A 53,691-nucleotide genomic window follows, 5' to 3' on the forward strand; every position below is an offset into this window, starting at 1 on the left:
GCTGCCTGCGATCGCAAGCTGTGTGCGAGGGACCTGAAGATGCTCTGCTAGCACAGCGAGGCTGAGCGAGCCACCTCTGAGCGGCGGCAGTGACGGAGGCAGCGAGCCATAAGGCGGTTACTCTGGCAGGTGGCTGGCTCCGCAGGTGTCAGGGCAGGGAGAGCTGGGTGCCAAGCCAGAAATCAATAATTCAAGGAGGCGGTCATGTGCCCTTCTCGCTAGCTGTTGCAGGATTCCTCTCTCCCCAGAGTCCGGTTATTTCCAGAGATCAAGTTCCAGCCTCTCGGCTGGTGAATTATTAAACTCCATTCCCTTTGTACCACGTCTGTGTCTTCCTGCTGTCCTACCTTGCCAGCGACAGGCTCTTTCCATCCAGCTGGCTGTACAGAAGCAGAGCTTGCTGGGCCAGTACAGCACTTTGTGCTCTCCTTTGCTCCTTGTTTCTCCATAGGAGAGGGAAAGGGCTCTGGAGATGGACCTGTCCTACAGATCCACCATCTCCATCTATAAGGTGAGTGCCGACACCAGAGGCTGCTCCTGTCTGCCTAGGGAAGACGTGCGGGTGGGAGAAGAGCTGTTTTCTGCCAAAGGCTCTCTTGAAGGGTGGACAGCCGAGGGCTGGATCTGTCTCCAGGCTGAACTGCAGCAGCTCCTGTGGGCGCTGGCTGTGTTTGAGAGCAGACAGCTGGCAGGAGGGGAGGGTGGTGTGGGTCTTAAGGCAGATCCAGGAAAGAACTGGGCAACCGGTGTGGTTTGGACACAGAGCATGTTTGTGAAGGGTGACATGCCTTGGTTGCCATTAGGAAGCTGGAACTCAGTCAGCTGTTTTCCCCTTTGCTGGAAAGAGCAGTCTGATCTCATGAATGCTTCCCTGTGCACATCAGTGCTGCACCAAGGTGGTGAGGGCTGAGAGAAGGGGGAATTGCTTATTCCAGCCTCTGGTCTTCTCTGCTGTGGGCAATAAACACCTTTGATACATACAGCAGGTAAAAGCGGAGAGGCTGGTCTGAAGCAGTCCATCCCTTCTCTTAGCAAGCTGCTGACTCTGGCAGTGCACCAAATCCTGGCCAGGAAAAAGTCGTGTTCATGCCTGGATAGTAAGTGGTGGCCCTCACCCCAACAGGCTCAGGGGTGAGGGGAAAGGCTGCTCAGATCCCCTTGCAGTTACTCCCCTATCTGCAGTGGCTGTGGGTCCTTGGGAGAAAGCTGTCTTCAGGTGACCACCTGGCTCTCCAGTGAGCTGCCTTGCCGTCTGGCATTGCTCCTCTCCCGGCTGGCTGGAGAGGACTCAGGGCAGCCGAAGGTCCCAGCTACCTCCGATGCAGGGAGCTGACTTCGTGCACGGCTGTACATCACCACGGCCATCCAGCATTGTGGCTGGGGGAGCTCTCTGGGTCCCTGCTGCACCCAGCCGAACCACAGTGGGAGGGCATCGACCTGCTGAGGTCTCTGGGGCATGGGGAAAACTGGTGTTAATGTGCTTCTGCCTGGCCACAGAGTATGCTGGAGCAGTTCAACCCCGCGCTGGAGAACCTGGTGTACCTGGGGAACAACTACCTGCGTGCCTTCCACGGTGAGTGGGGTTCTGCATGGCCCAGGCTCCGGATCGTGCTGCTGCATCCATCCTGGGTGTCCACTGTGCATCAGGAGGGACTGTTGTCACCCAGGGCAAGGCTGCTGGTCCCCCCCACCATGGCATGTCCTCACCTGCTCCTATTCACTTTTCTCCTGCTCTAGGACCTGCTGCTATTATTAGGCACAGATGGGGAGAGACAGGGTGCCCTTGCCTATAAGGCGAGGTACCAGGGGGTGGCTGTCCTGTGTACTGCTTGCTGGGGCTGGTGATGGTGGGAAGACAGGCCAGTCCTTACCTCCCCTCTCCTCTCCTCGCAGCATTATCCAAAGCTGCTGAAGTGTATTTTAAGGCGATTGAGAAGATTGGGGAGCAAGCGCTGCAGAGCTCCACCTCACACATGCTGGGTAAGGCTCTCCCACTCGCCATCTTCTGTCCTGTGATGAACCACAGTTATATTTTTTTGGCCTTTCCCCTTAGCTAGTCCCTTTCCAGGTATTGGGGGAAGGAAGACAGCTCCTCTAAATGGTGTCTCACAGCGCCAGGCCCTGTCCAGGCAGTAAGAGTCCCATTTATTGTGTATACTTGAATATCCCCCAAGGCTCCAGCACTCTCCCCTGTATCTCTCTGAGATCAATGACTGAGCCCAGCTCCTGGGATGGACCTCCAGCGATGGCCCTCTCATGGAAACCAGTCCTTGCTGAGGCATCCTACCCTGAGATTTCATCTCACTTCATTTCACTGCCCCCAAGTTTTCATCTTGGAGGAACTATTTTGCTCCTCCTTGCAGGTGTGAGAGAAAAGCCAGAGAGCATGGACTGATAACACCTGATGGGGTGTTGTCCTCCTGAGCCTGCAGTGAGCTGAAATGGCAGCTCAGAGCTGAGGGTCTTACACTCAGCAGTGCAAATAATTCTACAGCCTAATGATGGCTGCTGAAAATACATTCAGGGAACTGCTCTGATACTTAACATTTTAGTAAAAAATTTCCAAGAGATGTGTCCCTTCTGCAGACTCATCTGCACGACCCAGCTCACTCTTCTGCTCCCTGTCATCAGTCTCTTCCCTTCACGGTTTCATAATGCCAACACTGGTGAAGTGGGACCACGCACAGCATCAGCAGTGGGTGCTGTAGCTACTTTCCCGTAGCACAGCCAGAACCGTGCACCGTAGCTGAGGTGCCATTGGGGGTGGAAATGGGGCTCATAGGGGCTGCGGCAGAGCAGAAACCCAGCACCCAGAGCCCAGGGCAGAGCCGAGGCTGCCTGCCGGCACCATCAGCTGTAGCAGAGCGCTGGTCTGGCAGTTCATGGGCTGGAGCAACCCACATCAGCAGTGCCTGGGGACTGGTGGCAGAGCTGAGCCCTGGGGAGGAAGGGTGTAGAGAGCAGTGCGTTGTGATATCTGTTGGACTTTCACACCCGTATATCATTAGCCTGAGTCGCACGCTACTGGTCTGCGTCCTTGGGCATGCAAGGAAATGGTCATGGGATTTTTCCACCCTCTCCTGTCTCTTTCCCTGAAGGTGAAATTCTGATGCAGATGTCCGACACACAGAGACTCCTGAGCTCTGATATGGAAGTTGTGGTGAGTGCTTTTCCCAGGGGCTGGTGCAGGTGTGGGAACAAAGGGACTTCCTTAACCACAGCATGCCGGCATTTGCCTGATTTGCCCCATCTTCCGCCCTCTGAGGTGCCTGCCTCCCTGCTATCCCTGCTGCATGTGACAGAGGCGTGTTACAGAGCTGGCACGCCCAGAGCCTGGCTGTTGTTCAATGTTTGGTGCCACTGGTGGACTGTCACCACCTCTCCGCAAGCATGGCGGTGGCAGGTGCGTGGTAGACTGAGCAATGCCTGGCTCTGAAGATGTGGCGAGGCCATCCTCTCTTTCCCTGGATGGCAGCGGTGGGACAGGAGGGGGGGGGATGCTAACCCTTCCAGACACTGCTGTTTGTGCCTGTGCTGAAGCTCGGGGGTTAATGGTTGGGTGGGTGCTGAGTGCCGACCCCCAGGCTGCAGGGCTGCTCCATGGAAGCACTAATGTGTCCATTTCTGGCTTCTGTATGGGGTCAAAGGAATTGCTAGCTCTGTGGGTTTTGCGAGCCACCCCTTCACCCCATATGGTGAAGGGATGAGGGTGATGGCTCCTCCACCTCTTCCAGGCTCAGACTTTCCACATGGACCTGCTGCAGCAGATGGAGAAGAACACCAAAATGGATGTGCAGTTCATCAGTGTGAGTGATGAACTCCCTTCTCCTCCTCAACCCTCCTTGTCTCCCTCTCCCCTCTACCCAAGGGCTTTTGCTTGAGCACTTGAGGTGTTTCCTTGACTTCCCTCAGCAGGAGTTAGGGGGCCTTTTCTTCTTCTCTCGCCATGGACCAAACCCCTCCTAGTTTGGCTGATGATGGAGGGCAAAGAGGCAATTCCCCTTTGTGCAGTGGGACTTGCCAAATGCTTCAATGGGACTGAGAGACTTGGCATCCCAAAAGCAGACTTTCTAGCTTCCCCAAATCACAGCCTTTCCATGGATGTGGGTCCTGTGCCGTTGTGGCCCAGCTGACCATGCCGGTGGGTAATGTCATGGAGGGAGACAGGCCTGGGGGCTTGCTCCCAGTGCTGGAGGAGCTGGGCACCAGTGTTTTCTCCTGAGATACTGAGGCTCATTAGCACTCTGGGGCCCTTCGAAATGAAGGCAAAGGTAAAGACTTTTTATAACAGGTCCAGGTGAAGCCGGATTTCAGGGGGACTCAGATGCTCAACCACCCATCAGAGCAGGACACCTGCTGCATCGCAGTGTGGCTGGGTCTCTGGTTCCTCACCCAGCCTGGTTTCTCCCTGGCAGGAAAGCCAGAAGCGGTATGAGCTGGAGTACCAGCGCAGAGCCACCAACCTGGATAAGTGCATGGCAGAGCTGTGGAGAATGGAGAGAGCCCATGATAAAAATGTCTGGGAGATGAAGGTGAGCAGAGATTGGAGGAAGAGGAGTTGGAAGAAGAGCTGGATGATTTATCTGGAGCCAGGACTGATTTCTGAGCAACCTTGTCTTTCCTTAAAAGCCAGGCGGTTGTCCCCAGTGTTCAAAAGGGAGCAGGCTTATCTGGAAAGGAGGAAACTCCTTTTCTACAGGTTGCTGTTGACCTGTGGTGCTCACTCCTGCCAAGCCCTTGTCTCATTTAGCAAGCCACAGTGAGCAAGGACTCGGTCCCTGGCACTCTGCTCTAGCTCCTCTATGCTGCTCCAGCACTGTGGGTGGACTGGGAAGCTGGTGGACACGATGACCCGTTTCACCCCTTTCCCTGCCATGTGTGAGCCCGTTCTGCCGGATTTACACTGACCTCTTCCTCCCTCTTTCCCCTGTGGCCCAGGAGAATGTGATGCGACTGCGCTCGGAGATGCAGGCGTTCACCTCTGAGAGCCAGAGGGAGGCTGAGCTGGAGGAGAAACGCCGCTACCGCTTCCTGGCTGAAAAGCACCAGATGCTCTACAACACTCTCCTCCAGTTTTACAGCAGGGTATGTCCCTGGCATGCTGGGCAGCAGAGCTGGGGGAGCAGGCAGCATGGCTGGAGGCGGGGGCATGCAGGCAGGAGGGAGCCAGGGCTGAGCTGTCCCTTGGGTGAAGGCAGCATCTGTGCATGGACTGCGCAAGAAAATATTTCATTTCTTGCTGTGGGGTTCAGGCGGATGGTGTGAGGCTGGGAGAGCGTGGCGGGGGGTGAGTATGGTGCTGACATGGGGTTAGCTGGGTGTGTGAGTGATGGGAGAGGGAAAGGCCATGTTAGGTGTTTATGGCAGGGTCATTGGGACCACAGGGTCTCTGCCGGAGGGTGCCATCCTAGAAATTCACTTCTACGGGGCACTGTTTAACCATTCCCACAAACATAATTGTGGGAGGACCTGGTCCCTAATCTAATGCACATGGCAGCCCTCGGCTCCCTTCTGTAGCTGTTCTGCCCTGTCCGTCACCCCCTCTTCTCCTCTCTCTCCCCAGGCCCGGGGCGTGATCCAGACCAAGGCACCGCAGTGGAAGGAGTGTCTGGAGGCCAGCCGCAACCCCTCAAGCAGCCACTCGCAGGGGCGTCTCGCAGCCTCCCATGGCCAGGGGTATCCATCAGGCCGGCTCACCCCCACCCACCTCGAGACGGTGAGGAGCCCACAGACAGCCATGGTGGTGGCAAGGCTGCAGCTGCCCCTTCCAGGCTGCAGGGCAAGGCCTGTCCTTGGCCGACCACGGTACTTGCTGCCTTGTCCAGCTTCCGTGGCCTTTCCTGGCCAAGATGAAGGGAAGCGTGTATATGGGCTGCAATGAGGGAATGTGCTGGGTTTGGCTTTCTGAGAGGGGACTGGGTATCTCTCAGAGCATCTCCTGCTTCACGCAGCCCCTGTACATTCATCCTCCTTTCCTTCCAACAGCCCCAGAGACCCCTTGGGGACTTTGCTTCTCCCATGACTGGGAGTAGATCCAGCGTCTTCTCTCCAGAGCCTCCAGAAATGAGACTGTCTCCTCAACCAGAGTCCCCCAGGTGGCCGCTGCGGAGGACACCATCAGCCAGTATGACCCACGTCTGGGAGCAATGCTGTGGGGAGACACAGCGGTTGGGCCTCTCTGGGAAGAGGGTTGGGTTTGGGGAGGAACCACCACTCTATCAGACCACTGGTCCTCAGCCACGTTCCTGGGCATGGCGAGAGGACACTGCATCTGGGAGCTGGGGAGGGCAAGGCTGAATGAATCTGGGGGTGAGCACAACCTTCAGAGCAGGGTCCGTCCAGGACAAGGCCAGGTTTCCTGGCTGGCTGTGTGAGGGGCGGAACCCACAGGTGTGAAATTTTCAAGGCTTCTTGAGCCATGAGGGTTGGTTCTTACTGGAGTTCCCATTGTGGTAATGCACCTTCCCTTGTGCTACCAGATTAAATATTATTCTGCCCTACAAAACCCAGCCAGTTACCTCATGTCTCACCTGCTTTTCCTTTCTGAAAAATTTCAGCTTAAAATGTTTTTAAAAAAAAAGAAAAGAAAAGGGCAGGGAGAATGGAAAATGACCCAAATTCTCAGTTGCTTTAGCAGGGTTGGGAAGAGGGACATCAGCCAGTCATTTAGCAGGCAGTGCCTGTGCCCTAGACATATGGCCAAAGATGACAAAGTGCAAAGCAAGTGGTTTCGGCTTGAGTTGATTTTCTCCTGCAAGATGAATGTTTTACCCTTTCCCATGCTATGCCCTGCTTTCTGCCTGCAGAGAAAGGCCATCTACTCTAGGATAATTATTTGACTGGGGAAGTGCTGGTCCCTTCGAGGCAGCGTGGGTCTTGCAGGAGGATGCTGGACTCCAGCCAGACCCCTCTGACACCTCCCTGCAGGTTTGCTCCCTACTGGCCGTATCTCCCGTTCGGGTTCCTTTGGCGAGGCCAGCAGTGGCAGTGAAGGCAAGAGGAGGAGTGGCACGGCAAGAGTGCAGGCTATCGTGCCCCACGTGACGGGTGCCAACCGGACCCTGCTACGGTTTGACCCCGGGGATGTCATCACGGTGCTGATGCCGGATGCGCAGAATGGCTGGCTGTATGGCAAGCTGGAGGGCTCATCCACGTACGTGACTTCAGTGCTGTAAATCAGCCTGGCAGGCTGATGCAGGCTTGTTGGGTCTGGAGCTGGGAGGCTTAAGCCTGAAATCTTCCCCTTGCCCTCCTGGCATGGCATGGGCACTGTGCCTCACCCACCATCTGGGTGGGACATCGCCATGTCCTCAGTCATGGGCTGTGCCTAGCACGGGGGCTCTCCAAGCCAAGGAGATGCAGTGGGGCAGGGTGAGCGTGGATGAGGTACCTGAGAAAGCTCCAGGGGCTTCGTGTAGAAGAGCCAGGGATGCAGTGACCCCCTCCCGGCTTGCATGACTGACTGACTCCTGTCATGGGACCCAGCTTGGGGCCGTGAACTGCTAGAGTTATCTGAGAGGCCCAGCATTTCTCAGCTCACACCACAACTGCTGCTGCACCCTCCAGCACAGACGGAGCATGGAAACTGCCACACGCAGCGCTTACTGAATTACTCCCTGTGGCACTGCTGGCCAACACATGTGTGCAAAGCCTGCCCTGTTCCACACGGCGCCCCTGCACCATGCTCTGCCTGGAAGCTCACACTCAGATGTGAGATGAGCAAAAGCAGTGCCTTTCTTTTTGGGGGTTTTCTGGGGTGGAGCTGCTTTGCCCTGAGGAGAAAGGATTTCCACAGCTTCCTTGTGTGCTGGCCTTGGAGACCATGCTCACTCAAAGCGTTTCTTCCTGGATTGCACCAACGTTGCTCCTGGTAGCAGGCATTTTGCACAGCTCCTGAGATACGCGAGTCCTGCTCCAAGCCCAAGGCCTGTCTCGCAATAACCCTGTGCCCCACCTAGAGGTAAAAGATGTGCAGAAACCCTGTCACACATGGTAGTGGCAGCAGCAACTTGGTTGATGCATGGGATGGGTATAGGTCAAAAGTGTTGGGCAGCTGGTTCTGAAGAACCACAAATCACGCTTGCCTGGAGCTCATTCATCTCTCTTCCTGTACCCTAGGTGTGGCTGGTTCCCTGAAGCTTATGTCAAGCCTCTGGAGGATGCGAGGGAGATGGAGGAGCCAGCCACCAGGTAACAGGAGAGCAATTTGCCAGGCAGGAGCTGGAGTGGCTCCTGGTAGGTCACTAACACCAGTGGGGTACCTGGTTGGGGTGTGCCCTGTAGAGAGCTGCAGTGCTCCCATGCTGGAGTGTCTGCCAAGAGCCTTGCCGTGCCCTGACGTCTCGCAGACTTACCCTAGATGGCTCCCCTAACACGTGCAATATCTTCTCAAAGGTGCTTGTGGCTGGGCCAGTCCAAGCCATGTGTATTTTCTCCAGAGACGCCCCATAGATACATGTTGTGGCTAACACCTGTGCCATTCCCTATTCCTTGCTCTTTGACTCTCCCCCCACTGTCTTCTCTTGCTCAGGTCCTTCCCACTGCGAAGCAGTCACAGTATGGATGACATCCTGGACCGTCCCAGCACTCCTTCCTCCAGCAATTACCGGGCTGCCACTGCCCAGCCCAGTTTGCCGAACCCACCTCCACTCTCGATGGGTGCCAGCAGTCACAAGAGTGGGGTGGCCACCCCGGTCAGTTCTGGCTCCAAGGTGAGCGCAGGAGGAGTGACTGGTGTGTGTGTGTGTGGAGTGGGCCACGTCTGACTTTCATCCTCCAAGGCACACCTTTTCTGCATTGGCCTGTTGAGAAAGAAAAAACACCTCCCAGATGTTGGTGTGTGACCTCCTCCCTTCCTGAGCTAAGGGGTCTTGTTAGAACTGGGCTTTCTCACCCAGTCTGTTTGCATGCCACCGTGTCCTGATGGTCCCTGACAGTCAGCCTTGTGTGTGCAGATCCACAGTGCCTGGCTTTGCTCCCCCAAGGGACTGCCTTTTCACCTCTACCCTCCTCATTTCTCTCTCTTTTTGCTCACCAGGGACCCTTCAGTTCAGTCCTTTTCTCCATGACCTCCCAGCCTGATTTCTGGTGGCTCCAGGGCAGCACCTCTTTCTGCTAATAGTAGGACCATGGAGTGATCAGGCTGGGCTGGGAGTGGGTGACCAGCTAACAGAGATGCCATCCTCCTTCTCCCTTCAGAGAATGGAGAGGAGTTTCACAGGGCTCCTCTTCTAAATTCAAGCAAAGGTTGGGTTAAAGTCACAGCTGGGGTAGGGGAAAAGCTAGGGGGAAAAGGCTGAGAGCACAGCTATTTTGGAGAGCCTTAGAAACAAGTTGTGTCCAACCCATGGCTTATGGCTCCACTTGTCACTGCTTCTAGCTATGGGGAATTGATTGGTGAGGACGGTCAAAGTTAAAGTTGAGAACAGTTAAAGATGAGGACCTGGGAGAGGGGAGGACAATGCTGCCTGCATTTACTTGCTCAGTCTCATAGGAGGCTGAGAAACCTCATCTCTGGTCGCTGGTTCCAGGCCAGTGCAAGGTTGCAAGCAACCGGATGGCTCAAAGGACTGAAAAATATAACATTTAATTACTCTTTTTTTTCCCTTCATGTCCTGCTCTGTGGTTTCAGGGAGCCTCAGGCTGCACAACACAGAGGGGAACAGGCTCTGCAGCCTATCCCCCACTCTGGGTCACTGGTTTCCATTCAGTCCTACGTCTAAAGTGTAGGGATAGACCTGGGATTGAGCAATGAAGCATGTGGAACATTTAGAGCACCACTGCAGAGAAATTGAGCCTCATTAGAACTTTGGAAAGACTCAGCCTTCCTTTAAACTTCTGCCCAAGACATTCGCCAGTTGAGCCAGCAGCAAATGGCTGCGTGTTTGACTTCTCAGATGGAACACAGATAGCCACACATGGCTTTCTTGTCTGTCATCAGCTATAGAAACCAGTGTACTTTAGCAGGCCAGTTGTCACTGACCATTATCCTGCAGGCCAGTTGTCACTGATCATTATCTGCAGGCCAGTTGTCACTGATCATTATCTACAAGCAAAGAATAAGGGCCACAGGGCCTAGGTCCATCTTTCTCCAGCAGGTTGGTCCACATTTAAGCAGTATGTGATGTAGGGTGCAGCACTACAGCTGAGTTCCCTGTGGATGCAGGAAGCGTGTGAAGGCACTGTTGATAAACTCTTTGCCAGGGTGTGTGGGCAATGTGAGGGGGGCATCTCTGGCTGTGCTGGCAGGGTGAAATGTAGCTCAGACTGTCACTGTTTGCTGTGCTCTTCAGACATGACACTTTGGGGATCTGAGGCATCTCCTTTCTTCCCCAAGACACAGGGAGGTCTCCTAGGGGAATAGGAAACCTGTGGTGTAGGGACAACCCCCACCACAGAAATCGGTGTTATCTGTAGCAGTGAATTTGTGGGATTATGCAAAGTTTGAAGGAATAAGGAGTCAGAGCCCTGTTAATAGGACTTGGGGTCCTAACGCACTGAAGCATTTTGTGAAATCTTCCTCCGTGTGTGCGGTGTTTCCTGCCCCACTTTTGTCTCACCATTCCCCTCCCCACCCCAGATCGCTCACTGCTGCCTTTCTTTTCACGGCAGAAATCAGGAGTATTTGACCAGCCCCCTGAACTCTTCCCACGGTGAGTGAAGCATGGAGCTGTGCTCTGGTATCATCAGACGAGGGGCATTATTACAATACTATTATTGTTTAATCTTTTGGATTATCGAATGTGGGAGGAACAGGGAAGTGTCTGGAGGAAAGCAATGCACAACCCACCTTCCAGGACAGGAGGTGGGCCCACAGAGGTGGGCCATTCTGGGTGGCTCTCTCCTACCTCTGGTAATATGAGCTAGGACCTGAGCACTCTGAGTAGGTGGCCAGACCTGCATGCTCTTTCTAATCCACCTTGGAAGAGCTGCAATAGCTGCTTGCAGCCTGAGCGTGGAGCTACATGATTCGTGCAGCTCTGCCTGCTTGGCAAGGGCTGAGATGTAAGGGATGTTATGTGGCTTTTAGCTTTGATGAGTCAGGTCTGTCGAGATGAGACTTGCCATAAATCCCTGCTTTCCTTCCCGCTGCAGCTGGGTTCGTGTCTCCATGTTTTTGGCATGGTGCTGTGGCCTCTTTCTGCTCCCTGACTCCTTGCTTGGAGGGTCAGGGGCCACAAGTGTAGAGTGCTACCACACTCTTCATCCCATGGAAGAGGGAGGCTGAGAAGCCCTGAGGAGAGCCCAATGGGAACCACATGGGAATGTGCAGCAGGGTGCGTTAAGGAAGGAGAAAATATACTCAGCAGCCAGCTTTACCACACTCTCCTCCTTGGCATGGAGGTGGCTGTCCAGCAGGACTAAATAGCCTTTGCTTGGTCAGTGGGACCCCTGCATGGTCTTTGCAGATTTCCTGATGATTCCCTGTTTCTTTTCCCCTTCCAGAGGTACCAACCCCTTTGCCACAGTCAAGCTGCGTCCCACGGTCACCAACGATCGCTCGGCACCCATCATCCGATGAAGCGGGTCTGCAGACGATAGAGAATTTCAGCAGGGAAGGGGGATGCATACAAGTGATGGGCTGTGATCCCCAGCTGGGCAGCAACCCAGTGCTTACCACTCACGGAGTAACCTCTCCTTTCCCCTCCCTTCCCTCCAGGTCATGGGGACCTGTCTTGCCTGCCTGGCTGTCTGGCATGCTTTAGCCAACAGCAGATCCCTGCTGCTCTTTTTGGATTTCCCCCTATCCCCCCTCCCCATGTAATGTTACTGTACTGGAGTGGGAGAAGTCTGGTGTTACTGGTGCTGGTGCCCTGGGAGAGGGGATGCTGCTGGTCTGGGAGGCAGAGGGAGGGATGGGTAAGATCATCTGCAGCACGGGGCAGCGCTAGCAGGACGAGGAAGGCGAAGCTTTGCTAGCCCTGCTGTGGCCAGAGAAGGACGCTTGCCAAACAGTCCCTTTGCCACCAGAAGAATGAACCCCAAAGGCAGGAGGCCATAAGAAGGCTTCCAGCGATGTGGTCCAGCTGACGGGGTCTGCAGCGTGCAGCTCTCTGCTCTCAGCCCCTTTGGCAACCATGTCCGTCTGTAGCAGCATCTGCCCCTTCTCACCCCCAGCGCAGCCCCTTCCCTTGCAGGGCAGCCCTGGGGCAAGGTGGGGGCAGGCGACAGTGCCCAGCGCTGCTGCCCTGCTCCTTCACCTATTTTCTTGTGGAAAAGATTTGGGTTTTTTTTTAAATAAAATGGTCAGTGCCACTTCTGTAGGCATCCCGGTGGCCGTGACATCACCTCAGTTAAGAGGATGCAGGGGGAGGAGGACGTGGGGTCCCCACCAGCACTGGGGCCATGATGGCTGCCCATGGTCGGGGTGTCGAACGCTGCAGCACTGTGGCTCCGGCTAGGGCAGCCACCAGCCCAGGGGGTCGGGCGGACATGGAGGGCACCAGGAGGGCTGCACGACCCACCGGCAGCCACCTCCCGGCCCCCCCAGCTGTGCTGTCACCAGAGGGCAGCGAGCCCCTGCTTCCCGGCTGCTATGCGCGGGCAGGCCTTGCCCGGGAGGACAAGGCCCGGCGGCCATCTTCTCACCCAGGCTCTGAGCCCCAGGGTGCTCCAAGGCAGCTCGGTGTGTGGGGGGAAATGCTCCCCCAGGGACATGCGGGGGCCTGTGGGTGCCCCGCCAGCCTGGCCCCACTGACGGGGGCCAAAGGGAGAGGTGGAGAGGGAGGGAGTGTGAGCAAACAGCTAGGGCTTTAGCCGATTAACCTTATTAATAGAAATTAAACCCCGGCTGCGAGCGCTGCAAAGCTGCCACAAGCACCCCCACCCCTCTGCCTGCCCTGCCACCAGCAAGGTACAGCAGTGGGGGCTGAGGGGCTTTGGGGGTTTACAGCCTGGGCCTTTCCTTCCCCCCTCCCCAAAATCCCACCTAGGGTGAGTCCTGGCCCCCTCCCTGGAAGTAAAACGGGTTCTCCCACGCATGGCCAGAGACTGGCTTGTCCCCGTTGCCCACCAGACACCCTCCTGGGTGGCAGCTGCTGAAGGGTTTTGTTTTGGTGGGGGGTGGCTAGTGAGCTGCCGGGGCAGGCTGGATGCCGCCCTTCGAGCCATGGACAGCAGTGATTCCTCGGCTGGTCCACCTCGTCTTTGCTCTCTGCTGGGCACATGCCCTGCAGAACCACGCCAGCGCTTCTCCATCCTTCTGGCTGGCGGCTGAGGAAGCCGTGGGGGACTTCGAAAGCAGCCCCTTCCCGCCTTGTGCCCTTTACTGAACCATGGGCCCGTGCCCTCATCCACCACTGCCCCCAACCCCGGCACCCTCCCTCCTGGCTGGGTTCATCACCAGCACCCCTCACCCTCGCTCCACTTCCCCCTGCCTCGCCCCCTCCAAATCTGCCCCCCGCCAGCCTGCCCCGCTCTGCTGGGGGAAAGGCGAGGAGCCCCTGGGCAGCGGGATTACCAGGGGATTCGGGCTGCGGCAGGCAGCCACCTCCTCCCCATTGGCTGGAAAAGCCTCTTAAAAGTGGAGAAGTGCTTTCTGCCCGCTCAGCACCCGCCGGTCTCTGCCGAACTGAAACCGTAAGCAGCTGCTGACCCACATCCACGCTGGGAGCACCGTGGGGCACTACCTGCAGCTGCAGGAGGCAAGGGGGTCCCCCGCACGGGGTGTCCCCCCGGATTGGCCACGGGGAGCTTTGCTGGGCAGCATCAGAGCTGGAGGAAAGCAGGCTGCGAGGGGGATTAGCGCTCTAGTGAGGGCGTAGTTGCCCAGGAGGAAGAAGCGGAGCACAAGAGCCTGCTCGACGGGCACTGGATTCCTGCAGGCATCGCCCAGTGCCCAGCTGACAGCTTGCCCACCATGGAGCAAAGAGCCAGTGGGACAATCTAACTGGACACCCGCACCCAGAGCCAGGAATTGCCAGCTGGAGGGAGAAGGGAGCGCTGTGGACAGGTCTGCTCGGCCCTTGGAGGCTCAGCCCGTGCTCAGGAGGTCGTCGCTTCGTTGCACAGGTCAGTGGCATGGAGGGATGCTTGCATCCTGGCACCGGCTACCGATGGGACAGCTCGGCCCAGGCCTGCACTCATTTAATTTGCTAACAAATGCTTTCTCGGTGTTGTCTGTGGGCTGGGGAGGCTGGTGGCATGAATCGTGGCCCTTGCATTTAATAAACAGACACCACCACACCCCCCCATCCGTACTGTGTGGAGGCACAAGGAGCCATCCTAGCATTTGTGTGGACCCTCCTGGATGCAGCTTGCTTGGCACAGCAGGGCTTTACTGGGCATTGTCCAGCACTGACTGCTCTGTGCTCTGTCTGCGTCCAGGGACTGGCAGCCATGGCTGGACCTGCTGTGGCCTTCGCCCTCCCAGCCTGGGCTGGTGACTTCTGGTGTTGGTGGCCCACCTGCACGTGATGCACGGGGAAGGGCAGGTGCCCATGCTGATGAGCTTTTAGGTGCATGTGAACTTACCCATGGTATTTTTACCTGTGACTAAAGCTCCTTAACTGAGGAGAAAATAATAGCAAGCTGTAGAGTGTGCAAAGGCAGGTGCAGGGTACATGGTGTGACCACTGTGTGCAGCTGTGAGCAGAAGACCCAGCGTATGCGCCGTGGTTTTAGGAACAAGGCAGCTCTGAACTGCCTGGCTCAGAGCTGGGGTAAATCTCCAGCAGAGCTATGCTATAGCATATCGGCTTTGGAGGCATCTCCACAAGTGAGCTCCTCTGGGGCACATCATCTTTTTCAGCCAACATCTCGCTGCAGGCAGGTAAAAGCCCCTTCATGCCTTGCTGTACGGCTGTGTAGCACTGAGCAAGTGGCTCCTGCGGAGGTACCCATCCAGCTCCAAACTCAAAGAGTACTGATAGATATTTGTCTAATGTGCTCTTCAAAATCAGATGCCGTTGACTCATCCTTGACAGGTGATGCTGCAGAAATCTCTGAAGAGCATGCCACAGATGGACAAATATTTTCTTGCTAGGAAGCTGGGTGAAAAAGAGATGAATTGCAATGGTTTCATTGATTCATTTGATTTGTGGTGCAGGACAAGATCAAGAGTGAGGCTGGGAGAGGGACCTCCATAAAAAGGCTTAGGGTGTGTTTGGTGTCAGTGGCTCTTATTTGAGGTAACTATGTGCAGCAGTGGTGGAGCACCAGCACTGACCAAGAAATCATTGTGCTTTTGCAGCAGGTCACCTTTTGTACAGCTGTACCTAGCTTGTCAGTCAGGTGGAGCTGGGAGAGGAGCAGCAGGTGGGTAATGGCAGAAGCTGAGTGAAACTGTTCAGTCTGGCTGTCCTGGTGCCAGGGATCCAGATAATGCTAGAAAGGGTGTGAGGAGGAAGGTATGCGTGTCTGGAGAGTGTATAATGAATCTTTTCTTCCTTGCAATGATTCTTTGCCTTGAAAATGTCCTTATAGCATGCTATTCTCAGTTCATGCCTCTGCCCCTTGCCACAGTCCCTGAGACCTGGGCTGGGGGGGGAGAGGCTGGAGTAGCCTGTGCCAGCTACTGTGGTTCAGCCCAAGAGTTGTTATAGGGTATGGCCATCCAGAAGAAGGGCTGCCCAATCCACACTCAGAGCCAGATCCTGCTCCCTTTTTTCATGGCTGATGGGGTCCTGAAAGTTTGGGGATCTCTGCTGCAGGGACCTGTGGTGGTGGCAGATGCCTGGGTACTGCCATGAAGTGTTTTCAGGAGCAATGGTTCCCCGGGGAGGGGAAGGAGGGAGATGGCTGCAGGTGGCTGGTGACTCTGAGCCCACCCTTCCCTCCACAGGTCAGCCTTGGCTCAGGCACCTGATTAAAACCAACCAGCCAAGACCAGTGTGTGCCTCCTCATGTTGATGCACTGCGGGTGCAGGTGCCACATCCCTTGCGCAGGGGTCCAGAACTGGCCTAGTTCTCTTGTCTTGCAAGTCCCTCCTCCAGCATCCCCTAAACTATGGTTTCAGACCCCTCTCAGAGTACTTTCCAGCCCAGTTTCCAGCCTTGGCTCTGCATGCTGAACCTCCTGCAGCCTGAGAAAGACCAGTCACTCCCCTTTTCTGCAAGATTCAGGGGTGTCACAGGGTAGAACCACCTCTTGCCAAGCAAGGGCCCTTTGCCTGGGCTCTGCCCCAACCTGTGAGTGCCATCCGTGCTTTTGTCTAAAGGATTTGCACTTGTTTAACCTGCAGAGCAACAGCAGTGCTGTGGGAATCAGGGCAAGTCGTCCCCATTGCTTGGAGGACATGAAGAAGAGGGACTGCCTTGAGAAACGCACCCAGAGCCAAAGTTCCCAGGTGCTAGCCCTGTGTGTACCATTCATAAGAGTGTCCTTGTCCCATCGACAGTCTCCAGTCAGCATGTGACTGCTGGCATTTCCTCTGCCTGCCAGTACCAGGGGATGGGGATATTGCCACCATCTCGTAGTCCTTCATCCAAGGGAGCTGGGAGGAGAGAGAACCCACGTTGGGGGTGTACTGCCAGCAGGACAGTGATAGGGCAAAACGGACCTGGCAAAACCCAACTCAGGCACAGAGAAAGCCTGCCTGCTTTCTAACACCTGTCTGGTGCTACTTAGGAGCATCTATAATCAAAGGCCAGTGATGCTTTTGCATACAGGTGTGAAAATAAGCCTGGCTGACCAAGGAACTGAGGCCAATGGTGCCAGAAGGGGTATGGCTGAGAACTGGTGCCTAGGGGAGAAATGAGAAAAACATATCCACAGCAGCCAACCGGGGCGAAATTCCTGGACAGCTTAACAGCCCAGAGAGCGACTCACAAGATATTCCCTCTAATTCCCTCCTTCTCCCCCCTTAGGCTTTGTTCCGGCCCCTCTGTGTAGGTACAAAGCCCTAATCTCTCTGGCATGCAAATAACCACCAGTTTGCTCGGGCTGTCCCCCTTCACCCACTTCCCAAATCGGGGAAGGGAGGGCGAGGGAGAAGGCCTCTCAGAGGAAAGCACAGCAGGGTTAATGGACCTCCGGTGCCCCACTGCTGGAGGCATCTGTAGCAGGGCAGGTCCTGGAAGGCTCCCAGCTGGAGCAGACCGGGAGGGGAGAAGCTCAAAGGAAGATCCTGGAAGCTGAGCGGGGTTTGCGTTGCTGGCTCTCACCTCGCACCAGCCTGCAGGCAAGGCTGGATGTGGAGCAAGTGGAGTGCTGCAGACCCTGATGCCCCACCACATCAGCTGCAGCTATCCAGTCTCAGCTGGGAGCTGTGACCCTGCTTGGCTGCACCTGACCAGGGTTTATGGAGCTGTGGGCTGCCCCGATCGGGCTCAGGGGGATCTTCCCACCTCTGCCCAGCTGTGGCTTGACCTTGCACCCTGAAGCAATCCTGCCTTGTCTGGCAAGATGAAGGTGCAGAGAGGTGATGTGGTCCCCCAGTGAGGCTCTTGGAGCTTGGAGATGGTGGGCACGGAGAGAAACCTTGTAGTAAATGTGTGCTCTTCTCTTGCATTGCCTGGAGATTTCTCTCTCTGTTGCCCTTCTGATCTGCCTTTCCCCTCCCAGGCTAGACAATGGGGAGAGCTGACCCAGAGGAAGGGCAGCTCCCAGCTCCTGTGAAGCCCCCAGATGGTGGCTGGGGCTGGATTGTGCTCTTCGGCTGCTTTGTGATCACCGGCTTCTCCTATGCCTTCCCAAAAGCCGTCAGTGTCTACTTTAAGGAGCTCATGAAAGATTTCCACGTGGGCTACAGTGACACAGCCTGGATCTCCTCCATCATGCTGGCCATGCTCTACGGGACAGGTGATGCTTGGATACACTTCCCCCTCCCCAACTTATGCCTACCCCTGCCCTGCTACAGGCCCAGACCATGTCTCCATGGGCTCTCCTCACGCTGACTGGACCGGTAATGAACCATCATGCAGAATACAATTGTCCCACCACTTCTCTTCTAGAAGTGTGCTTCATTTCACGTCCCTATTTCTTCTGCCCAGGAGACCTCAGGGGTCACCCCACCTGCCTCTCAGATAGTTGACATGGGTTTTGCTCCCTTTGCTGAAGTGCTGCCCCTATCACACCAAGCCCCTCTTGTTCCCAGGGAACAGGGGTCTGAAGGCAGGGCAAAGCAGACGTCTCCAGACCACAGCCTCTCTCCCTTGGCCAGGCCCAACAGATGTGTATCTAAGCAGCCGAGCAGTGATCTCTGTCATGAGTGTTTCATCTCTCCCGAGTGCCCTGCTTGGGCTGACTGCCCCTTCACAGTTGTCCTGTCTCCTTCTGGTCTCCTACTCTGTCTCCTCTGCTTCCTCCCAGGACCAGTATGCAGCATCATGGTGAACCAGTTTGGCTGCCGGCCTGTGATGCTCATTGGCGGGCTGCTAGCTTCCTCTGGGATGATCCTGGCATCTTTTACCACCAATATCATTGAGCTTTATCTGACAGCTGGTGTGCTGACGGGTGAGAGCCCCAGGATTTGCGGGGCGGGACACAGACTTACCTGGGGAAGAGCCAAGACCATGTTTTATCTCCCTTTAGCATTATGTCTAGCATCAGGTCTCCCCTCACCTATTCGCACCTGCTCACAGAAGGCATCTAGTCCTGAATGTTGCACCTGTGGGAGATGCATCTGCTGGATCTAAACAGGCAGGGCCTGTGGTTGAGGGGAGAGGGACAGAAGAAACATAAGTGATGCTCAGTGATCATGGCAACTGGGGTGGTATCAGTATATAGTGGTAGGGGAGAGAGACAAAGTTCCTGTTGAAGGCACAGGCCCTGTCAAAGTATGGCCACAGTTACCTGATTCAAATACACTTCAGGCAGACAGGATGGTTTAGCCCATCTTCTCCGGGGGCAACCCACCAACATGAAGGAGCAGAGGCTTATGAGGAAGACATGAATCCCATCATGGGACTTCAGGACTAGGATAGTCTGAGGGGAGTTTTCATCTCATTGCAAACCATGTCTCATGTTCTTCCACTCCCTGTCTCCCCCTGGCTCTCACCCTCATGCAGGTCTGGGTATGGCGTTGAACTTCCAGCCCTCACTGATCATGCTGGGTACCTACTTTGACAAGCGTCGACCTCTTGCCAATGGACTGGCTGCTGCTGGGAGCCCTGTCTTCCTTTCCTCCCTCTCTCCACTGGGGCAAGTGCTGCTGGAGAAGTTTGGTTGGCGAGGAGGGTTCCTTATCATGGGGGGCCTTCTGCTTAACTGCTGCACTTGTGGGGCAGTCATGAGACCCCTGGATATGGGCATGAAGCGGAAGATGGAGAAAGCTCAGGACAAATATGAAGCTAAGGAGATGCTGCCCATAGGGGGGAAATCAGAGGAGGGAATCAGCACCACTGATGGAACCAAGAAAGCCAAGAAAGCCAAGAAGAAGCCCAAGAAAGGAAAGAAGCTTCTGGATTTTAGTATCTTTTCCAACCGAGGGTTTATCATTTACACTATTTCAAAGTTCATCCTGGTCTTGGGTCTCTTCGTGCCCCCCATATTGCTGGTCAACTACGCCAAGGACACAGGCGTACCAGACACAGAGGCTGCATTCTTGCTGTCCATCATTGGTTTCATAGACATCTTTGCCCGCCCAGCCTGCGGCATGGTGGCAGGGTTGAAGTGGGTCCGCCCTCACGTGGCGTACCTGTTCAGCTTTGCTATGCTCTTCAATGGCTTGACAGACATCTGCAGTGCCAGGGCTAGCAATTACACGGGGCTGGTCATCTTCTGTGTCTTTTTTGGCATCTCTTACGGCATGGTGGGGGCACTGCAGTTCGAGGTGCTGATGGCCATCGTTGGCTCCCAGAAGTTCTCCAGCGCCATTGGGCTGGTCCTACTTATTGAGGCTTTCGCTGTGCTCATCGGTCCGCCCTCTGCAGGTAGGTCTCTTGCTGCACAACACAGATGATTCATTTGGCTGCCATTCCAAGGTATTGCAGGTATTGGGCATGGGCATGGTACTTGAAGAAAGACCCTATTTCTCAACTTCAAATTTCCTCTAGAAGCTGAGATCCGAAATGAGAGTCCATGCACCACAACAGTGAATCTGAGCAGGGGCAGAAGATGGCAAGTGATATTTCTCTCTCTGCTTTGCTCAGAGACCTGAACGATGGCAGGCATACAGAGATAGCCAGTGGCATGACTTCCAGTGTCCCTCAGTCCTGATCAGCGGCACTTCCTTCTCTTTCATGCGGGGATCCAGGTCTCTGCCTTCACTGCGAATGTTGCATAAAATCACGTAATGGGTAGGGTCAGGCACATGCTGCAGGCAAACCTTTGAGAGTCTTCAGTAGGACAAGGTGAGGGTCTTTCAAGTTCTCCTTGGTGTGCATGGTGTTTTGATTGGTGCTGTGAATAATGATCTCAATTTGTGTTGGCCCTAATCCCAAGGCACAGGCATTTTGGTGTCAGTCAAGTCAAAACAGTTTGTAGAGCCACCTGAGACATTTGCTGTTACTTTTTTTAAAGAGGATTAAGACCCTCACAGCTTCTCAACCAGTCTAGTCTAGGTCAGAGTCCTGGTAAGGTCCATGCCCCACAAATACAGCCCATAAACAGGCTGTTGAATGGGGAGAGACCCTTCACCCAAGAGGTTGCTGTTAAGTGTCAGATCAGGTCTGAGAAAGCCAAATCATGCCAAAGGCTTATTTCCAAATGAAGTGCAGTTCCCTGCATGTGCGATTTGTGAGGAGGGATCAGGGACAGACCCTATGCAAATCCCCTGGCAGAAACCACTCTGTTGCTTCCTGCACTCCCTTCCTTCAGCTGCAACATGTGGACTAAGGCCGATCAGTGAAGACCTCTGAGTGAATGATCTTTTCCCCATCACATACCACCAGTTATGAGCAAAACCTGCCCTCAGCAACTCCATCCAGCTCTCAGGTAAAAACTGGTGGCCAAGAGAAGACCCTCTTGATGCTAACAATAATTCATTTCCCATCTTACTGTGGGGCATTCGGCAGTCCCAGGCCAGGGAGGGTCAAGAAATACGTGTCTTGTAGGCAGCTGCAGAGACATCATGGGAGGGCAGGGGGATTTAACAGCACCTTGCTCCAAGGAGCAAGGCACCCCAGTGGGTGGTGATGGGGGACATCCCTTAGCCCTCCTGCCTCAGTTCAGCTGTGCCTTGGTACTGTACGCACACACAATGGGACGCAGACAGTGCCAGGTCACCGACAAATGGTGTTGGGGGAGGCCAAGTCATGGTTCTCACCTTCCCCCTGGGGGGACTCGCTGCTGCAGGACCCCCCCGGTAGGGGAAGCTTGAGTGTGCTGGCAAACCTGACGGCTCGGCTTGGACTCGGGGGAGCAGTGCTTGGCTGGAAGAAGGGGGTTGAACAAAGTGGCTTTGTTTGGTGTAATCCTCCTGAGCTGCTTCCCGCTCTGTGGGGCTGAGGGGGTTTGGCACAGGATAAGCTGCACACGCACACACACGCGCGCATGCACGCAGGCTCCTCACTCACTGTCCGGCTTGGGTGAACAGGGGCACATTCACCTGGGGAGGAATTTGCCACATGTCTCCCTTGACTGCTCCAGGAGTCACCTCAGCATGCCCTGGGGCTGGTTTCAGGCCATGCACCGTAGCGCAGCAGGGGCTGGGAGTCACATGCACAGTCAGGAGCATGTGGGACCGGGATGAAGCCTCCGGTCTCCATGGCCCCATCCTGACTGCAGCAGGGCGGCTGCTCAGGCTCCCCAGCACCAAGGACTGGGAACCCTCCCTCCATTGCCAGACCCAGTGAATTCAGAAGATACATTGAGAACATCTCTTTGGCAGAGAAATCATCAGGTGTGGGCCAACCAAAGGGATTTCTCTGCTAAAGAGATGTTTCTTCTCCCCCTCTGAATGTTTTCTTGACATGATAGCTTAAGAAATAGCAATGCCTCTAAAATTTTGTTCCTTTTCTGAGACTGGACAAGCCAAGTCCTCAGAGGCTCATCTCACCTTGGGAAGAAGACAATGGCTCACCATGACGTGAGACCGTAACATCAGTGTGTCACAATTATTTAACCTTGTCCAAACCAACCCCACACTCTTACAGTACTTTCCCTGGTGGTATAGTGTGGGTCTTGCCCAGGGTGATTTTTAGATATTCAGGCTTCTTCCTCTTCCCTTGAGAAATGTGTCCTCAGCCAAATGCAGGTGCTGCCTGCTTGTGCTGGGCTGTCTGTGCAGGAGTGCATAGGCTGAGGCTAACTGTCTCATTTCTTCTCCAACCATCAGGCCGCTTGGTCGATGCTCTCAAGAACTACGAGGTGATCTTCTACCTGGCAGGCTCAGAGGTGGTGCTCTCTGCCCTCTTCCTGGCCATGGCCACCTACTGCTGCCTGAACCGAGGGAAGAAGAAGGAACCCCCCCCAGAGAAGAACCCCTCTGCGGGCGGCGGGAGCGACACCGAGGAAGCAGAGTCCGATGTGCAGGAAGCCGAGGAGCACAGCAGTGACAACCACCAGCCGGCCCACAGCACCGACAACGCCGTGGTGGCAGCCAGCGAGGAGGCCAACCACGTGGCAGAGGAGCAGAGTGGGGAGGGAGGTGGGTGTCCCGAGGGGGATGGGGAGGTGTTGGCACGAGATGGCTGCAACACTGACCAGATGGTGGAGAGGGACAGTTTTTAGCCAGGGCAGAGGAACAGGGATGTATAAAACTGGCCTCATTTGCATGCACCTCAGCGTGGGAGGGTAGGTGGGATAACGGGGTGGAGAAAGTTGAGACAAAAGCAGATGTAAGAAGAGGGAGGGATATATGAATAGCTGGTCCTTATGCACATATGTCCACATACCTACCCAGTGATATGTCTACTTGCACCCTGTACCCATGCTGGTACCACACAGGCTCAGAGCAGCCCAAACACCAACAAGAAAAAAAAAAAAAAATCTTCTTTCCTCACTTCCAAACCAGGCCTGGAGAAAGTCTTTTGAAGAGGCTGCCAAGGACTCTCCTTTTCCTTCTGTATTGTCGCAATACAGAACACAAACAATTAGAGACTCTTTGTAATCAGATCTGGTATGCTTTGGTCTGGTGTCAGTGTTTCCTCCGCCCCACTTCCATGGCTGGGATAGCGCCAGGCTAGCTGGCAGTAGGTTTAGGAGGTGGTGTAAGTCACAGCTATCATCCGGGCCACCTCCAGCTGCAGCCAGCATGGGGTAGATAGTGCGGTCCCTGCAATACCTCTGGCAGGCACCACCAAAATGGTGGGACACTGGCTCTGACCACCTCCATCTGGACCATCTTTTGTGGGTGGTAAAGCTGGGGCAGTGACACATGATGCTGCTTTTCCAATTAGGGAAGCGCTGGTTTAGAGGCCGCTGCTGAGGTGCAAGAAGAAACCATTTAAGAAAGACTAATGCCATTAGGTGAGCAGCCACAAGACAGAGCCTCACCGACAGGAATAGCTGAATATCTAGGCTAAAGTGAGTCCTGCTGATGTGTGAAGGGAACATCTTGGCCCCTATGGGGGTGGGGGTTTCAGGGCAGGTAAATAACCGTGTCCCAAGTGATTATCCACTCAGCAGAAATGGCACGACGCATGTGTATTTTCCTTTTAAATAGAGGAAAAAAACCCTTATGTAAAGGAATCAAAGGTAAGGAAGAAGGACAAGCCACAGCCCCTGGGTGCCACTAACGAGGGTGTTGGAGCACGTGGTAAGGCAGGCATGACCCCCTCACCCCCTGCTGCAGTGGTGGATTTCTAGATTCAGAGAGGACAACCTTCCCTGGCATGCTTAAACCACTCCTAATCTGCTTTAGGACTGGATCTTTTATAAACACCCCTGGCCAAAGCCCTTTCTTCCGGTTTCCTGAACTGCTTCACCTCAGAGGCCCTGGGGGGACCTGTGACTACAGTGAGGGATCGAAGACTAAGCAGAGGGCTACAGGGAAGGCAGGTCACTGGGACCATCAAAACAGGTGTTTCATTCCAGACCAGACTGTCTGCAAATTAACGGGTAATGGGCAAAGCCTGCAGGACCCGTAAAGCCATTTAAACCCAGAGGGGGAGCGGGGAACGTGAAGGAAAGCGTTTCATTCTAGATGCTCCCAAGCAAAGAGCAGTATGTGATGAACAAAATAAAGCTGCTGAAGAATGTCAGTTTAAGAAGAGACATAAGAACTGGAAATTGGAGGGGAGAAGGTAAACCCCATGGAGTGGTGCCCTGTCCCACCATGGCTAACACCACTGTTGTTAGCTCTGATTGTGAGCCAGTCACAGCAGTGACTTTGGGTTTTTTCCTATTCAAACCCACTTAGAAACAACCCAAATCAGACTGAGCACCACGACAAACCCCAGATGCAAAGCTCTGGGAGAATGAGAAGCAGCAGCAAGGGTGGTGGAGCCCTGTAGGCATTCATTGCCCCACAAGCTTGTTCTCCCCTCCCCACAAGGTAAGATCACCGTTTCTGCTCTGCTCAACCAAGTTGTTCCACAGCTCTTTCCCCAGCAACCCCAACCGCTGTCCCCCAGGCCAGGTTTTCCTTATTCACCAGTACCCCCTCCAAGGAGCAGCTCACAACTTCCCAGAGGTCCGAGGTCCACAGCGTGAAAACAACTGCCCTTGTCAGCACCAGGCAGGTCACTGAAACAAGGTCCCCTCTGCTTCCTTGTCACCAGTCAACATTTCCCACTAAGCCTCCTGCTCTTAAATCTTTTCACAAAAGCACATAAAAGCCCTTAGGGTACAAGATCTTGCTACAGACGGTGCTGTAAGACACCCAGTCTTCTTCCTTCCCCTCTACCCGTCAGGCTGCAAAAGACCTGGCTACGCTGCCTTCCACTTTGCATTGTTGGCTTTCAGGCAGACTCCACTGAAGCTTTTTCTCTGTTCCTCTTAACTGCTCCATATTTTGGCACCACAAACAGCTCTGAAAGAGGATCAGGGACTTAAGCATCAGCTCAAGCTTGTGATGCAACAGCTCAGCTGTGTAGAGAAGCTGGCCCTGGAGGGGTGCAAGGATGCCACCAGGCAGGACTGCGGCAACTGGTGGCCTTACAAGGCTGGTGGTCCCCTGGGAGGCCAAGATGCAGAGAAGCTGGTACTATGTGAAGGACTGGCCTTGCTACAGCATTTGTAAGCCTCCTTCTCTGGAAACCTGTGCTGGAGTGACCACCGCAGCTTGGCATAGAGATTATCCACCAGTACGAGCAAGAAAAAGAATGGCCAGCACATGACACCCATCTTCCCATGACTATATTTTAAGATTAAAAGCAGATGAGCAAACAAATCTCTGAAGAAAAGCCATGAAGGACAGGAAACGAAATGTCACATTTTTCTTTATTAGAGACAACAGTCAGTATATCAGAGTCCATTTCAATCTTCCAGAGCAGCTTGACCATGGATGGCTTTCTTCCAGGCACCCACAGAGATGACGAAGCTCCAAAAACAAATTGAAGAGATAAAACAAAACAAACCAAACATCTCAATCATAAATTAATGCCCTTAAATAACTTCTCTCACTACCACTAGAATGTAACAACAGAGAAGTCAAAACCCTTGCCTCTGAGCAGCACACCACTCCTGGCACTTGTGCTGCCTGCTGAATAAGAAAGTGCCATCTGCAGCTGGGATCAGGCCACATGGGTGAAGGGAGAAGAGAAAAGGAAGGAGGAAAGAAGCAGCCTCACTTACCTTGGTTTTCCTTTCCCTCCTTCCCTTGTGCTGGGCAATGGGATGTTAGCTACTGCTTCCAGCTGGCCCAGAGGCAGCACAAAATGGCTGTGCAGAGGGGAGAGCAGGGGGCAGTAGGAGTGGTACTCTATTCACGCATGGCACTCAAAATCTCAAAGTCTCTGCCTATAGGACATGTCTTCCTCTCTCCACAAGGCTTCCTGTCTCTCCTCTCTAGTTTAAGGATGGGACATCTCCTTTGTGGCTCTAAGGTGGCTCCTCCTGGCGCCTGTACAGGGGGAAAGAGTGTGCAGGACTGGCTCCTCATCCTCAAGAAGCATGTTTGGTTACTGTCCATTGCAAGGAGCTGTAAGAGAGAACGATGGAAAGGAAACGCATGCAGCTTTGCTGTTATTCCCAGCACCCTGTGTGCCTCAGACAAGGTTCACCTCAGCATCTCTGCCAAGTAGGAGGGATCCTTCCTGAACCAGGTCCCTCCTTCCCACACAGAAAGGCAGAGCCGCATCCTGCGGGATTCTAGCCCTGGTGTGTAGCTATGGAGTGTGGACAGTGACAGCTGTGCAGGAACTCAGGGACTATGAAGAGGATGGTAGCCAGGGGAAGAGACTTCCAAATCTTTAGAATCATAGAATCGTTTAGGTTGGAAAAGACCTTTAAGATCATCCAGTCCAACCATTAACCTAACATTATCAAGTCCACCACTAAACCAATTAAGGGCAGAGTATCAACCCCACGCCTCATGGCTTGGTGGCTGGATCATTTATAATGAAAGTAAAAACTAGGAATCATTAAGGTTGGGAAGGACCTCTAATATCATCATTCCAATCATCAACCCAACACCACCATGCCCACTAAACCTTTGCAGGAGGGTGGCAGCAGCTCAGCATGCCAGGCAACTAATTCCAGCAGCCCCTGCTTTGGGAGCTTCCCCCAGCCCCTTGGATGGGGGGTGATCAGATCACATGTACCACCACCAATTCCAGGCATCAGTTTGGACTTGCTCCTATTTCTTAAAAGCAGTGGCGCAGAGAGCTGGGAGTGGTGGGAGTGATCATCCTACAAAAATCGGTCCTGCAGCCCATGGGGACAGATGGAAGAGACAGAGGAAGCTTGAAGCAGGCCAGAGAATGGGAAGCTTGAAGACAGCGAGCAGTGGGGTGAAGAAAACAACGCTGGTGCTAACACTTTCCCATAGCACAAGGGGAGGGGCTGTTCTTGCCATTCGTAATCTCCAGACGTTTAACTGGCTTCCATGTGCCAGAGGGGTGCACCCACACACTCAGCAGTGTCCTGTCCGTACACAGAGTCACATGGCGGCATGGTAGGGGATTTTTGTCCCCACACCTCAGTACCCGAGTTGGGCAGCAGAAGTCTCTGGAGAAAAAAGGAATATCCAGGCAAACAAGCAAGGGAAGAGAGGAAAGCAGAGGTTGGTCCCTACCCAACCAGCCACCCCCACCCAAAGCAGAGGAGGAATCCCAGGCTGGACATACACAGAAAGTCACGGAGGATGAATTGCCATGTGAAATACATGTTTTTATAACAGTCTGCAAAGTCTTTCCTCTGGCGATGTTGGCGCACTCAGGCATCATCAATGAGCTTTTCACCATTTGCGTCCTCCTTCCCGCTACCCTCTCTCTCGCTTCCTCCTTCTTCTTCTTCTGCCCCATCCGTGTATGTGTCCTTCTGCCCATAGTTGAGAGTAGTGCGGGCAAGGTCCACCTCAATCGGAAAGACATCTGCATCTCGGAGCACGGCATAGCAGTCGTCGTAGTACTTGGACATCGTGGATACAAAACGCTGGAGCTGGAACACGATGTCTTGCACTGCAGTGGAGATAAGTTGGGAACAAATCAGGCAAGAAAACCCTTCACAAGCAGAGCATGAAGGCCGCAATCAAGCCTCCTTCGCCAGTGTTAGTTACAGTCTCCTACGCATTAATCCCTTTTGGCCTCTGAGGGTGCCACAGAAGGGTTCTTTGGCAAAGACTTCTGAGCTGAGACGAAGGAGGATCATGAAGGCCAAAGCCATGCCTGCCTGACCCCTTCAGGTGCTGGACACAGCAGTGACACTCACCGTGTTTCTGGTCCAGGAGTTCTATTTTCTCTAGCACATCCTTCCTCATCTTGGCAAAGCGTGTGCGAGCCTCCTGCCGGCAACGTAGGATAAGGCGGTATTCATAGTTCCCAGTGCTGACCCGGTAGAGGGGTTCACCCAGAGCCTGCCAAAAACACAGTGCCATTTTAGAGACTCCCACAACAGTGGTTGTACACAGAGTTTGCCTACCGATGCAGACTCACAATAACCTTGGGTTATTACAGCCCTCTCAAGCTTATGGGAACTGCAGTCAGGAAGCGTGAAACATTAGGAACACTGAGCCACGTCAACAAACTGGCAGTCAATGGGGCCATTTTGAAGGCCAAATACATGCCAACCCTAGTAAAGAAAAGCATTGCTACTAAGCAAAGACAGAAGGACACGCACTTTTCAACCCAGCATGGCGAAGTGGAATGGCTTCTTATCTGAACTATTAAGACAAGCACTATGAACAAACAAGTCTAGGATCTGAGGGATATATTAATTTATATCAATCACACAAAAGATTCTGCCCTCCTCTGCAAGCTTCACCCTATATGGATTGCATAACATATTATACATCTACACAGGGAACCCTGTGCTATCTACAACCATCCAGACACAACGCTGGAAACCAGCAGGGAGGGACCTATACGTTGTCCCACAAAATAGTTTTGAGAGAAAGCAGTTAGATCTGTCAGCAAAACAGCATTCTTCTCTTGCACCTGTAAACATAACATACATAAAAATCTGTGTTATGGACTATGGCTTGGTAACGCACGCTGCATACACCAAAACCCAAAGATGTTACTCTGCTGGGCAAGACTGGGTTTCTTGCCTTCCCATTTAGCCAGAAAGATAAAACTATATGTTGCATTAGGAAAGTTTTATTCCTTCCTGGCACTGGGAATTGGGGATTCCAAAAATTCAAATCTCTGCTCTGAGACCAATGCCTAGTATAAAACAAGATCTTACTTCTATGCAGGGAAAATGGGCATGTAGGGGACACCTTTAGCTATCTTAAACAGAGCTGTTAAGGATTAGTTGTAAAACTCTAAACCAGACAGCAAACTGTTAGTGAAGAATGTTGCCAAGGGTTTTTTTTTAAGTCTTCTGATTTCAAATTACCTATTTTTAGGGAAAACCCTATTGTTAAGAGCGATCCTTTCATCAATTTTCCTCAACTACAAATGCAGCTTTCACATGCATTTTGCTAGAGAAGCTAAACCTCCATTTCTCAGAAATCCAGAATTAATGATAAGCTGTACACTACACACAAATGGAATCTGTGAAGATAACACCTTAATCCTCCTTACACAAGCCAATATTACTTAAACACTGAGACAGGCAAACACTGAGCAAAGAAGCTGCAGAGATGTCTGGTTCCTATATTATTCCACAGCACCAGTGATTCATGACAGTTATGGGCAGTGTTTTCTAGGTAGCATTTAAGGATCTCCAATTTCTAATATGTTAAGAACAAACGTGTCTAATTCTTAGGATGTATTCGCTAGTTCGGGTGCACACAGGCACAGGAGCGCTTTTGTGATTACAAGGCAGCGTGTGCAGGGAAGCTGCAGAAACAGAGTATGCACCTGTCATTGCCACAGTACTAGTACTCACAATGCAGCTGTACTCTTCATCATCCATCTCTTTGACTTTCAGGCAGTAAGACTTCATAGGATTGAAAAAAAAAGGCAAAAAGCAAAACAAGAAGGAAATATTAAGAATTAGAAGCAATTTCATTATCACCCATAGCCATAGGATTGTACTATTTCAAGCATTCCTTCAACGCTGCAGCTAGGGACACTGGGGAAAGCACAGTGGGATCAGAGTATATTAAACATCCCAGGTGGGAAGAAAATCTATTTAGAGAAAGACGGGGAGAGAAAACAGTGGGGGAGAGAGAAGGTGCTTATTATTAATATTACAGGAGCAAATACTTTAGTTTAAGTTTAGCCTAGGTAAGAGAAAAATCCTGCATTCTTCTACTGTTGGGGAAAACACAGTACCAGAAAAGTATGAGGAGGCAATAAATAACGAGGGGGAAAAAAAAGATGAATTGTGGGAAGGATTGATGTGGGAAGAGGTGCTGCCATATTCACTTGCCTTAGGGCTGCAGCTCCAAATGCTTCTCTAAACTGGTAAAAGGAAGTAGATTCCTACAGTTATAGAACAGATGCACTTAACAACCCTACCCTATTTTTTGGGGTGCAGAAAACAAGGGGTGAGTGGAATGGAGAAGGGGGAAAAAAAGCACGGTCTAAATGAAAACAAACATGATTTGACAGTGGTATAATCTGGCTAAAGAAAGACTGTCCAAAACTACCTAAAAAATAGGGACTCTGAGGCTGGTGAGCTATTTAGGGGAGTTCAAGAGCATAAGTTGCATAGGAACTCTTTGCAAATAAATAAGGAAATTAATCTGGTCATGTAGAAAATAAGTCATCTGGGTTCTGGGAGATCCTTCTTACCAGTGAGAACTATTGGGTCAAAAACAGGTGTCTGAATCTGAGTAATCCAGCAATAGACAAAGAATTGGAAAATATAATGCATTTTTGCATGGATTGTGGAAGGATGGACATGTGATTGTATAGGTTATATGTGACCCTCAGGATATGATTCCAGGAAACTTAATTTCAAACAGCACAAAAAAATAAAAATAATAATAATAATAAAAAAAAAAGAGCGGCTCACCAAATATTCAAACTTGACATCCAGGTATTTTTTGATAGTCAGCCTTGTGTCAGGAATGGCTTTATTCAGATACGTATTCAAGTCAGTAAGCATCTGCAAGGGAAACATCCTGTTGCTGAATGTCAGACCAAAAAGCATGACTACAATTCGTCAAGTGCAACCTTCTAACCAGCACAGGTCATGAGACTGCCTCGAGTTAACTATTTTTAACTGGAGCATATCTGAAAGAAAACATCTGCTCTTGACTCAAAATTGCCATGTGTCCTGGTTTCAGATGGGATAGAGTTAATTTTCTTCCTCGTAGCTGGCATAGTGCTGTGCTTTGGATTTAGTGTGAGAATAATGCTGATAACACACTGATGTTTTAGTTGTTGCTATGTACTGCTTACACTAGTCAAGGACTTTTTTAGCCTCCCATGCTCTGCCAGGTGCACAAGAAGCTGGGAAGGGGCACAGCCAAGATAGTTGATCCAAACTGACCAAAGGGATTTTCCATACCATATGATGTCATGCTCAGTATATAAACTGGGGGGGAGTTGGCCAGGCAGCAGCAATCCTGCTTGAGAACTGGCTGGGTATCAGTTGGCAGGTGGTGAGCAATTGCATTGTGCATCACTCATTTTGTATATCATTATTATCATTATTATTATTTTCCCTTCCTCTTCTGCCCTATTAAACTGTCTTTATCTCAACCCACAAATTTTACTTTTTTTTTTTCCAATTCTCTCCCCCATCCCACTGGGGGTTGAGGGAAGTGAGCAAATGGCTGTGTGGTGTTTAGCTGCCTACCAGGTTAAACCACAACAGTCCTTCTGGCACCCAACGTGGGGCATGAAGCATTCAAGATAATGACAGATCTGACCAGAGCATGTTAAAACAAATTTGTGATAAGCATTCATTATACTAGTTTAATAGTCACTGTTCACAATGTTGATTCATTTTCTCTCAGAGTTGTTGTGCTTGTTCTCAGAGTTGTGCTACATAACCCCTTACTTGCCATATGCACTCCCTGTGGTGCCGTTTATCACCTCTCAGAGCTGGATTAAAGTTATCACTTTGCTGTACTGTGTAACACTGGCTTATGGTATGACAAAATTATCAGTCATGAGATTGTACTCAGCACTGCTGTCATCCCTGTACTTTGGGAGCTTCAGGAGCCACTTCTCAGAAACTACTACTAATTATACTTTTTATCTCTTCTCCTTGGAGAACCAATCTATGGGGGAGACAGAGGGGAACACTTTCCTCCGCTCCTTCACCATCCCTTTCTCCTTCAGGCTAGTTACAACAGCTCTTGAGAATTTTGAATATCCTTGGGATGTTCAAACCAGCATGTTCCTGTTGCTACATCTTCTCAATGCGGTTCAGGTCTTGTTTAGGGTTAAACAAAATTTAAGAGTATCATCCAGAGACCTGCCCCTGCGATGGGCACTGCAGCCACTCCAACGCCCATGACAGGCATTGCGGCTACGCCAACCCCCATGACAGGCCCTGCAGCTACTCCAACCCCAGTGACAGGCAATGTGGTTACTCAAACCCCCACAACACACACTGCAGCTACTCAAACCTCAGCAACAGGCACTGCAGCAGCTCTAACCCTAGTGACAAACACTACAGCTACTCAAACTCCAGCTACAGGCACTGCGGCTGAACTAGAGAACCAACCCATGTTGGTTGCCCCTATACACAAGAAGAAATACACAAGAAGATTGGCTCATTTAGTAAGGGATGAAGATGAACCAGGGCCATCACGAGGAGGAAGAGGCAGAACCCATAAATGAGATTGTAACCACCCAATCCCTATCCCTGAGTGAGCTGTGAGATATGTGAAAAGATTTCAGTCGTCGTCCAGGTGAGCACATCATCACCTGGCTGTTCCAATGCTGGGATAACAGGGCCAGTAGCCTGGAATTAGAGGGTCAGGGAAGTCAAGCAGCTGTGATCCCTTTCTAGGGAAGGGGGCATTGACAACGCAACAGAAAAAGGGACACAAGTCCTCAGCCTCTGGAGATGACTCCTCTCAGGTGTGAAGGAAAGATATCCCTTCAGAAAGGTATCCCTTCAAGGAAGATGTTATATGTCACCCAGGCAGGTGGACCACCATGGAGTGAGGTATCCAGTAACTGAGTGAATTAGCTATGCCGGAGGTGATTTATGATGACCTGAACAATGAGCAGTTATCCAAAGACCCAGATGAAGTCAGGTGCACATGACCTACGTGGCAGAAGTTTGTATGGAGTGCATCATCATCGCATGCAAACTCATTGACAGTAATGATCTGGAAAGAGAGAGAGGAACCAATGGTGGATGAATTGGCTGGCCAACTCTGACAATACGAAGAAAGTCTCTCTTCCTCCCTACGGGCCTGTGTCTCAGCTGTGGAAAAACTGTCCAAAAAACTGTCCCAAGAGCTCCATCAACTCAAAGACAATATGTCCTACTCCTCACCTGTACAGACCAGTATCTCAGCCATTAGGAGTAAGCATCCCTCTGCTCAAGCAAGAGGATATAGTGGGTACACACCACAGGCCACCCTGTGGTTTTACCCGCGTGACCACGGAGAGGCCATGAGGAAGTGGGATGGAAAATCCACCTCAACCCTAGAGGCACGGGTATGTGAGTTGCAAGGAAAAACAATCACAAAAGGGGGTTCTTCCAGGAAAACTGCTGTTCCATTTTCTAGTGAGGAGTTCCCCAGAGTAGAAGGGTTGATTTTACTTCCGATCTTAATGATGGGACACTTGATTCACATTTACAAGGAGTGAACAACGAATACTATGACCAGGACTAGAGGGGCTCTGCCTCCAGCCAGGTGGAGGAAAGGGACAACCAGGTTTACTGGACTGTGTGGATTCAATGGCCTGGCACATCAGACCCACGGGAATATAAGGCTCTAGTGGACATTGGTGCACAGTGTACCCTAATGCCAGGGGCAAAACCCATCTGTATTTCTGGAGTGACAGGGCAGACTACCTCAGAGAGGGTATTTCAAGGACCTAGAAGGGTACTGGTGGGCTTTTGGTATAGCTGCCTCAGAGACAGAGGAAATTAAACGGTTGTCTACCTTGCCCAGTCTCTCGAAGGATCCTTCTATTGTGGGGTTGCTGAGGGTCAAAGAACAACAGGTGCCAATCGCTACCACAACAGTGCACCGGCAGCAATATTGCACCAACCGAGACTCCCTGATTCCCATCCATAAGCTGATTCGTTGACTGGAGAGCCAAGGAGTGATCAGCAAGACTCGCTCACCCTTTAACAGTCCCATCTGGCCAGTGCGAAAGTTGAATGGGGAGTGGAGACTAACAGTGGACTATCATGGCCTGAACATAGTCATGCCGCTGCTGAGTGCTGCGGTGCTGGACATACTAGGACTTCAATATGAACTGGAGTCAAAGGCAGCCAAGTGGTATGCCACAATTGACACCGCTAATGCAGTTTTCTCAGTTCCTTTGGCAGCAGAGCGCAGGCCACACTTCACTTTCACTTGCAGGGGCATCCAGTACACCTGGAATTGACTGCCCCAGGGGTGGAAACACAGCCCTACCATTTGCCATGGACTAATCCAGACTGCACTGGAACACGGTGAAGTTCTGGAACACCTGCAATACATTGATGACATCATCGTGTGGGGCAACACAGCAGAAGAAGTTTTTGAGAAGGCGAAGAAAATAGTCCAAATCCTTCTGAAAGCTGCTTTTGCCATAAAACAGGGTAAGATCAAGGGACCTGCACAGGAGATCCAGTTTTTAGGAATAAAATGGCAAGATGGATGTCATCAGATCCCAATGGATGTAATCAACAAAATAACAGCCATGTCCCCACCAACTACCAAAAAGGAAACACAAGCTTTCTTAGGCATTGTGGGTTTTTGGAGAATGCATATTCCAAATTGCAGTCTGATTGTAAGCCCTCTCTATCAAGTGACCTGGAAGAATGATTTCAAGTGGGGCCCTGAGCAACGACAAGCCTTTGAACAAATTAAGCAGGAGATAGTTCATGCAGTGGCCCTTGGGCCAGTCCAGGCAGGGCAGGATGTAAAAAATGTGCTCTACACTGCACCTGGGGAGAATGACTCTACCTGGAGCCTTGGCAGAAAGCACCAGGGGAGACTCAAGGTTGACCCCTAGGGTTTTGGAGTCGGGGATACAGAGGATCTGAGGCCCACTATAATCCAGCTGAGAGATATTGGCAGCATATGAAGGGGTTCGAGCTGCTTTGGATGTGATTGGTACTGAAGCACAGCTCCTCCTGGCACCCTGACTGCTGGTACTGGGCTGGATGTTCAAAAGGAGGGTCCCCTCTACACATCATGCAACTGATGCTACATGGAGTAAGTGGGTTGCACTGATCACACAACAGGCTCCAACAGGAAACCCCAGTTGCCCAGGAATCTTGGAAGTGACCATGGACTGGCTAGAAGGCAAAGATTTCAGAATATTGCCAGAGGAGGGGGTGATGCGTGCTGAAGAAGCCCCACTGTAGAATAAACTACCAAAAATGAGAAACAATATGCCCTGTTCACTGATGGGTCCTGTCGTATTCTGGGAAAGCATCAGAGGTGGAAGGCTGCTGTATGGAGTCCTATACGACAAGTCGCAGAAACTGCTGAAGGAGAAGGGGAGTCGACTCAGTTTGCAGAGGTGAAAGCCATCCAGCTGGCTTTAGATATTGCTGACCAAGAAAAGTGGCCAGTACTTTATCTCTATACTGACTCACGGATGGTGGCCAATGCCCTGTAGGGGTGGTTACAGCAATGGAAGCAGGGCAACTGGCAGCGCAGAGGTAAACCCATCTGGGCTGCCACATTGTGGCAAGATAGTGCTGCCCGGGTAGAGAACCTGGTTGTAAAAGTATGTCACATAGATGCTCACATACCCAGGAGACAGGCCACTGAAGAACACCAAAACAACCAGCAGGTGGATCAGGCCGCTAAGATTGAAGTGGCTCAGGTGGATCTGGACTGGCAACATAAGGGTGAATTATTTATAGCTCAGTGGGCCCATGACACCTCAGGCCATCAAGGAACAGATGCAACATATAGATGGGCTTGTGATCGAGGGGTGTACTTGACCATGTTCACTATTGCACAGGTTATCCATGAATATGAAATATGCACTGCAATCAAGCAAGCCAAGCAGTTAAAGTCTCTGTGGTATGGAGGATGATGGCTGAAACATAAATATGGAGAGGCCTGGCAGATTGATGCCACAAACCCACCAAGGCAAGCGCCATGTGCTTACGATGGTGGAAGCAACCACCAGATGGCTGGAAACATATCCCATGCCCCACGCCACCACCCGAACACCATCCTGGGCCTTGAAAAGCAAGTCTTATGGTGACATGGCACCCCAGAAAGAACTGAGTCAGACAATGGGACTCATTTCTGAAACAACCTCATAAACACCTGGGCCAAAGAGCATGGCATTGAGTGGGTATATCACATCCCCTGTCATGTACCAGCCTCCGGAAATATCAAACGATACAATGGATTGTTAAAGACTACCCTGAGAGCAATGGGTGGTGGGACATTTAAACATTGGGATACACATTTAGCAAAGGCTAACTGGTTAGTCAACACTAGGAGATCTGCCAGTTGAGCTGGCCCTGCCCAGTCAAAACTTTTACGTACTGTGATACTGGAGCCTAGGATACAGGGGATAAAGTGTCTGCAGTGCACCTAAGAAATATGCTGGGGTAGACAGTCTGGGTTACCCCTGCCTTCCCCTGCCTCAGGCAAAGGCAAACCCATTTGTGTCATTGCTTTTGCTCAAGGACCTGGGTGCACTTGGCAGGTAATGCAGAAAGATGAGGAAGTCTGATGTGTACCTCAAGGGGATTTGATTTTGGGTGAAAATAGCCAATGAACTGAACTGTATGATGTTAATTGCTATATAATACTGTATGTCATCTCTTTTATGGTTGCTATATGCCATATCAACAGTATTAGAGTAAGAATTGCCCAGATTAATGACAAATGATCTTTGATGAAACCGAGGAAAGTGCAGCGGTGATGGAACCAGAACTGGCTTCAACACGCAACAATCCAACACCAAACACCATCTCTCCTGCCCCGAAAGACTGTTATGACAAATGGAGCCCAAAGTCATGGACTGAATGAACTCAATGGACGTTTTAGAGGGATGGCTCATAGACTAAGGGAGCGATATCTGTGTGTATATATCAAGACAGGAAAAGTGGTGGTGATTAATTGGAATGTATTGGAAAGGGTAAGACCTGGGCATGATGTAGATGGTATAGAATAAGATGTGGATACTGTCCTGTTTTCAGCTGGTATACAGTTAATTTTCTTCCTAGTAGCTGACACAGTGATGTGATTTGGATTTAGTATGAGAAGAATGTTGATAACACACTGATGTTTTAGTTGTTGCTAAGTACTGCTTACACTAGTCAAGGACTTTTTCAGCTTCCCATGCTCTGCCAGGTGCACAAGAAGCTGGGAGGGGGCACAGCTGAGACAGTTGATCCAAACTGACCAAAGGGCTATTCCATACCATATGATGTCATGCTCAGTACATAAACTGGGGGGGAGTTGGCTGGGGAGCAGTGATCGCTGCTTGGGAACTGGCTGGGTATCAGTCAGCGGGTGGCGAGCAATTGCATTGTGTATCACTTATTTTGTATATTATTATTATCATTATTATTATTTTCCCTTCCTCTTCTGCCCTATTAAACTGTCTTTATCTCAACCTGCGAATTTTACTGGTTTTTTTTTTTTTTCTGATTCTCTCCCCCATCCCACTGGGGATGGGGGGAAGTGAGCGAACGGCTGTGTGGTGTTTAGCTGCCTACTGGGTTAAACCACAACACCATGGTTAGAGCATCCATTACAGTCACTGGCAAGTGGTTCCAGTATGAGAAATGCATGCCTCGCCTCTAGTCTGAATTTGCCTTCTTTCAAATAATCTTGTTTCATTTTCAACTAGTCCTGGAATCCACTCTCCCTGATGCAGAGGCCCACTACCCAACACTGTCCACCCAACATGGCACTTAAAGTGGTGCTCAAATCAACATTTAATACTCTCTTTGCTAAACTAAGTGGACAGATCCCCTGGAGACTCTCACTCAAATATATTGATTGAAATCCTTAAATTGTTCCTGGACTGCTTATCTAAACTCTTTTAAATTTAGTGACATCTTTTAATTATGGGTACCAATATCAGGGAAAGGGCTCTAGGGACTACGCTGATCAAACTACCCCCTCATCCCCAAAAGAAAAGGAATATACTCATGTGCAAAAGTCAAAGAGACATGATTGATGTATTCACTACGTTACCTCTTGGGTTCTTTATGAAGAGAGTTCCCTGAAGAAAAGCAGACAAAGACAGTTCTTCCCACATTGAATGATCTTTAAGACCACACCTTCAAAGACAAGCTTCTGTCTTTCTAGATTCCCCTCTTCTCCATACCCTTTACTCCTATGGTTAAATTCTTTACCGGCTTAATTGTTTTCAGAAGGTGAATCCCAAACTTCTCAATGTTGCGATGGGCATCAGCAAATTTCACAAAGGCTTCACTGGCAGCTGGTTGCGGCTCCCGTACACCAATGACAGAGAAAACGTCTCCAAATGCTGGATGAGGGTAATAAATACAAACAGATGAAAGAAGAGGTTGACCCTGGGTAAGAATCTTGTCTCCAACATTGTAACTCCTTCCCATAACCTTGCAATTAGCTGGGGAATGATGCTACATATTCCTTAAAAACCAGAGGTTGGCAGGGCATCTCTTCAATGTCTCATGTGAAAGACAGGGCCTGTGTTAGCACCATGACTGCTAATGCCAGGAGAGCAGCCCTTCCCAGCTCATTTCTGCAACACTTAGATGCATGATTCCCTCACTCAAAGAAAACTAAATACTGACTAAAACTCCTGAAACTGGAGGTCAAAGATTCCTGCTCCCTTCTCTCAAGATTCTTTACCTCTGTGTGTCTGGGATAGCTCAAAAAAAGCCCTGAGAAGACTCTTGGTGTGCTCTGTCAAGCCTGTGATGGAAGCCAGAAAAAACATTTAAGTCATTTCACTGACACATAATGGAGGCATCCTTCTCTCCCATCTGGTGTCTGATGGAAGACAACAGTTTACCTTTGTATAACTCTGCAGTCCTCTCCAGCTCCTCTAACCTCTTCACTAGTCCATCTAAATGGAAACAAGAATCAGAATACAGAATCAAAACAGTCAAATCCAGGACATGGTTAAGACTTGACAAACTGGAAAAACACCAGTTTCATGCTTTAGGTTCAAATTTCTCTCACCTCTAAAGCCTGTCCCCTGTCCAACACGGGAAGCTTTTAAATAACTGCCAACTAGTTTTGCAGGTGTGGTGTCATCACCTATCAGCATTCATTAAGTAGGTCCCCACTTTAAATTAATTTGACCTTATCTAATATTTAAATGGCCCCAATGACAGGATATATCACTCAGGAAGGGCAGAGGCAATCACAACAGTGAAGTATAGCAGAAGGAAAGAATTATGAAGGAATAATGTGGAACATGCAAATAACTATAAAAAGCTGGTAAGCACAAGAGGGTAAGTGTTCCTTTAAGAAGATGTCCTCCAGGACAATACTTACCATTGCAAAGTATGGCTCGGCTTAACCCCAGGGCATCTGCTGTCCCTGAGCTCATGTTCTCTACCAGTCGATGCTTTACCTTCTTCAATACTAAAGGCCAAAAGAGAGTTGCAAATCAGGATCAGGGTCTAGAAATGACTTGAAAAGCACACTAGCATACTTCACCACTTTCTTGGGCATTGAATAAACTAGCCAGTCTGAATGTAACTCACTACTGAGGTAGTGAGCAGAAAAAGAATACCACAGAAACTAGACATTCAGTCCAGCTGTGCATAGCACATCTTCTGTCTGTTCTGCTCTCACATCCTATATACTTCAATCAATAGAGATCCAATACTTCTTTTGGAAGACTATTCCAATAAATCAGTTTGCTATAAGCTACCTATCATGATATTTGGAACCAAACTTCGCTTATGCTACTTGCTGTATTACTTCAACTGAAGTCAGGTGATGAGACTGAAAGCAAGACAAATAGGATTTAATGCTGAAAATTATCCCCTTGCTTACTTTTATCTTTTGGATCTTGCTTAAAGCCTTTTGTCACGCCTTTATGGAATTCATTTCTGTCTTTGGTGGTCATACCCTGCAAATTACTAGAGACAATTATGCTCTCTTTGGAATCAGACGACTCAGCTACATTTATTTAGAGGCAAACTTGCAGGAGTGCCAAGTGCCTGCAGCTCCCAAGAAGTCAGCTGGAGCCACAGCGTTCAGCATCTCTGGAAAACACCGTATTCTCACCGCACTTCTGTTTCCCCAGAAATCCATCTCAGTCCTCACCATTTTCTTGAACCCCTGTCAATTTATTAGCACCTTAATTGCCACAAAAAGAAATGAAAGCAAAAAGAACAGATAGATTTTTTTTTTTTTTTGGAAAGTGAGAAAGGTAGACCACATAATGGAGACAGCTGTGTAGGCTTAGTTCAAAACACACACTTTGTTTTAGAAATAAAGCCTCCCCTCTCTCCTATAAAATTTATGGTTGTACAAAACTCAGTGTAGATAGGTATTGCCTCACTGTTCTCCAAGCTGAGAAACTGCAACCAGTGTTTTTTGATAGACGCATTTCTGTGTAGAGCTGAAACTCTCAATAGATCAGCATAACTTACATGTACTTTAAAAAAAAAATTAAATTATTATCTAGTTGAGTTTCATCATCCATGCTAAACACAGCACAGAAAAACAAGCCTCCCACAGCAGTCAAGCCTCAATTTAACTTTCAAGACTATTTCAAGAAGTCAGGGAAGGGTTTTTTTAAACCTGTAATTCTCTTTGACAGTATCCATCTGAAAATGAATAAGTTAAGAGGAAGAACGGTACCAGAATTTTACTTTGGTTTTAGCTGGGACCAATCTTTCACCCCTCCATGTCACTTTAACACTCTAGGGAGAAAGAAACCAGTCTTACCGATATCCAAAGACTTGCCCTGCTTTGGGTCAGCCTGAAGCTTGTTGTAGTGAATTGTCACTTCTCCCTGTAGAAAGAGCAAATCCAAAACTGCTGTGCTGGAAGCAGGTACCAGTGGCTTCCTTTACCAATGGACAACAAACTGTAAACTACGACCCAGAAGCTCCAGTGGCCCCCTCCTACCTCTCACCTTTACCATCTGTATCATCTTGGCCACCTCCACCTTGGTCTTCCCTTTGACAGACTTCCCATTCACTCCTGTGATTTCATCACCAGCTGCTACGGTGCCGTCTAAGGCTGCTGGAGTGTTATCAAATACCTAAGGGAGAGGAGAAAGAGCACAGGTAGTCTGGAATCAAGAGGAAGAGAAAGGTGAATGCAGTGCTGAAGAACAAAAAAAGGACAATTACACTCCTCCTACTTAACTCAGTTGTATTTTGTTCATGGTGAAGTCGCATTTTTTCCCCTTTCCTAACTAAAAGGTGGACTGCTCATATTGTTCTCTCAGGAAGTTCTTGCCTCCAGGACATACATCCTCAAGTGTAGGACTTCTTGATGTTGAGAATATCACACTGTTCCCCTGTGAATTCTAACATGCTCTCCAAGGGGAAGGATAATTTCAGAAGTCTTAATTTAATTCTTCCACTCCTATTAGGTACTAGGGTAAGGAAATCTTAGTCACTGGAAAATGAGATAATCATAGAATCATAGAACAGTTTGGGTTGGAAGGGACCTTTGAAGGTCATCTAGTCCAACCCCCTGCAGTGAGCAGGGACATCTTCAGCCAGATCAGGTTGCTCAGAGCCTCGTCCAACCTGACCTGGATGTCACTCACTTTGAGAAAAACAAATAGAATCATAGAATTGTTTAGGTTGGAAAAGACCTTTAAGATCATCCAGTCCAACCATTAACCTACATTACCAAGTCCACACTAAACCAATCAAGGGTAGACTAGACTAAACCATGTCCCAGAGTGCCACGTCTACCCGTTTTTTGAACGCTTCCAGGGATGGTGACTCCACCACCTCTCTGGGCAGCCTGTTCCAATGCTTGACTACCCTTTCTGTGAAGAAATTTTTCCTAATATCCAATCTAAACCTCCCCTGGTGCAGCTTGAGCCCATTTCCTCTCGTCCTATCGCTAACTACTTGGGAGAAGAGACAACACCCACCTCACTACAACCTCCTTTCAGGTAGTTGTAGAGAGAGATAAGGTCTCCCCTGAGCCTCCTCTTCTCCAGACTAAACAACCCCAGTTTCATCAGCCACTCCTCATAAGACCTGTGCTCCAGACCCTTCACCAGCTTTGTTGCCCTTCTCTGAACACGCTCCAGCACCTCAATGTCTGTCTTGTATTATAGCATAGGACTCTCCACGCTTTCCATCTCTCAGGCCAACACTGTTTTACCAAGATGGTTTATTCTCCCTGCCCGAGTGCCCACCTGGACAATGTAAAGACAGGGGCAGTACTGTGCTCCTCCCCCAATGCTGATTCCAATCAGGTTCTGAGAGTCCTTCTTCAGGGTCACTGTCCCAGGTACAGTGGGGATCCCCCTAGAACGAGAAAGGGGGAATGAATAACTGAACACGGTAGGCAGAGCTGCACGTGTATGAAATAACTCTGGTATCTGAGTTGATACAAACTGAAAACATAAAGCGCACTGCACATTTGAATTCATCACATTATCTCCTCCATAGAGTCTGTCAACATGGGCCAGCAAAAAGACCTTCTGGGCTACCTTTTTTGAGACTGCATGCAAGGATTAGAGGTGGGAGAGACACCCTCATCCATCGCTAGGCACTGAGGAAACACTATCATGTTTTAGAGAGTGTTTCATCTGCTCTTAGTGCTGGTGCGAGAGGAAAACTTGCACAGCACAAATGAGATGCAAGACAAGTGCTTCATGTCAAATTAATCGCTAATCTCATCAAACCTTTTACTTGCTCAGGAAATGTTCTCCTTACAGACCTAAGGAGTCCAGAGTTTCTTTCCACTTCTTCCTGACTCTATTATCTTTCCTGCACTATAAATATTTTTTTTTCTGGCTCAGGTCACTAATTTACAGAAGATTTGTCACCAGTGCTTTGCAATGAGAAACTCAGGGTAGTCACTGCAGAGCAACAGAAAGTGTTCTCCTTTGTTCACCATCACAGCGACGCCTCATACCCAGTCCCCAGAGGGAGCAAGAAATCAGGACTGAACAGCAAGTCTGACTCTTCAGCACACAGCATCAGGAGCAGGTCAATTTATCCACTCCCATTAGGTCTTGGCTGCAAAGACTATTTCTATTGTTAGCAAAAATCAGGAAAAGACAAGCGAAATACTCACAGCTTATCTTCCTCAATATCATAGTCCAAATCTGCAAACATTGTTTTAGTTAAGTGGAGCCTGTTCACCTGAAACTGCTTATTCCAAACTCCCTGGGAAGAAAGAACAGAATAAACCCCAATAAACCAACAATCTCAACAGAAAACTTCAGAGGATCAACCTGCCACCCTTGTTGATCCCCAGTTTTTTCTTTTTTTGAATGTCACATCATGGTCTCTGTTCTTATATAAAAGATGAAAAACATGTCAAGTGTCTCTGATTCTCTGCTCCGAATGAGACAGGAGAAAGTCCTCAAGTTTGAAAGCTGCAGGTTTCAAAACCCGTACATGCGCTGTATTTCCAAAGCACAGAACAAAGCATGGTCCTTTCTGGAAGCAGCTTCTTCACACACTCTACCTGCCTAGCACCATGGCTGCTAGAGATATTTACAGTTTTATCCCCTATATCCATTAAACACCTCTGTTTTGTTCTTGACTTCATAACAGTTATGTCACTTTTTGACGTTCATATCGTATCTCAGGAGGCTATGCAAAGCTTTTCGCAACTCATTTTCCCAAAACACCACAAGCATTGTTTCCCCACACACAAGCCCCCCTGTTTCATTTGCTATTTAATTTTGGACAGTAATTAGCGGCCACTTTTTGGTTTCACTCATCCTTCGGCAGCACCAAAAGCACGGTGCCACTGCCCCACACCGCAGCGGTGACCTCCTGAGTCGGTCACCCCCACATCCCACCCCACCGGCCGCCAACGGGTGAGGGCTTCGCCGACAGCTCGCCGTGCTGCGTCCCTCCGGGCAGCGGCCTCGCACGTCAGGCACAGCCCTTTGCCGCTGCGTGCTGCGAACGCGTCCGCCACCCGCCGCCCTCTCACCGGGCTGGGCCTGGCATGGGAGACCCGGCGCTGGGCCCTGGCGGCGGGGTCTCCCGGCGGCCCTAGGCCTCAGCCCCAGCCCGCAGACCCAGGGTGGGTTGGGGGCACCGGGCTCTGGCCCGGCCGTTTGGGGGGGGGGTCGCCCTGACAGGGCCCCAGGGGAGGGTAAGGAGCAGGACCCCCAGCCCCTTCCCCACAGAAACCGTCGCCGGGGCAACCGCGGGGGGCGGCCCTGAGGGGCGGGGGTGGGGTGTGTGTGTGGGGGGTCCCGTGGCTCACCGGAAGCGGCCGCCTGGCGCGCGGCCCCCGCCGCCACCTGCCGCCCGGCGCTGTCAGCCCGCCGACACGTCACCGCCGGGGCCAGCCCGGAAGCAGCCGAGCGCCCGGCGGAGGCCCGCCCCCTCCGCTCGCGCCGCGTTGCCATGGGGACGGAGACCCGCGGGGGCGGGGCCAGCTGGCTCCTGCCGCCATCTTGAGAGCGGCGGGGAGGTGTCGCCCCGGCCCCGGCCCCGGCCCCGTGCTCGGGCTCCCCCGGCGACGGGCTCACCTCGGCCTGAGGGGAGGGGGCCGCCCTCCCTCCGCCCAGGCAGCCCCCTCCGGTGCGGCCGGTTCAGGGAGCTGGGCCGGTGGAGAGCTGGTCTTGGGAGAAATTGTCCTCCGGGTGTGTCGTGTGCCTCCTCTCCTCTCCCCAAACTCCTTCGGGCCCCTCCGGCCAGCGCGGCACGCAGAGAGGGAGGGCTGGGCAGTGTGGTGGGGCGAGGCCTGCAGCCTCCAGCCCAGGTTTTGGGCTACGTCCAACTCTGCTTTAAGTTTCTGAGGTTCCCCGGTCACCGCGGGGCACAGGAGGCAGAGCCCTCGGGCTCAGTAGGTCGCAGAGGGGAAGCTGCAGTGGTGGCAGCAGCTGAGGAAGAGAATGGGAACCACTGAGTTGAACAGATTTAAGGGTTTCACGGCACAGCATGAAACAGCAGTGCCGTGGCTTGTCCTAGTGCTGTTATTAGTGGATTGTGGTGAGCTATGAGCTGTTCAGTCACCAGGAGGGGACCCAAAGTGTGCCCACCTCGAAGAAAAGATGATCTCTTGTACTAGTCACTTGGAAAAACACAGAGCTGTTACCTATGGAAGGTGATGTGTCCTGTACAAATACACCCAACGCTGGCCTCCCACAGAAGCAAGCATTTCAGAAAGACATTTGTGAATGCAAACGCGTCCCGGACTGATGATTCAGATGACAGCAGGGACACAAAGAGCTTTGAAACTGATGGGCACAATTGCCACTACTGCTGGCAGGCCAGTGGTGACCTGTGGAAGCAGTGATTTGGAAGTCAGTCAGCACAGCTGTATGCAAAACCACTGTGCTGCCATGTGTATGGCAGGATTGCCAAGCTTCTGCGCGTTTTGTTCCTCTGTAATGTGTGTGAGGGGGTAGTGGTTAGGTGTTCAAATGAATTTTCTGCCTCCATCAAGACAGCACCATCACTGGGAGAATGCTTTGATTTCCCAGAAGAATGCGGCTGCCTGTTGTGTTATGTGTCATCTCTTCCAGCTGCTGCTGGCTTCTGAGCAATTACCAGGCTGCCAAACCTGACTTACTGATGCAGATCAAAAAAAAAAAAAAAAAAAAAATTGCACTCTTTGAACTGAAAACTCCTCCATGACCAGGAACAAGGACTGGCTGATGACAATGACCTCTCTTGCTGGCTGAGAGGGTGGTTAGCGTTTGCAGTGTGCAGCCCCATGAACTTCTCGACTGCATACATCAAACCACTGACTGAAGCCACCCACAATGCTGGAGTACAAGGGCAAGAGCGTGTTGTTAATAATCACTTTGAAGTCCTGGGTCTAAGAGATGACTTATTTATGAAGGGAAGCTGAATGAGAAATGCAGTCCTTCAGGTAGGAGCGCTAATAGACTGACATCCTGACCCTGGATGTAGACAGGAGTTTTACATCACTGAACACTAGAACTGATGAGCCAGACCCTGATTTCTGCACGTGAGGAGCTTGCTGGGGCTCAGCAGTACAACAGCACTTGACTGCGGCTGAGGATAATACAGAGAAGACAGAGCCAGTCTCTTCCCAAGGCTTTTGCACAGCAAATGGCAAGAGGCAAGGGTTGCAACTTGCAGCATGGAAATTTCAGTTAGCTAAAAGTTAAAAAAAATACTATAAGGGTGGGTAAGCACTGTTGCAGCAGCCCAGAGAGGTGGTGGAAATCCATCCCTAGAGACGGTGAAAATGTAACGGGACAGATTCTGCAATGCTGTGATCCTGAGAGAGACTCTGCAACATTTGGAAACATTTTCCTGTGTAATTCTTTTTCAAATTCTTGGATCAAAACAACTGTCCATAACTTTCTTCTTAAATACTTACTTTGAAATGAATTTTTTAAAAAAATCTGTCCCCCTGTCTTCCCCAGGGCATGTAACTTTGCTATTAACCCCCGACAACTCAGGGTTAACATATTTATGATACAGTTACATTGCGGTTGCTGCTGAAGTCCAGCCCCTGGCTAGCTGGGCACTGCCGAACACAGAAGAAACCCTGCATAACCCTCCCCAAAGTTGACAGTTAATACAGACAAGAGCTGATTAAGCAAATGTCACACAGCAGATCATTAGCAGAGGCAGAAGTCGTGCCTGCTGTCTGTGCCATGCTACGGCAGGACTGCTCCATGAAGTGAGTTAGGGGTCTGGGAGTCCCACACTGTCCCTCGCTTCGTGTCCATGGACTTTGCAGGGTCACCCCCGGAGAAGGTGAGCACCAGGCCAGCCAGCTGGGCTTCATTTCTGAGGGGGGAGCTCCACCGTGTGGGCGCTGCTGAGAACCTCTGCTGCAGGAAGGGGGCCTGGATTCAGGCGTACTGGGTTTGCAGCGGTGGGGTATTTCTCGTATTTTATTGCAAGGAGAGGAAAAAGTTTCCCCCACACCTAGGAGAACACCTGCATAACATAAATCATTGCTCAGAGCCTTGTGCATGGCTGGGCAACAGACCAGTTAAAAGAAGTACCAGGACCTCATTTCTCCTGGGTCTACTTCTGCTGCTAGAGCTGCAAGGGAAAAGAAGGGACAGTGAATTTCAACTATCCTGGCAGCTCCTGCCATTAGAAAGAAAGGCAAGAGGCAAAAAACCAGACCTGCTGACACTGACAAGGCCAAAACCTGTAGGTCTGATGTGCCTTGCGTTTGTGCCGCTCCATTGATGTGTGCACATTGTGCATGTCCTTCAGTATGTCCCTGAAGCATCGGCCTTTGTATGCGTGTGCTGACTGACCCTGCATTTTGTGTACAGTTGCTCCAACATGCCCACGATCGGTTGGATTCTTTCTGTGTGAGATGGAGAATGAATCTGCATGTGCCCTAAAGCCATGTCTTTCTCAATATTAGAAATCCAGCCGATCGCCTCCTCCCAAGGAAAAAAGTAATGCATTACTGGTGAAAATGGTTATCTAAAATCCCCCCAAAATAAGGCTAGCCAATGTGTAAAAAAATCCCAGGAAGCTGTTCATTTTCAAGACTAGGACTGATTAATTGTTTTATCAAAAATTTGAAATGCAGCTTTATCCTGAAAAGTGGGCTCACTGCTTAGAGTCTACCAACATGGCTTGGATCAAAAGGGCTCAGTTTGCAAATACAGACATTTTTCCACCCCCAAATAGACAACCCATGAAAAATCAGCCTGGGCTCTGAGACTCAAACTCCCTTCTGCTTGTCTTTCATCACATGTAATAAGGAGTCTGCAGGCAGATCACACGTTGTATGACTAGTTAGCTTCCTGGCACTCAGATGCATTTCTCTATACTGGGTCTGTGCTGAATCTCATGTTTCTGGCTGCTTTTCTGCTACTGTTGTCAGTGTCAACACGACTAATGCTGAGCTAACACCCTCCTCGATTGCTGTCCCATAAGCCGTATTGTCTGGTTTTGGGGGCATTTTCAGTGGGTAAGTGTGGGGACTGTATTCCCTGCCCACCACTTTAAGCCTGCCTGCCATGTCACTGCCCCACTCCTGCTGGGTGCTCCAGACACCTGCAGGGGCCTCTGTGTGGTGCAGGTGGGAGATGGAGGTGGTGGTGGCCCCACTGAGATGGAACAGGGAACAGTTATACGCAGGGGTGGTTTATCACACGCCAGGGTGTGTGTTTGCTGTTAGCACTTGCATCCTGGGGCTACCAACTCAGAGAGGAAGGGGTGAGAAATGTTGAAAACATGGCTACAAATGACCTGACTGCTTATTTCCCAACATGCACATCTTATTGCTGCTGTATTCAGACTCCTCCCAGAATGAGATGTACCTTCAGTTCATTCTGACAGGCTGGAGATATCCTTCCCCATGGGGGCACCAAGCTCGCAGTGCTTGCCCCATATAGTTTCAACAGAACACAGTATCGCTGTCCTTTGGAGTTCAGGCTGATATAGTTTAGACGGTGAAATTTCACATTTTTGGGGTGAAAAGCAGAATTTTTGTGCATTGATTAGTTTTTTTGTTTTGTTCAATTTTTTTGTTGGTGTTTTAATTGTCCTTCCTCTGAAATTTCCTGCATTTAGGATTATCAGAAGCTTATCCAGAGGGAAGAAGCCTGGTGACATGGACAATGCTCCATGGTAGATGTATGATGCACATGCACCAAGCACATTTCATTCCCCCTTGACTTTGTCCCCACAGATTTCTCCTCCTAGTCAAGGAGACAGGTCTCAGGAGCATCTGTTCTTACCTGCCACTAATATACTGCTCAGTGCGGACCCCCAGAAGGTCCAGCTGTTACCTATATGAAAGCATTACATGCAAAGGCAGTATTTACAACCTGAAAAACCAGCAACTTGAAGCCTAATGGGTCTTCTGAGACTCTGAAGGTGGAAAGCATGAGACCTGGCTTGGCTGATTATTTTTAATTTATATGGCAACTTTTGGCCTTTCCACACCAGGGGCATGACCACATGCTATTGCGCAGCCCAGGAGGACTGCCAGTCTAGCGAGGCGCTATCAAAGCTTGTGGTCCTTGGGTTGAGCCCTTGGGGTGTTGAGCCCCACAGTGGAATAGCAACGAGGCATATGGGGGACCGCGTCTTGAGAGCAGTGGCAGAATGGAGGGTGGGAAACAGGCAGAGACTTGCCCTCATTATGCATGGATCTAACATGCCCAATTACCCCATCCTCTCCTCACCTCCACAATGTAAAAGACTCTTGTTGAGGGTGGTCATAATTCACGGTGAACACCCTGCCTCCCCCTTACTCCCTTCACACCCGCTGCTCTCCATTTTCCTTCCAGAAAAAAATGTGTCTTTGATGAAATAAAATGGCTCAGTCAAAGAACCCCTCAAATGGTTGGGGACCCCTGCACTTGGCCACCCTTGCCCACTTCCCAGCTCTATTTCTGGCTGAGTTTGGAGTTTAAGTGGGCTGACCTTGTGCCCTGACTGCCCCGGGGGTCAGTGATGAAAGCGGATGGAGGCTTCACAGTCAGGTCTCTTGTGTGTGACTCTTTTGTTCCAGTGACAGGGGTGTGCAGTGCTTGGGACAGTGCTTAATTGTTCGGGGGCACTGCTTTACCCGTCATGCCCTTCCCCGGGTGGCCCCAGCCCTTCTCGCTCATGCGTGGGAGGGAGGCAGCTTCCCCACTTGGGGTAGGGAGAAGGAAGCAGAGTCTGAGTTGCTCGGCATCATTTCTGGCTGTTTGTCAATCTCTGTAATAAATTTTGTGGAGTGCCAGAAATCCAGAAAAAAGAAAGAAAGAAAAAAATTACTTCCTGGCATTTTGTGACTCCTGTCTGTCACTGGGTGCATCCTCCCTTGACTTGCCGTGCAGGCAAGAGTAACGTCACCTTGTCCTGGCCAGCTGTGCTCCATGGGATGCGCCTCACCACTGAGAACACCCTCTGCCCTTCTGCAGGTGTTTAATAAGGAAAGTCCAATGGGTCAGGCCTGAGGCACTGGGCTGAGCCTGAGTGGAGGCGATAGGTTTGGACCAGGAAGTGCAGAAGCTTTGGGTTGGGGGACATCAACAAAGCTGGGTGGTATTGTTAGGGAGCAAGTCCAGGGCTGGAGGTATTGAGGCTCCTGGAAAGCTTTGCTAGATCTGAGCTGGGCAGCCACAGCTGGCACTGCCCTGAGGACATGCAGAGGAACAGTGGGTTTGCTGTAGGTATGCATGGGCAGGGGATGATGCTGGACAACCTGTGGGCGTGATGATAAAGAGTTGAAGGTTTACAAATGTCCATATAGAGGTAGGTCAGCAGAGCTCAACGTAAGCATGTGGGAAGCCTTGTACCACTCAATACCTCTTTGGCTGCCCCCACAGCATCTTTTGGAAGTGAGTCCTTCCTGTGCTTTACATCTTCATTACAGCTGGAGGCTGTGGCAGGAGCCTCCACTGCAGGCCCTCCCCTCTGCCGTTTCGGGGGAGTGACTGCACAGAGGAAATGGATAAAAGGAGCGGAGGGTCAGGGTTTAATTACCCCATTGTGTGCAGAGACGAGTGATGGACAGAGACTGTCAGTGGGTCACCGATTAGCTGCCACAGAGCAGACAGAGGAGGGGGGAAATGTGATGAGCCCCCGGGACAGACCAGTGTCGGGGAGAGCTGTGAGACATGGAGATAGCAGCTTATGATGGGAGACACTTTTTCTTTCTGTTGTTTCCCCAGTCCTTCGTCCCCCTCTTTGCCCCAGCTCCATCAGGAGCACTGTGAGCTCAAACGCCTTCTGCTGGGCCCTGGCTGCTTCACTGCTTAGGGACAAGGGCTGCTGGGGTGGCAGATCCCCTGGGGAGATGGAGAAGAAGGTGGGGCATCTCCTGCCAACTGCACTGAGTCTCCCTGTGAGGTGGCGGCGAGGAAGGAGGGAGGGAGGGAAGAAGGGAAGGAGGGAAGAAAGGGCAGGAGGGAAGGAAAGGAAGAAGGCTGAAGGAAGTGGCTGCTGGTGGGTGAGGTGTAATACACGTGCAGTGCTCCTCTGTGCAGGTGTGAAGGTCTCCTGCAGAGAGATCAACCCAACCAAAGTGGAAACCAGGCTGCCTGTCTCCAGCCCCACTGCCTCACCACTGCCTCCCTTGGACATGGCTGAATGCCTCAGGTAATAAATCTCTCTCCCCATCGCATTCCTGGCATCTGTTGGGGCTGTGAAAGACCAGGATTATTCTCTTAGCAGATTTGGTGACCTGGTTTTGTGTAAGTAGAATGCAGAAGTAACAAGTTTCAGTAGGTCTTACCCCTTCTGCTCCCAACCCCATAGGTACTTCCCCCTCCTTTCCTTCTCACACTCATATCAAGCCCTTGTTCTGCATCCCACCACACTGTCTCTGAGCCCAGCCTCCCTTTCCTACATTCTTGAGAACTCAGCCCATTCTTATCCCTGACCCTGTCCTCAGTCCTGCCATGCAATGTCACACCTAACCTTCTTCCACCAGTCCTGTTACCCTTGGTCTCAAGACTCTTCTTTCTTCTCCTTTTCCCTACAATCCCTCTACACATCCTCTTTTGGATTCTGACCTTCATTTTCCCACTCCATCCACAGCTGTCTTCCAAGGTCCCACTTCCCATGTCCCCTCTCCCTATCACTCCTACCTTTTCCTCTCTCTTTCTTGCCTTTCCTCACTCATCCTTTACCTTTCTTTCCTGTCCCCTTCACCCCTTATCTCCCAGGTACCTTTCTTTCCTGTCCCCTTCACTCCTTATCTCCCAGGGTTGTTTGCATGAATCGTCTCTGGAATCATGAGATCACTGCTTTTTTCTGTCTCTGTCAGTGGGAACATCACATTAAGGAGCGTGGATAAGTGACCGGGGGTCATTGGGGTGACTCTGGCACCCCCTCTCCCCACCCTCCCTACCCCCTCTTCTTCCATATCAAAGGAAGCTTTGTTGTCCAAAAGCAGAAAGAGAAAAGCAGATAAAAAGGCAGAACATGTGATCTCATTGGCTTTATTTAGCCATCCAGCTATCCCTCCTCTCTTTTCTTGATTCATCCAAAATTATCTAAGTAAGAATCCATAATCCATCCTTGGGCTTCTCGTCTGTGAAAGAGATGGTGGTAGATTATTTTTTTCTAAAGGGGCTTCAACAGCTGACCTCTTGGTCTCCACAGGGTGAAAAGATGACCCTGACGGGGCTCTCTAGGCAGTGTAATGCCTTTGACTACAGTAGTCTCCACTGCAGGACTGTGGGATCTCATACTGTGAAGGGGAATTAGAACCAGGGAGAAGCAAATCCTTTTCCTTGTTTCACCATTGCTAAATGGGGGGTTCTAAGAGGATCCAGCAATGCATTGCTTCATCAGGGGCACTGCTTGGTGGGAAGGTTTATGTTTGTAGCTTTAGATGCACAACATTTGAATTAATGAGTTTCTGGATTGACCAGGGTAAAATTCTTCATCCCAGGGTGCTTCGGTTGTCCTTTGTGATGGGGATAATCAGTGTTTATCTACTGAGGCTGACTGTACCCTCCTGGCAAGCACCCTGTATGACAGAGCTACTGTGGGAGCAGTGGGGCACAGCTGGGATTGCAGTAAAGATCTCTGTGTCTGCGTTGGGATTCATTTAGATGTTATCAAGCCAGGAGGCAGGAAGAGGATTATTATATATTTGTTAATTATTACATATTAGATGAGTTTGATGCTTTACAATGAAAGCTGCTCTGCATGCAGTTTTGAAACAGATATGGTTGAGTTAGCACAAATCTTTATTGCGGGCACAGTCATACGAATATAAGGAGTTGGTCAGTGCACCATTTTCATGATGTTTTAACCAGCTTGGTTAAAATCCACCAGACAAGAAGTCCTTCTAATGTGGGAATATAATGGCCCTTTTATCTGTATAGTCCATTCACATTCTATACAGGAATAAAAATTCTCCAGATAATGCCTTACATCCATAGTTGTGTATGCATGTGTGCGGGAAGTCACCAAGGCTGAAATTTAATGATTTTTTCAAGGGCCTTCCAAAACAGTTAAGGCACTGAATGGGAGAAGAGGGCAGAAAGCTTGGCAGATGGACACAGGCAGCATATGCCGTGTTCACCTAAAGCATGACACGGACTCACATGGACTCGGGACAAAGGGTAGTCAGAGGAGTGAAGTGGGTCAGTAGAGAAGAAGATGAGCAGACAGAAACAGCAAGATTTGCTTCAGGTGAGACTAAAGAATTTTATTTTCTTGCAGATGGCAGTATCAGTGAAGGATATACCCAAATGCTCTCAAAGGTAGGGAGGTGGGAATTTGGCTGGGGGATGGTTTCCATTGCAGAAAGGTCATTATGGAAGTTGGTGACTTTAGCATCATGTGAACTTTTACATATCTATGCATGTACGTGTAAAATGACTCAGTGAAGCAGTTTGTGCAAGGACACTATAGCTATAAAGGATGTCTGTGCGAATGCCTGAGGTCTAATTTCAGTGGGGTGTGGGAAGACATGATTTCCATGGGGATTTGCCACAGTTTTTCTGTGGCAGGAGATCATGCACAAGAGGATTTACAGCAGTGGTGCAGAGCAACTATACAACATTACAACCCATCTAACAAAGAGTGTCAGCTCCAGCTTAATCAGCTGAATCAGTAAATGTGGAGGCAAGAAAGCGAATTTTTTGTGCCTCCCATGTGTTTTTTAATAAATGCAGAATTCCTATAAAAATCTAGACCCATTGAAGCTGCCACTGGACTCCTGCCAGTTCTGGGTCCCTGTCATTTGATTTTCCTGAAACAGGCACCATGACTCCATTCGCAAGACATTTCCATTAGCATGTTGGGCTGATTCAACTTATATCCTGCCCTGTTGTGTCTGACTCATTTTTCCCCATCTCTAGGAGAAGCCTGAGGGAAGGCAGAGGGCCCTTCACATAGATGCTCAACGTCTCTATCAGATAATAGCTGAAGAAATATTTGCCATGACCGCGCTACGGTCAGTTTTTGCCATTCCTTAGTCACTTGGCAGCCAATGGAGGGAAGAGGCGAGAGCAGGGTGGGGGAGAGTAAATGAGACAGAGGGACAAGAACAAAAGATTCTTTTGTGGTACAGAAAGAGAGAAAAGGGAAAGCATCACCAAATGCCCAGAAGCCATGTTTGTAACAAGAGACCTATTCTCTCTGCTACTTGGAAAACAACTTGGAGTAAAAAGCCCTGGTTGAATTAACCCTTCATGGAAGTGACTTACTGAGCATGCAGGAAAGAGGCATGGCCA

The 53,691-nt window shown here is 50.7% G+C and overlaps 3 protein-coding genes across 3 annotated transcripts; 2 read left to right on the forward strand and 1 right to left on the reverse strand.

Annotated features, from left to right (window-relative positions):
- Positions 1-472: 472 nt before the first annotated feature.
- Positions 473-12,050, forward strand: BAIAP2L2 (BAR/IMD domain containing adaptor protein 2 like 2). The gene is made up of 14 exons (XM_009492731.2): positions 473-511; positions 1,498-1,573; positions 1,894-1,980; positions 3,099-3,160; positions 3,735-3,806; positions 4,416-4,532; positions 4,939-5,085; positions 5,564-5,716; positions 5,986-6,124; positions 6,928-7,153; positions 8,119-8,190; positions 8,531-8,711; positions 10,612-10,652; positions 11,446-12,050. Exons 1-14 carry the CDS (start codon positions 473-475, stop codon positions 11,519-11,521), a joined length of 1,488 nt encoding a protein of 495 aa, XP_009491006.2. The 3' UTR covers positions 11,522-12,050.
- Positions 12,051-13,990: 1,940 nt separating this feature from the next.
- On the forward strand, positions 13,991-22,552 carry SLC16A8 (solute carrier family 16 member 8). Its single transcript, XM_009487058.2, has 5 exons — positions 13,991-14,010; positions 17,504-17,740; positions 18,251-18,394; positions 18,949-19,812; positions 22,158-22,552. The coding sequence occupies exons 2-5, from the start codon at positions 17,512-17,514 to the stop codon at positions 22,550-22,552; spliced, it is 1,632 nt and encodes a 543-aa protein (XP_009485333.1). The 5' UTR covers positions 13,991-14,010; positions 17,504-17,511.
- Positions 22,553-26,265: 3,713 nt separating this feature from the next.
- On the reverse strand, positions 26,266-43,822 carry PICK1 (protein interacting with PRKCA 1). The gene is made up of 13 exons (XM_075718565.1): positions 43,806-43,822; positions 42,654-42,745; positions 41,767-41,878; positions 40,516-40,644; positions 40,326-40,392; positions 38,919-39,008; positions 38,431-38,484; positions 38,268-38,330; positions 37,787-37,920; positions 30,332-30,424; positions 29,258-29,308; positions 27,635-27,779; positions 26,266-27,384 (listed from the first exon to the last, which is right to left on the reverse strand). The coding sequence occupies exons 2-13, from the start codon at positions 42,692-42,694 to the stop codon at positions 27,140-27,142; spliced, it is 1,224 nt and encodes a 407-aa protein (XP_075574680.1). The 5' UTR covers positions 42,695-42,745; positions 43,806-43,822; the 3' UTR covers positions 26,266-27,139.
- Between the last annotated feature and the right edge of the window lie 9,869 nt (positions 43,823-53,691).

The sequence above is a fragment of the Pelecanus crispus genome, chromosome 1 (genome assembly GCF_030463565.1).
Source record: "Pelecanus crispus isolate bPelCri1 chromosome 1, bPelCri1.pri, whole genome shotgun sequence".
NCBI lineage: Eukaryota > Metazoa > Chordata > Aves > Pelecaniformes > Pelecanidae > Pelecanus > Pelecanus crispus.

Coding starts and splice junctions, on each gene's coding strand:
- BAIAP2L2 (XM_009492731.2), top strand. CDS start 473: ATGGACCTGTCCTACAGATCCACCATCTCCATCTATAAG. Junction 1,981..3,098: donor CTCCACCTCACACATGCTGG/GTAAGGCTCTCC, acceptor CTTTCCCTGAAG/GTGAAATTCTGATGCAGATG. Junction 8,712..10,611: donor CGGTCAGTTCTGGCTCCAAG/GTGAGCGCAGGA, acceptor TTTTCACGGCAG/AAATCAGGAGTATTTGACCA.
- SLC16A8 (XM_009487058.2), top strand. CDS start 17,512: ATGGGGAGAGCTGACCCAGAGGAAGGGCAGCTCCCAGCTCCTGTGAAG. Junction 17,741..18,250: donor GGCCATGCTCTACGGGACAG/GTGATGCTTGGA, acceptor GCTTCCTCCCAG/GACCAGTATGCAGCATCATG. Junction 18,395..18,948: donor GACAGCTGGTGTGCTGACGG/GTGAGAGCCCCA, acceptor ACCCTCATGCAG/GTCTGGGTATGGCGTTGAAC.
- PICK1 (XM_075718565.1), bottom strand. CDS start 42,694: ATGTTTGCAGATTTGGACTATGATATTGAGGAAGATAAGCT. Junction 40,645..41,766: donor CCTGTCTTTACATTGTCCAG/GTGGGCACTCGG, acceptor CCTCTCCCTTAG/GTATTTGATAACACTCCAGC. Junction 37,921..38,267: donor GCTATCCCAGACACACAGAG/GTAAAGAATCTT, acceptor ACCCTCATCCAG/CATTTGGAGACGTTTTCTCT.